Here is a 72,003-nt window from a genome sequence, read left to right as displayed (position 1 = left end):
CTTCGCGCGTGGAAGCGGGAGTTCTTCTACATCTCCGCTCGCGCCATCCCCCTTGCCATGAAGTTTAAGAATGGGCAAGCTCTCGGTCTGATTCGGAGACCGAGAGCGAAGAGGTGGCGGGGAATCCCGGTGGTGATAAGATCACCATTCCGGAGACTGTGACAACTGTCACCGAAGAGCCCAGGATGACGACGGTGACCGGCGTGAAGAGGCCGGCTCCATCGGGTTCGTCCCCGCCCGTCCTGTACTTTCAGGCTCAAGAGAACCCGTAAGTACAACTACCTTAGCTTTTATCTTCATAGCTTAATATCATTTAACACTTATCTTCTTTACGCAGGCGTGGATGTTGACGCATTCCAGGGTGGAGCGCAGAGGAGTACCTCTCCGCCAATGACGGTAGGCTTGGTCAGCCTACCTGAGGCGTCGACCCAGGCGCCTGCGCCTGCTTCGCTGGTTCAGTTGCTCACTCCTTTGAGCCGACTGTTCCAGCTGTGATGACGTCACCACCGGCCTGTGAGTGCTATTTTTACAGCATCCTTCACCGAGCCGGCGGTTACTATTGCTGCGGATTCCGCGGCGGCGACCGCGGCGGCTGCTACCATGCCCCCGTCATCGGCAACGACGGCCGATCCATCAGGTACGCATGGGGCTTCTCGCCAATCTCTGCCACCTTCCCATCTGCCTGACCTCTTGGATGGATTTCCCTTGGGTTCAGGTGATGGGTTCGGCGGCTATCGGCCTGTTATTGACCCTACAGGTGCGTAGGGTTCTTTTGGCCCATTTTATATATATTTTTTCTTTATCATCTTTTCCTAACTGCTTTGTGTTTTTTGCAGTGTCGGATTCCAATGAAGTGTATGTTCCACGATGGAACATTCGCCGAGGAACAACCCTTCGCACCCCTGTGGAGTGCGTGGAGTGGGCTCGTCACGCTGCTCCTAGTGGTGCGTTGGGGGAAGCCATGGCTAGCTACCAGGATGGTAGGCTAAGCAATGAGCTTCGGTTCTCCTGGCCCGGATGCAGCCGCGCGTCGAGCTGCTTTGTCGTGAAACGACAAGTTAAAAGCAGCTCGCGTTAAAGAAGTAGCTCAGGCGCGGGCTGTCCGGGAGGAGAACCAAAAACTTACCGCAGTGGCTGCGGAGAAGGAGAAGGCCTTCAAGGCCCTCGAGGTTGAAGTTCAGGCCCAGCTCGAGGGCCGTTCCAAGGCTGCCCAAGCTGTTAATGAACAGCTTCGGCTGGCTAAGGAAACTTGCAAGGAACCGCAACCGAGAGGGCCACCAAGGCTGAAGCTATTGCTGAGCCTCTACGCGTGGAGAATGAGGAGCTTAAAGCCAAATTAGAGGCTCTCCAGCAGGCTCATGATGCCTTGGCGATGGAAGACGCCAAAAAGCTCCAAGAAATCCTGGACCAGAGGGGGGTGCTTGACCATGCTGAGCGTAAGCTAAAGGGCGTCGAAGAGGCTGCGGCTAAAGAAGTGTTGCTTGCCAACCTCAACAAGAGTGAAGCCGATCGCGCCCGTAACGAAGCTCAAGCTGCCCTCCAAGAAGCCCTGGTTGCCAAGGAATGGCTTCTTCGAGAAGCGTTGTCTCAGGTAAGCTTTTCTTGTCTTTACGCTTTTCTTTGTAAATAGAAAAGGTTTTGACACTTGTATATTTTCTTTTGTAGGTTGTGCATCGAGTCTTCGCTGAGACGTCGTATGACGATGCTATGAGCGCAGCCTCAACGCTTCTCACGAGGATGGGGAAAAGGTCGGCTTCCTGCTTGGTCTAGGGTTCGTTGAGAAAGGCATCCCGCCTTCCAACTTCCCTTTGTACAATGTTGATACTGAAGCTGTTTACGACCAAGCAGTGAATCAGTACGCCGCCTTCCCGCATCCGGTGGTGGAGAAGGTGAATGAAGTTGTTGCTGCTGATGATGGGCTAGCTATCCTTAAAGCTTTCCTTGAACTGCCACAATCTACTGATGGTGCTGGTCCAAGTGGAAGTGGCCCTGAAGCCTGATCCTGAAGATCCCTTCCCACTGCTAGGATAGATTTAGCTTGTATAGATTTATTTTCTTGTAGGCGGGTAGTTACCCGGCCATTCTTGTAATGAATCATTGTGAAATATAAATCTTTGTGCGGGTAAGACCGCTTCTTTTATTGGATTCCTTGCTTTATAAACGTTATATGACTTGCATACTTTAGTTTAAATTAGCAATTTTCCAAGTGTAGAATAAGTTAACCTTTGAACGTGGTAGATAATAGGTTGAAGTTTTGCTTCCTCTTTCGTGATTGTGCGGGTAGGACCGTCACTTGCACTTAGTAGGATGGCTAAACTTTACCTGCGTCTAACCTGCGTGTAGGTTTTCCTCATCTTTTCTGAGGATAAGTTAACCTTTGAACGTGGTAGATAATAGGTGTGAATTTTTGCTTCCTCTTTCGTGATTGTGCGGGTAGGACCGTCACTTGCACTTAGTAGGATGGCTAACTTTACCCATATCTGACCTGCGTGTAGGTTTTCCTCATCCTTTTTGAGGATAAGTTAACCTTTGAACGTGGTAGATAATAGGTGTGAAGTTTTGCTTCCTCTTTCGTGATTGTGCGGGTAGGACCGTCACTTGCACTTAGTAGGATGGCTAAACTTTACCCATATCTGACCTGCGTGTAGGTTTTCCTCATCCTTTTTGAGGATAAGTTAACCTTTGAACGTGGTAGATAATAGGTGTGAAGTTTTGCTTCCTCTTTCGTGATTGTGCGCAGAGGTAGGACCGTCACTTGCACTTAGTAGGATGGCTAAACTTTACCCATATCTGACCTGCGTGTAGGTTTTCCTCATCCTTTTTGCTAGAAATTCTCTGTTTTGAATAACCGTTCGACGCGCGGTTAATAGGTTAGTGTTCAGTTTCCTCTCATGGTTCATGCGAATAGACCGGCACTTTCATTTAATGGGATAACTGAACTTTTCCCCTTCAACTGACCTGCGTGAAGGTTTGCCGTTTTTTGGGTTTATGCGGGTTTTGCCGCCTTCCCCACGCAACGACTTTCCACGTATTTATGCGGTGAAAACCGCCATATCCGTGTTGAATAAATTAACCGTTCGACGCGCGGTTGTTAATAGGTTAGTGTTCAGTTTCCTCTATCATGATTCATGCGGATAGACCGGCACTTTCATTTAGTAGGATGACTGAACTTTTCCCCTTCAACTGACCTGCGTGAAGGTTTGTCGTTTTTTGGGTTTATGCGGGTTTTGCCGCCTTCCCCACGCAACGACTTTCCACGTATTTATGCGGTGAAAACCGGCATATCCGTGTTGAATAAATTAACCGTTCGACGCGCGGTTGTTAATAGGTTAGTGTTCAGTTTCCTCTATCATGATTCATGCGGATAGACCGGCACTTTCATTTAGTAGGATGACTGAACTTTTCCCCTTCAACTGACCTGCGTGAAGGTTTGTCGTTTTTTGGGTTTATGCGGGTTTTGCCGCATTCCCCACGCAACGACTCACTTATGTATGCGGTGAAAACCGGCATCAGTGTTGATAGTTCATAAAGTATAAATGTAAGATCATCAGCGTCGATGTTTTAAGGATAATCATTTCCATTAGAAGTGGCTCTTGGCCTTTTCTTTACAAATTTGGAATTGATTTACATGCAAACTGTGTAATTGAGCTCCCTTCCATGTTGTTGGGATGGGAGTGCCATCGAGCCGATACGCACCTGGTTCGGGATCTCGTTCTTTACGCAGTATGTAGTCTCCACATTGAAGCTGGAATTTTTATTCGTGTTTTCCCCAGCTGGGGTTCTACACGCATCAGCCTGCTCAGCGTTCATTGCGCCACGAGGTGCGCGAGCGTCCCATCTCTGACGAATGCTTCGACCATGTCCTTTACGTCTATGCATTCTTCGGTGTTGTGGCCTTTTGTCCTGTGAAAGTCACAGTATTTACTCCGATCAGCATTGTGACGATGTCGGATTATTTGAGGCTTTGGCCATGGGAGCTCCTCAGTAGCGAATATCTCGGTGACGCTTTTGGTGAGCGGCGTCCATCTGGAGTTCTTGTTTGACTGTACGTTATCCCTTCCGCCTAACCGATGCTGCAAGCCGGATGAGGTGTCAAATTTTACCCTTGACTGCCAAATGCCTAGCTTCCGCTTTTTGTTTAATCGGGCGGTAAGGACGTTGTCTTCTCTTGTTTTCTGGGTGTAGAGGTTTGTGCTCTGTGGGAGATCTCTACCCAGTTGCTTCTCCGTTTCCGCAAAGCGTTTAGCTGCTGTCATGATGGCATCCCATGTGGATGGCATGCCATCTTTACCCGTTAAGGTGCGGATGAGCTCTGGGTCGTTCGCGCCCTGAATAAAAGCAGCTGCGAACAAGATCTTCGCTAATGTTACCCAGACTTAGCTTCTTCGAGTTGAAGCGAGTGATGAAGTCTAACAAAGATTCATCTTTTTCTCGAATGCACTTGAGGATTGTCCATTGCTCCTCGGTATACTTTCTTTGATGGCTGAAGTGTTGGCTAAACTTCTGTTGGAAGTCAGCCCAGTCGTAGATGTGGTTGACCGGTAGACGATCGAACCACGCTCTAGCAGCCCCGACAAGCGTCATTTGGAACATGTAACACCACGTGGGTTCCGTCCAACTACTGACGGTTGCCCCCGCTATGAATCTGTTCAAATGATCATCTGGGTCGGATATACCATCATATGTGCCTATGCTAGACATTTGTTTGGCACTTTTTGGGGCAATTGCTTCTGCAATGTCCCTTGCAAATTTGGACGTTCCTGCATTTGCAACGTTTGGTCTGAATGTTTTGGAGAAGTCACGTGGACTTCCACCTGTGTTTTTTGGTTTGAAGGCTTCTCCAAAATGCCTTCTCGGTTGGGAGTCCGTTTCCTTACGCTTCCCTTTTGCCCTATGGCGAGGGTTCGCGTCGGAGTCGGACTCCGAGTCATCGTCCCAGTATTCTTCGAATTCGTCAGCCTGTTGGACGGAACGCAAGCGTTCGTCCAACTCAGCTTGGAATTCCTTTTGACGTGCCTCCGCCCATGCCTTAACTTCATCGAGTGTTTGGCGGGGGAGTCTTGTTCGTTTCTCTAACTGGGTATCGGTGAATCCCAGTGAGCGATTATTTACTGCACTTGCCCCAGCTTGGGTAGCTGGGGTAGTGTTTGTAAAAACTGTGTAGCCGGTATCCCCCCCAGTAGCTGGGGTTGTGGTTACCGGAGTTTCTTTAACCATCTTTCAAGTTTGAAAAAACTGGAGAAAAATGTTCTAGCTTTACGCACGGATGGCGCCAATGAAGAAACACTAACCGGACCCCGGGCAGATTACTGGTAACCTGGGGGTTAGATAGCTGTTTCCCACGAGGGGTTAGACCCGGAGAAGATGGTTCTTCTGATAACCTGCAAAACAGACACCGTGAGCTTGTCACTGAGAAGGGGGGGTTCCTCCTTGTGACCACCCTCCGGCGTGAGAATCAGACTAGATTGCTCTTTAAATATAAATGTATATTAAGAGATTGCTAGAGCAGATATCAGGTATAATATGATGACAATGTGATAAGATGAGATGGTCATACCATTTGTGGTATTTATAGCCGAAGGTAGGTTTCCAAGGAGGTGTGGCCGGCTGCAACAGTATTCCTGTTCCACCAACAGTGGCCTACGCACGTGCCCTGCTGGTAGTTGGTGGGTAGGCAGCGGCTGATAGTGACCAGGCTTGCTGTGTACTATTCCTTTTCCACCAACTGCCGGCTATGCACGTGGTATGGCAGTAGTTGGTGAGTAGGCAGCGGCTAATAGTGACATACAGTACAGGAGCATGCTGCTCGCCATACTGTTGTCAATAAGCTGTCGTATCTTTAGTCAGATCTTTTTCCCATACCTCGTCAGGTACAGTACAGAAGATCTTCCCGTATCGTACGGACTGGCTTATTTGGGCGGGAGTATTCCCCCTCCCGCCCTTGTGCGGGATTGTTCCCGGCTTTGCTCATTCCTTCAGGTGACACTGAATGATTGAGAGCTAAGTGCCTTGTGCGTGTAGCCTTGCTGCGCGGGTGGCCTTCCCTGATGACTTGTATCCGAAGCTGCGGGAACAGGCGGAGTCCTTCACCATCGGGAGGCATTTCCTGCGGGAACAGCTTGCGTACTGCGCGTAAGGACGTCACGTCTCTGAGCATGGTTGGTCCTGCAGATCCAGTTGGTTTCTGCGCAGACGTCCCTCTTCAAGGTGAGTCTTGCGGGTCCAACTGGGCTCTGCTGGGACCTACCTCTTCAGATCTCTATCCCTTTGTTGAAGTTAACAGCGGTTGCACGTTTGTGTTCTACGCTTGGACCATCGAGATAGTGGTTCAACATGCCTTCCATTCTTGAATAATTATATAGAGAATCTTCTTCTAGTGATGATCGAGTACAACATGTTAGTATTTAAGTTGGTAATCGATAAATATTCAACAAGTAATCAAACTTGAACAGAAAAGAGATCGAACTACATTATCTTTAATAAACGAACAACTCACATTGAATACGAGACGACACTTTGTAATCTCAAAGTAGACGATTCAATGAAACAGTTTTAAGTCCATTACTTAACAATATTTGACATAATCTACCTACCATAATAAAGTAATTAACTATGTGCCGGGTGTCATTCCAGTATTCACCCAATTTATTATTTTCCTGCTAACATATTTTAAGGTTTATTTTTTTATTACTTTATATAATTCACTGCCTACAGCCGGTTTATTTTCATTCTTCTATATAGGGTTTACATTCTTCGATTTCTTGCAAAGCATCGGACTATCATCTCTATTCGATTTCATAATTAGGTATTTGATTTGCGATCACAATTCTTTTGTTTCCATTTTATCTTAACGATTGCTTTAAACATGCATATGAAAGTTTATGTTTAATGCGCATTTCAATTTTCAGAGTTGGTTATGGCAGAAGTTAATGCAAATTTAAATGAAATTGATTACTTATCATAATTTAAATTAATTATGTGAAGTTTCTCAAGACGACAAAAGGTAATTTTGTTTTCTTCTGTTTGCATTTCACATAACACACCATACAATGTACCACTGGCCTTACATGAAATTATTTGTATTTCATCTACATAATCTACCTATATAATAAAAGAGTGGGTTTTTAAAAACCTTTCCTTTTTATAATTAACAAGGGGTCTTTAAAGTGACACATGGCTCCTATTATTTTTTTAATTATTTTAATTTCAAAACTTAATATCTTTCCTTTTATTGTAAAGAGAGAACTTTAATTTTGGTCCATGTGGTTTCTTAAAATTATCACTTTTAATCTAATAGTTTATTTTAGACTTTTATGATACAATAGTTTCAATTAACTATCAGTTTTTGTCCAACCCATTAATGTTATCCACCAAACCGTTAGTTAATACAACTTTAAGGGGCTTCTTTGTACTTTTCATGAACTTTTAATCATAAGAATTTTTGGGTTTTCTACCACATATAAGTTTTATACTTTTTGTTACTCCCTCCGTCCTATTAAAAGTGTCCATATTTCCTTTTTTACTTGTCCCATTACAAATGTTCACTTTCAAAATTTATTAGCCAATTTTCAAAGTTACCCTTAAAAACATACAACTAGCATTAATAAACAATATTGGTGGACCCGGTTTCCAATGGCATTATTGTCATTTGATAAGTAAAAAAAGTAATCATTCAATCCACCTTAAACTTTGTGTTTTTCAAACCATGACACTTCTAATGGGACGGAGGGAGTATGTCTTATTTTATGGTTTCTGATATTTGTTTATATATAAATATCTATGCACTTTTTTATTTTTATTTTAAATATATATGTTTTTCAAAACTAATGCTTTTATGCAAGTGTATGTTTATTTATTAATATTTAAATACTTTTTTTTTACTTTTTATAGCTCTAATAGTATGTTGATTCTAAAAACAATGTATTTAGTTTTACTTTTAAGTACAATTTTAATTGTAGACTTTACTAACTACAAATGACTTAGAAAAATCAATGTTTCCGCTTTTATTTCTTAATGGAAAAAGGAGCATATATATATATATTATATTGTTTTCCTTACTTTTCAATTGACGGAGGGTTTTTGAAAAACAATTTTTTAATCTTAGTTTTTTATTTGCATTTACTAATGGTACATAGTTAATTTAATTTAATTAGTTTTTGTAAACTTTGATTGGAAAATATAGTACACACATTTAGTTGTTCGGGAAAAACAATAACAACCAAGAATTAAAATAAATAAACAGATTTTTTAAAATTGTCCGTCAATTGAAAAGGAAAAAACAATATAAAATAAATATATACTCTTTTTACCACAAAGAAATAAAAGCAGCAAAAGTTAAGTTTCTAAATCATTTGTAGTTTAGTAGAAGTGTACAAATTACAATGAAACATAAAAAAATTTATTATTCTGTTTTTTAAATCACGTATATTATTACCGCTATAAAAAGTAATAATTAAAGTATTTAATTATAAATAAATATGCAGTTGCATAAAAGCTCCGGTTTTAAAAAAAATATTTTTAATAATAAAAAAATATATATTTATATATAAACAGATATAATAAACCATAATAGTTATAAAATAACAAAAAGTATAAAAGTTATATTTAGTCGAAAAAGAAATATTCATAGGAGTCCAAAGTTTGTGAAAAAAAAAACCCTCAAAATTGTATTAAATAATGGTTGGTGGATTACGTTAATGGATTGGACTAGAACTGATGGTTAATTAAAAATATTGTACCATAAAAGCCTAGAATAAACTATTGGACCAAAATTGATAAATTTAAGAAATCATAGGGACCAAAACCGAAGTTCAATTTTCAGAGTTGGTTATGGCAGAAGTTAATGCCAATTTAAATGAAATTGATTACATATCATAATTTGAATTAATTATGTGAAGTTTCTCAAGACGACAGAAGGTAATTTTGTTTTCTTCTGTTTGCATTTCACATAACACACCATACAATGTACCACTGGCGTTTATGAAATTATTTGTATTTCATCTAACTACTATAATAAAAGAATCAACTATGTGCTAGGTGTCATTCCAGTATTCACCCAATTTATTATCTTCCTGCTCACATATTTTAGGGTTTATTTTTCATCACTGTATCTAATTCACTGTCTCCGCCCGGTTTATTTTCATTCTTCTATTTAGGGTTTACATTCTTCGATTTCATTCAAAGCATCGGACTATCATCTCTATTCGATTTCATAAGGTATTTGATTTGCATTCACAGTTCTTCTGTTTCCATTTTATCTTAACGATTGCTTTAAAGAAATTCACAATTCATAGATGAATGTTTAATGTCCATTTCAATTTTCAGAGTTGGTTATGACAGAAGTTAATGTAAATTTAAATGAAATTGATTACTTATCATAATTTGAATTAATTATGTGAAGTTTCTGAGGAAGACATAAAGTAATTTTGTTTTTTTCTGTTTGCATTTTACATATCACACCATACGATATACGCTGGCCTTGATGAAATTATCTGTATTTCATATGGCATAACCAATTCAATCAAAAAATGTTACGAGGATGCCCTTATATTTTTTTATGCTTCTGTGGCTAAGAGTTTTGATGGGTGGGCCATTAGAATTTTGTTTGATTTGGTTAACAAATATTCTCAAAACCTTTATATAACTGCTATAATGAATATTTTATATATAGTTTTGTTATTTGATTCTTAGATGAATTAGCTAACTAATGTTGTTGATTTTGATTAATTTGTTGGATGGTTTATGACCGACTTTATGTTTACTTGCTTCTTAGATCCATGAAGTTCTCTAGATTATTGATTTTGTATACTGTTTTTGTTTATTTTCTTCTTATATTAGGTTAGATGACCTAATGTCGATTATTTTGTTCAGTATTAATCCTTCATGCTCTATACATTATTGATTTATGTATTTTTCCTTCATATTTTAAAGGGATTCCTCGTAACTAAGTTTCAACTTTGTTTCAATCAAGTTATTGGTGTAAAGTTTTGTTTTATTTAGGTCACCTAATCTTTATTTAGTGTTTTAATCCTAGATATTAGGCATGGATAATAGGTTATCTAGGTTTATTATGCACCCCTCTTAAGTAGCAGGTGTTTGCGGGGCACTCCTCTTAAGTTAACAGGTGTTTACTTTACACTCCTCTTAAGTTAACATGTGTTAATTATAAACTCCTCTTAAATTAGCAAGTGTTTACTATGCACTCATCTTAACTTAACAGATGTTTATTTTGCACTCCTCTTAAGTTAGCATGTGTTTTGTATGCACTCCTCTTAAGTTAACAATTGTTTAGTATGCAATCCAGGTCAAATATCTTTGAAACACTAAGTAAAGATTAAGTGACCTAACCTAGTAATACTAATATTAACACAAGTTTTAATAACCATAGAATTCGAATCCTCACTGCTTGAAAACACAAGGTCTTATCCAGTACATATATACCATTAGGACAAAGCCTTTTGATTTGATTTGTAAGAATAGTTAAGCCCAAGTGTTATGATAAATATTTAATATAATTGAACTTGTGCCTACACGTTTCCGGTGTTGATTTGTTAAATAGAAAAACTAACTAATGATATGGATATATGACATATATTTTACCCAAAAAAAAAATAAAAATAAATAATCAAAACAACAATTTAGCCAATGTTTCAAAATATGTTTGATATTTATCTATCAAAATATGGTCCCGCAACCCACATACACATATCAATGGCGTCATGATCAAGTAGTGGCTCAAGTGGGAACATGTTGCTTAATTTATCTAATATCAGTTTGAGAAATGAAAATTGTAAACGAGCTTGGGATAACACTCAAAGTACCGACCGTAGGATATATCGTGGAGCGGGACTTGTATCCATTGTAGGTCTCAATGAGTATGCAACTTTTGATATTTTGGCTTGGTTGAAAAAAAATTGAATCCCAAATTTCGATCCTAGCCACTATGGTATGGGTTACTAATCGTCCAAGTTGTTTGAAAGCTTTGCAATCCATCTTATTTCATAGTGACAAGGTTTCATCGATTAGGAGAACAATGCTCCCTTCAAATGTGGTGGAAATGTGACAAGGTTTTCTAATACTAGAATTGGTGCCAACCTGAACCCGTTTCGCCAATGACTCAATTTTGACCCATTTGACGAGAACCCATACCGATTTAGAGTTTAAAACCATTTTCTGCACCTCTGGGTTTAAGTGTTGTAGACGCAAAATGGGCATGTTTATAAATCATAACATGTTAAATCTTGTATTTTTTTTTATATTTTTTTTGCTTAACGCAAACTAAAGGACTATAATGAATAAAAAAAGGAAAAAACGATCTATTTGTGTGAAATAAAACCATTCTATAACCAAATTATGATTATCTACTTATACTATTAAAACAAAATCATGTATCGACATACCCTTTTTCTAGACCATCCATATATACTGCCACCTAATACAATTTCCATTTGTATAATTGTACTTAATTCACTAACTAATGTTTTCTAAAATCATAATCATTGACCACAACCAATTGTTTCTTTTCAAATGATTTAAAAATCGATTTTGACCACAATTAATTATTTATAACTGATTTTATGTTCCCTTTTTTAGTATGACCATTATCTTAGCAATTCAATGATTTGTAAATTTAGCGATTCAAGCTAAATAATTCTTGTATTTTATATGTCATGTTAATTGGTTTATGTATCATTTACGATTTTGTTAATTGATGAACGAATAAACATGATGTAATATAAATACTTTGTTTATAAAATATTTTATTTTCAAATTATGTTCTATAATAAAGATAAAGTACATTTATTTAAAAATAACATAGATCAAAACTTGATGTTGTTATGTTCATTGATTGTAACTTCAATATTTTTTCATTCATTGTATTTATATTTTAACCATATTAAGGGCCCTAAGAATTCACGTGTCCCGCCCGAGCCGGAAAAGATATGCTCTTACTAAATAATGTAAACAAATTTTTTTAAAATGACGATTAAAGTTATTATAATAAACATAGCAATTGGTAAAATCATTGTATTAAAATGAGTTTATGACATATTAAATATGCTAGTGGCTAACGTAGGATTTGTGAAGCTCTTCTAACATTCTTGATAGCAAATTAACGAATCAACTCTTCGCAGTTTATGCTCTATAATATTCTGTTCTCGATAGTTGTCATCGTTAACCCACTAAGTCTTTCTTGGGGCATATGAATCGTAAATAAGATTTCAATAATTACAATTTCAAAAAACTTTTTCTGTAGATGCTATCATGACCGCTGGTGTTTGAAGTCGACGTTGCTATCCTGCCTATTCGTTTCACTTAATTTATAGTAGTGGTTTTTTTTTCCAATTTTTAATGGGTCTATAAGTCTTTGGTTAATTTGAAAAAAAAATGGGTCTAAAAGGTGTTTGAGTATTATAAAGATATTAGGATTATAAGTGTTTGGGTATTCTATATACATAACATCGAGAATTTTAAAATTTTTGTGCCCCTGAGAAAAGCATACCCTGGCCGGGGCCCATGTCGTCCACCCTTATAACCGGTCACAATCTGGTAAAGATAATGTGTCTCCATCTACAGTACTAAGTATCAAATCTATCATCATAATTAACATCGGTAAATTTGTAAAAACTTTTGTATGCACACTTTTATAGTATCAAGTATTCCATAGATATTGCAAGTTTTTTTTTAAGTATTTACTTTTTATGTTATGTTACAGCAAAAGTTTAATTTTTTTTTTGTAATATTTCAATGTCTTGAATTTTAATTTTAGTAAGTATGAGACAAGACAATTTGGATGTTGATTTCACTATATCATTAAGTATGTGTTATCTTTTTTTTTTATAAATATGACATTTGCATTTCATTAATCTTATGTTATATATATATATATATATATATATAGGCTAAGTATAAAATGAAAACCCACTTGAGTTGTAAAAACTCTAGAAACTCATTCTCAACCACATGTTTTTAATTAATGTTTAAATCTTGTGGTCTACAATTAAAGTGAATAAAAAATGTAAATATAAATATAACGTTTTCTCTCTCCTGAAAACATATATAAAAATTAGTAAAAAAATGTTAAAAAATAGCAAAACATTTTTTTTTATGTTTCGATATTTTGTATTAAATGTTACAACATATATTACATGTAACAAAAAAAACGATGTTACATAGGGTTTTCACAACTCAAATGAGTTTTCATTTTAACCTTACCATATATATATATATATATATATATATATATATGACGTTTGAAATATTTTTCACCTCGTGTGTAACATAGGTCACTATCCTAATTTCTTTGAAAATATGATTACGAATCATACCGACTAGTTATACATAAAGTATGTTTTTATTTAAAAGGAAAATTGGAAATAAGTAATCCCATCTTTTGTGTATTGACCGATAATAATTCCACATTTAAAAATCACTAGCAATGGTCCCACTTTTTAACTATATTTATCTCACTGGTCCTCCGTTAAAAAATACTTAACGTCGTTATGTTTTTTCCCTAGTTTCAAACCGATGTTTTAGAGCTTTTGATCGGAAGAACAGTACGAGTCAACCGATGTAAAACTTATTTCGAAATGGTGATCCAAACGACGAAACAATGTTTCAATTCGGGTGCTTGAATTTCCAATTAACAAAAATCAAGCCATTTGAATCACAGTTTCGAAATAAGTTTTACATCAGTCAACTCATATCATTCTTCCGATCAAAAGCCCTAAAAATCGGTTTGAAACTAAGGAAAAAACATAACAACGTTAAGTATTTTTTAACAGAGTACCAGTGAGACAAAAATAATTAAAAGATGGGACTATTGCTAGTGATTTTTAAAGATGGGATAATTATCAGTCAATACACAAAAGATGAGATTATTTATTTCTAATTTTCCAATTTAAAAATATACATTTAGTGCTAAACATATTCCATTTTCTACTTTTACTTATAGAATATGTGTAGTATATAACTAGTAAATTTATCCTCACCCTTTTTATATTCTATAAAGTTAAAACCCAATATTTCCTGATGTTCTTAATGTATAACCCAAGTTTATTTATTCACATGCAGGAAAGATGTATAGTACGTACACATATTTCCTTTACAAAGATCTTGGTCCTTGGAATAGGACTATCTTAGTTTAATTTGTTTCAAGTGGATGAGGGGCTTACAAACGACGTTCACAAAAACAAGATAGAGAAATAAAGAGTCCAAATGCAAAGAACAAAATTGCCATTTGGCATATTCAGTCATCACCCATTTTCCCCCCTTATCCCACTCTGATAACCTTCTTTAGGCTGGAGACCATTACACGTGTCCGTCACTTGTTCGATTCTTGATATTTTGCTCATTTTTAATATTTTTTTCAACAAATTAAAAATCTATAAAGTTCACCCATTCTTCTTTCTCGTGTTCTCGTCTTAAACTCACCATCTCCCTCATTGCTTGCAAGTCATGTCGGCCTTCGTCGGAAAGTACGCCGGTAAGTGTTACATTTTGTTTTGATGTTTGTACACTATGATTATTTGTAATGAATTTTTTGGATGAATATTATGTTTATGCTCCACTTATTTACGATAAATAATAAAAAAAAACGCTTTTCCATTTTGAAGAAAGACTCACACCCAAGTGGTCAAGTTTCATAGCTTTTAGTCTGCTATCCCAATCATGATTTTCCTATATAGAGATTTTTTTTGGAAATTTTGTACTCTTTAAAGAGTTCACTGCCACTTCAAGTGAACTCAGCAAGTTCGCTAGACTGGAAAAATGAACTCCATGGTGAAAAACTCTCTGAGGTTCGGTTGTCACACCATCAAACTCCTAAAAACACACTAAAAACTTGCATGCGTTCGCTTACAAAGATAGCAAACCGTCTATCTTCAAGAACTAACATAATAAGTTTCTAATAGATATAGCAAACTATATCATTATGTACAAAAACATTCGAATGACACGTAAAATTAACAAATGGTTTGTATCTTTGATGTCATGTAGATGAGTTGATCAAGAACGCCAAGTACATTGCGACACCAGGCAAGGGTATACTGGCAGCCGATGAGAGCACGGGCACAATTGGAAAACGTCTCTCGAGCATCAACGTGGAGAACATCGAGTCTAACCGCCAAGCCCTTCGTGAACTCTTGTTCACCGCACCAAACGCGTTACCTTACCTCTCGGGTGTCATTCTTTTCGAAGAAACCCTATATCAAAAAACCGTCGATGGGAAACCATTTGTTGATGTCCTCCTAGAGGCCAATGTCCTTCCTGGTATCAAGGTTGACAAGGGTGTGGTCGATCTTGCCGGGACCAATGGTGAGACCACTACTCAAGGGTTTGATGGGCTAGGTGCGCGTTGTGCAGCCTTCTACAAGGCTGGCGCTCGGTTCGCCAAGTGGCGTGCCGTGCTTAAGATTGGGGCGATCGAACCCTCTGAGCTTTCGATCCAACAGAACGCGCAAGGGTTGGCTCGCTACGCGATCATTTGCCAAGAGAATGGGCTTGTGCCCATAGTTGAACCGGAGATATTGACCGATGGAAGCCATGATATCAAGAAATGTGCATATGTGTCCGAGATGGTGCTGGCTGCGGTTTACAAAGCACTCAATGAGCAACATGTGCTTCTTGAAGGAACCCTGTTGAAACCGAACATGGTGACCCCTGGCTCGGATAGTCCTAAGGTAACTGGACCACCTTATTATTTTGTATGTTGTTTTTTATTTATACTTTTCATGATACTATAAAATATTTAACTCTAACAACACATCTTCTCAAACCATTTTTACATTTACTCATCATTACTTGCTTTTACATTTATTTTAAATAAGAATTTCACAATACTATAAAATATTTAACTTATATAATTTTTATTTAAATAAGTAACAATATAATAAAAATTTAGTAAAAAAATTAACCGTTATACGTAAAATATAGACAAACAAAATAAAAAAATATAAAAAAAATATGTATATATGTATAGTATTTAATATATTTTATAAAATATAAAATATGGGTGTGTGTGTATAGGGTTAGATTAGAATAAAAACCCACTTGAGTTGTGAAAACTCTAAAATCTCATTCTCAACCACATGTTTTTAATTAAATATTAAATCTTGTGGTATACAATTAAAGTTAATAAAAAATGTAAAAGCTAATTTACACTTTCTCTCTCCTGAAAACATATAAAAAAATTAGTAAAAATACATAAAAAAATAGCAAAACATTTTTTTATGTTTTCGATGTTTTGTATTAAATGTAACAACATATTTACATATAACAAAAAAAAAACGATTTTACATAGGGTTTTCACGTGTTTTCACAATTCAAGTGGGTTTTCATTCTATACTTTGCCTATATATATGTATATATATATGGGGTGAAAGATGTGATGTTTGAGACACACAATGAATTTAATGGATTGAAAAATCAAACCTCAAACCTTGGTTCTTGGTTTAAACCGAATACTCTAATGGCTTAGTTGGTTTTTGGACCGTTTGAACCAAGCAAAAACCACAAATGGAAATGGTCTTAGTGGCTTGAATATCTTTTGTTAAAAACTAGTGATTTTCCCGGCGCAACAGGTCGGTAAAAACAAGCGTTGATACGGTAAGTCGACACAAATTCGGTCGGTTTCAGTTACATGCGTTATTGTATTTGAACTAAAAAATTATAAAAATTGGGGTGGACCAATGGTGTGGTGTTGATCAGTAAAACTTGATTATTTGTAAAACATGACTGCTATCGATCCCGGGTGTTGAAGCGGTTGAGTCTACGCGAATTCAGTCAGTTTTCGTCATGTTCGTTACGATACCGAAACTAAAAAACAAAAATCAGCATTCGGTTGGTTTTTGCTACGGTACTGGAAACTAAAACAAAACGCGGCGAGTCTATGCAAATTCAGTCGGTTTCTGTCACGTTCAGAACGGTACTGTAACTAAAACAAAATAATAAAAAAAGAACAAAAACAAAATTCACATTCGGTAGGTTTTCATTATGTTCATTACGTACCAATAAGGTGCCGCAAAGTGGCCCAATTAGGGCTTTGCGGCACCAAACCTTTTAATTATATTATATAATAATGGCCGTATTATAATAATTTAAATTAGTAAATGACCAATAATAATCTAAAAACTATATTTTTATTTCTTTAAATTTCTAGATGATTAGATTTGAATATATTCAAGAACTATATATATTTTTACAATTATAATTTATTATCTAACTTGAAATATATTGATTTTTGTATGATTAATATAGAATGAGTGACTTTAGAATATTAAGATTTTACATGTTTTATCATGATTTATTTATATACATTTTTATATATTCATAATTATATTTTTATAACATAATATATATGTATATATATATATAGTTATGTTAAAATAAAAACCCACTTGAGTTGTGAAAACTCTAGAAACTCATTCTCAAGCACATGTTTTTAATTAAATATTAAATCTTGTGGTTTACAATTAAAGTTAATAAAAAATGTTAACATAAATATAACTTTTTCTCTCTCCTAAAAACATTTAAAAATATTAAAAAATAACAAAACAAATTTTTTTTAATGTTTCAATGTTTTGTATTAAATGTTACAACATATATTACATGTAACAAAAAAACGATGTTACATAGGGTTTTCGCGGGTTTTCACAACTCAAGTGGGTTTTCATTCTATACTTTGCCTCTATATATATATACATATATATATATACTTATTTTCAACCAAATTTTACATTTAATATTTATTATTATGTTGGTTTGATTTCTTTTAAGAATCATTTTGAGTTTTAAGAACTCGAAAGAACTCAACGTAACATTTTTTTTTAATTTTTTTTTACTTATACGCAATATATATAGGTTACATATACGTAAAAAAATTACATAATTTTTACGCATCGAGTCGACTTTTAACATAGTTGTAACGGGCGTTTGAGTTAGTGTAATCACTGTACAACTTTATTTACTCTCATATAATTTTTTAATCAAATTTAATCTCAATCATATAATTTAATCTATTTAATTAAATATGTGGTTAAGAATGAAATTGTTTTTAAAACTCAACAAGGTTCTCAAATTATCTCTTCCGTTAGCATGTTAATCTATATATAATTAAATCAACACATTCTTAGACTTTTGTGACTGAGTTCGTTTAAGCTTGTAACGATACACACTTTTATAATCAGATCTTGAGTAACTCATACCCCTCATTAAAAGCTGAAATAACCGAGATTAACCTGGTTACCATATTTCGTTGATTTAACAGGTGACACCAGAAGTGATTGCTGAATATACCGTGACAACACTACGTAGGACCGTGCCCGCAGCAGTACCAGGAATCGTGTTTTTGTCGGGTGGACAAAGCGAGGAAGAGGCGACAGTGAACCTGAATGCCATGAACAAGCTGGAAGTGTTGAAGCCATGGACGCTATCTTTCTCGTTCGGGCGAGCATTGCAAGCGAGCACCCTAAAGACATGGGGCGGGAAGGCCGAGAACGTGGCAGCCGCGCAAGCCACCTTCTTGGCTAGGTGCAAAGCTAACTCTGAGGCGACTCTCGGGAAATACGGGGGAGATGGTGCTGGCGGCTTAGCTTCCGAGAGCTTGTATGTGAAAGGATACAAATACTAACAAAGCTACTCATGAAGTGGTGAAAATAATTGGTTGCATATTGTCATGTTATGTGCATGTTATGTTCATATGCTTACTTTACAATTTATACTTTGTAACTTCCCTCCTCTCTTTGTCTCTATTTATATATTAATTTGATCTTTATTCATAATCCTCGTTTTATACTGGATTAATTGTTTAGAATACTTAGATATTTTGCACGTTTTAATTTAAGAACATTCACATCCTATCCATCTTATTCAGTAATTATTGTTTTTATAATATAGAGAATAATTTTTCTGTAAGTCCAAAGAAGTCCCTTAAAGCCTAGATACATGTCCATATGCATTAACCCTTGTCCAAGAACAAAATCCTTTGGTTATTTTATTAATTTGATCATTAAAGGCCCATTCGGTTTTTATACGAGTAAGTTACCATATTTAGTTCGATTTAGTGAATCCTATATAAACATATCATTATTTCTCTACCACAAATCATCCCTAAACCCTAATACACAAATCCCAGCCGTCACCTACCTCTGCCATACTCGATCTTCTTCGGTTTTCGCGTTATTGTTGAAGATACAAGTTAAGACGGTTGACTTTGCTTGCTTTAGGAACTTTGACTCATCATTCCTCTTGATTCTTTCACTTTCCGGGTAAGTTGTAAACATAGGAATCGTTCATACATATTCCCTAGTTAATAACCTTCAATTAATTTCGGTGGTTGAAGGGTGTTAACTGGTCAATTCGCTTACAACTCGTTAAAGGGCAAATCAGTCAACAAGTTTGATTTTACGTTTTCTCATACTTTTGGTCGGACTCAACGTTCAGTCCACAAGACTTTTATTCTCTTAACGAAATTTTAAGGTTACTGACCAAAACCCGAATTCCGACTCGCTGTTCAAATTCTGGTCAATACCAGCTCGCTTAAATCTTAAATATAACATAACCGGAGTTCTAGACGTCCGTTTGGATTGATTCCAGCGGCATTAAGTTCGTTTTTACTTATATTATAATATCTCAAAGTGTCAGGTTCGGATCATTAACCTCATTCGACGCGTAGTGGACGAATCGCTTAATCTTTAGTTCGTTTATCTTAATTATTAATCACTTGCCTTTAATCTAAGGTGAGTTTTATCATTCCCCTGTTTTATTCAGTTTTCTAAAACGTTTTGGGGACATATGCGTATATCATACTATATACATATATATATATATACACAGAGAGAGAGAGAGAGGGAGCAAATTTAGAATAAGAAATGATTTTTTCCTAAAAAGTGTAAGAAATGATAAGGACCATTGGATGAAATATAATAAAGGAGGGCATGATGGTCCATGGGTATTTTATTATTTATTATTTTTGGAATAGTTGCTATATTATTATAATTTTCGGTAACCTCTCCCCCAAACCCTATATACGGATCTTGAAGCAATTACTCCACCAACACCCCACCACCATCGGATCTGTCACCTACATGCGTCGACCCGGCAACGACGCACCTCGCACTGTAACCTTAATCTGCGACGGCATCGGCCCTCTCGTCATCGGATCCACATGACGGTGATGAAACAGGAACTAAATAAGGAGGTTTTCCGCCGGCTTTGTGGCTATGATGAGAAGGATTAAAGAAAAAGGTGTGTTCTAAAATTAAAGTTAGTGTGGATTCACAAACCCAATGCATGATTGCCACGATTTTGATTTTGTTTTTATTCTCAAAAACAATTGCAATGAAATTGAAATTCTGTAGTTCGTAGAATTTTTTTTTAATTCTTTAATACCCAATCAAAATTACAATACGCTAGTTGATGTTTAGAATTACAATTAATCATTATTTTTTTACTTTTTGGTTTAATGCTACTGTTACCCTTAATTGGTATGTTACCTTTTGAATTTTATTTTTAAATATGTTGGTTATTGTTAACTCGAAGTTTGATTTTTAAGGCAATAAAAATCTTCAAAAAAGAAAATAAACGCACTAAGAAAATTATGTTATTTTGTTTTTTATATTTTTAATTACTTCTTATTTAGGCGAAAAAAGACAGACGAAGAGAGCTCCAAGAAATCCAAAGAAAGGTGTTGTTTCATCGCCGGAGAACATTGAAGACATAATCGGTTGCTCCGATAGTTGTGTTTTAATTAATCTCTTTTGTAATCTGAATGTATAGTTATTTTGTGTTTAATACTGGTGTGTTTTATTTAATGAAGGTGTGTTTTTGTTCTTGGTGTTCTTAGTGTTTTTAGTGTTTTGTTTTAAATTTGGATTAAAATCTGGTATTTTTTTTTAAATTTTGATTATTTTGATTTAAAACACACTGTTATATATCTTGTTATGTTCTTGGTTGTTGTGTTTTAAATTTGGATTAAAAAATGATAATTATAGGTTGATAATATTTCCATATATAATATAACACACTGGACGGTTATGCCCCTAGAGTGTTATAAAACAGGTATTAAAAATAAAACACACCGCCTAAAAAACACACTTTCTATCTAAACCATCAGATCATTAAATCTAACGTGCCAGATTACTTCTTTCACTTTTTAGACACATTCCACTTTTTATTATAACTCCACCCTATATATATACATATATATATCAAAAATAGCAAACGTGTAATTGTGTGTGATTAATCAAATATACTTGTTATGTGTTTACTTGTCTATGTATGTATTCGTTTGGCATATCCCCTTGTGGAGGGTTCTCATACTATTGACCAACGCCCGATTCGCTTGGCAATGGTTTAATCGACAACTTATTGCTCATGGTTTGATTTCATTACCGCATGTATTACGTTTTGCTTATTTCTCTTATTTATTATATTAAAATTATTTTATTGCAAAACTGGTGGTAAACTCATTCAACATGTGTTGTTGACAAAACTCTATTTTCTATGCATATGCAAGTTGAAGTATGGACACTTAGAAAAACCTTAGGTAGCGTTTGGTATGCAGGAATGACAGAGAGAATGGAATGATTCATTGCGTGGAAATGAAAAATGTGGTGTTTGGTTGCTCAAGGGAATGAAATCATCCATTACACATGGAATCCCATTCCATCAAAACCATTTCTTGCTACCCCATTCTTTTTTTTCATTCCATTCCTCCTTCACCCTACTTTCTCAACAACACTACCACCTAACAACAACCACCACAACTACCATCGGCACCACCACTACCTTCGTCGCCGCCGACACCACCACCTTACCACCAACGTTACCACCATCACCGCCGCTGCCAACAACGTCGTCGTAACCATCGCAACCATTGTCACCGCCGCTTGACCATCACCGCCACCACCAATGTCGTTGCATGACCACCACCACCACCATGCCATACTACCATTGTCATCACTACCAATTCTACTACCGCCACTTGACCACCACCATTTTCGTTGCCCCATTGCCATTGTAGGGTTTTTTTTTTTTAAGATAGAAGTGTTTTTATTATTTCTATTTCATTCCTACAATTTTTTTTGAATACCAAACAACATAAAGTAATAATTTATTTTATTCTCATATATTAACCAAACAAGACAAAGGAATGCAATGATCCATTTCATTCTATAGTCCTTCCATTCCTTCTCCCATTCCATTCCCCCTTCATTCCATTACCTCTAACCAAACGTACCCTTAGGGTTATAATTAAGACAAACATGGATTTAAACTTGTTATATTTATTTACTTGAATAGCTTTGTGTATTTGGATATCGTGTGTGCATTTGAAATAAAATAATTAAATAGATATTGTCACCTTTTATATGATAGTATATTCGAGCTGTGAGCAATCGGATCACGCCCCGACATTTCCGCCTTAGGTTGGGGTGTGACAGATTGGTATCAGATACGAAGGCTATAAGATAGGTTGTTAGAAATGGTCCTAGACATATGTTAGAAACCCTATACGTGCTTATCTAAATTGCCTTATGTGCTATTTAAATTGTTTACAACTTAATTAGATTAATTATTTTATTTTATTGTATCTTATCTGTTTATTGTACACACACACAAACAAATTCGGAGGCTATGCCTCACATTCAAAATATTTTTCTAATCTTTTATTCTGGTAGATTATATTTTATTGTGGGAAATTACTTAAGAATTCCCGTGTTTTGTTTTGCTCTTTCACCTTGAAGCATGGGGGTATGACGAATGTCATGCAACCGTAACTTTAAGTGGTACCCGTAATCGGCTAAACGAATGTCCAAATTGTATTTTTAGATTATTGTAAATGCTTAGTTGGTTGAAAAATTCATGGAAATCCATGGGCACTCCAACTATCCATTTCTTAAAACCATTTTCAATTCGAATTTTTGGTTGGAACGTGTCGTCCGGGGTGGTTCCCGAGATACACCAACTGCTCATATTTGATTCGTTGATTTGATATTTAGTTTGGTCGGTTAAATGCCATGTAACGCTCATGGTCCGAACAACTCCATTGATTCAATAATTCGTTAATTAGTTGGGTCAGTTAAATGCCATGTACACGCTCATGGGCTGACCAACTCAATTTCTTATTACTCGTTATTTGATTTGGGCCAACAAATTGGCATGGAACGCTCATGGGAGGCCAATTCACAAACTTTATGTTGATTTATTTAGTTGGGCCATTCAAATTGCCATGGAAAGCTCATGGGAGGCCAATTCATTGAGCATGTTTCGTTAATTTATTATTTGGGATCTCGAGCTACCATGGGAAGCCCATGGAAAGTCCAACCCAATAACATTTTACTTTTGATTTTTTTACAAAACATTAGTTACTAAATTAAATATCTTAAGAAAATTATTCACATTATTTTAAATTCCGACTCGTCCTTGAGTCATCACTTGCACAATTATATTTAGGTACACTTCTCCATTATCTCACATCAACTTATCCACACAACTTACCCATCATCTCGTAAAGTTTCATCTTTGGTCATCATAGAATGCTTTCCCTAAGAATCCATCATCATAATCAATGTCGTTCATCTGCTTCTCACGATCACCATACGACTACTAGAATCACCAAGGAGTTGCTGCTGTATGCTATTAACCGACTAACCGCCAACCTCGACAAAGCTAAAATCCCCAAACAGTAAATCTTATAATAACTTACATCTGATATAATGTTAATTAAATTATCTACTCTCATTTATTTTCTCAAACTATAAACTACCAAGTGCACTTAAATCCTTACCCTCAATTGTAATTGTAAAATATTTTATTACTACTTGTTTTTCCTCAACCTCATGTTAGTTTTCACAACTTACTTCCCATTATATAAGTCTTCATTATTAAAATTTAATTATTGTAACTTTTATTGTTATTAAAACTAAATTTTTAATTATTAAAATTTAATCTTCATTATTAAATTAAAACTTCTATTAATTAAACTTTTACCATTAAAAAATTGACTTTTTGGTTTAATCTCCATTAAAACCCATCACTTACTTTATTATTGATTAAGTTCGTTATTTGAAACTAAACGTTGGTTCATAAATATTTCAACTCCCTACTTTGACTTTTGATACACCTTGAAAATTTTGAACGTTTTAATGATAAATTCATAGTGTTACAATAGTCATGGTGATGTATGCATTTCTAGCCTCGAGTTTATCTTATTTTATTATGTTAATTCACATCTTATTTTTGGTATCACAATTAATTTAAAATTTTGTTATTTACTTGAATTTTCATTATAAATCATCGATAACTTAGTTTACTTATTTCCTAATATTTATAATGAGTAAGTGAAAAAAAAATCCCTAAATTCCCAATTTAATCTAATTTAATATCTTCAATTACCCACTTTATATTTTATCTAATTTTAAAGATTCAATTGGAATAGGACTATCTCAGTGATTCGGGAATATCCGCTTCCCAATTTAATCTATTAACAATTTAATTCAAATACGTATATTTTCGCATTATCCTTAATGTTTAAATTATTAATTACTAACTATTATAATATTTTAGAATATCTTAATTGAATTAATCTTATCCCAAAATAACAAACTTGAAAACGCTATAACTTTATATTAACTTTTCTTTAAATCTCATAAGTTCTCAACTAACTAAACTCGACTCACCAAAATCCACGTTTAAATTTATACTTTCGAACTTAAGAATTGTTATGAATTAAACTTTTGCGCATATCGACTCTTGAATCAAGTTCCTTTATCTATCACGGTTAACTTCATATTCTACTCTTGGCTTATTCTCGATCATCATAATTCACTTCAAATGTCTGTTTCAAGAAATCCATTCCAAACTCTAAAAATTTGTAATTTTGTTATAAATGGTGTTTTAGAAATTACACAGTATTAATAATCCAACTCAAACATTTATTAGGTATCTCTTGAATTTATAAAAATTTAAAGTTATCAAAACGTTTGTTTCTTTCAAAAATGATGATGTTAAATGTGTTATAACCCACATGATGGAACGAGTTATGCGGACCTTCCGACGAAAAGAGTAATTATGGTCCGAAACATAATTATTCAAATCCTCGTATGGAAATCATAATACGTACAATTATTGTCATGATTTAGAACCTAAGGTAGCTTGGGTAACGGTACGAATGATGAGATAATAAGGACATGGTGGATACGCCGCTGGTACATCCTATATATAAGTGCCCTTATCGGATTGTCATTTGAAGCGTTGCTTCGGTTATTAGAAGTTCTACGTTATCATATTTTCCTTAAAAGTTTAAATTATTTTCAAAACAATTATGTTTTAGTTTTCCTTAATTTCAGGACGAAATTCCCTAAAGTAGGGGACTGTAACATCTCAGATTTTTCGTTTACGTTTAAACCGACCGGGAATAATTTAGATTTTCATTATTAAATAAAAATAATATATTTAAGTTTCTATTGTTCAATTTATAACCCCTCATACTTTATATAATGTCTAAATCCTTATTTAAAACATAAAAAGTTCAATAATGGATCAAATATCAAACTACAGGGACTAAATATGTAAAAAATGAAACCTTCACCTTTGTGGCTCGGGGCTCTGCGCGACGGGAACCACCCTAGGTGGCCGCGCGACGGAGGGGTCTGTTGATGTGGTCTAATATATATATATATATATATATATATATATATATATATATATATTTCCTATACTTTTTAGTGCTTTTGAGCCAAGTTTTTATTAAATATTATTATTATTTGGTTCATGTATGAGATTAATGGTTTCAATAATCAACGAGCCAAAATATTGTATTTTAGATAGCTTGAGATCAACGAGTAAAACGTCTGCATGATAAGTGCATTTTACATGTTAAAATACATCAAGGGTTATTTTTAAAGATTTTAAGTAAATTGTTTTGTTTTTAACATATACGTATTAATGTTATCATTATTATTTTTTAATACATGTCAATCCAATTATTGTTATTTGAAGTCATCTATATAAATATAAAGAAACCCACTAGCACTAATGTTAAAGAATTATTTTCATGGACTTGCATTAGTATAAAAAGAAAAGTTAAAGGAGCATGTGTTCATAGAAATAATTGGAAGAAGGGCCCATGTTAAAAGAAGTAAAAAAATAAACATGTCAGGAGGGGCTAAATTAAATTGATGGTTAACACACCCTCACATGGGCCGCAGTTGTGAAAAATGTTGGGCTAGAGATTAAAGAATTAGAAAAATCTTGCTGGGCCACCAATTTGATAGAAGTCGCAAAAGGAATTTAAGGTGTGCTATGGGCGGCCCCTGGTTTGTGGGGGGGTTTTTTGGACGAAAAAAACATAAGGGTTTGAGGAGGCTATTGGCGTGAGAGAAATCAAGAGAAGAGTACATTGGTTCGAGCAGAGAGTGTTTGGGTTCAACACCTACTCATTCAAAAATCATTATTATTGGTTTGAATATATTATTTTCGTCATGAATTTATTATTTGAACCTTATTTATTTGTTTTGTTCATGAGTATGATTGTTGGCTAAACCCCTAAACTGCCTAGGTTATGATGAACTTTTATTGACGTTGGATTTTAGTTTGGATTTTGTTTTTGTTATGGTTTATGATTAAGTAAAAGGTTTATTGTTATTCATTCGATGCATATGTGTGTTTAGGATTGTTTGGTGAATTTTATTGTTTCATAGTTTCCTTGGTGATTGTCTGTCATATAATAGGATCCTGTTAGGTCATCCATTGTGTGTTTTTGACTAGTTTATGGTTGATTTGCAATAAAGCCATATGAACAATATTAATAAATCAAATAGACCTAAGTATGCTGCTAATCTAAATAGCTGAGAGGTGATAGATTATATGATAAGTCTTGGTTGTTTAAGATTGCTAGATTTAGTTCTTCGTAAGAAGTTCGTCTATGTTTGATTTTTCTGCCTTGTTTATCTAGTCGAGTGAATACTTTAAACTACCTTTGATTTCTGCGATGTAAGGTAGGATTTCTTATAGAGGTACTTGTCATAAATTAATTAGAGACCGTAAGCGAGACTAATTAAACTGGTGTTTTTAAGAACTTATAAAAATCTATAGGTGTCTTCTTGAGAAGGGTCAGGGGTCCTGTTCGGGTTTTCTTTAAGTGACTAATTTATGATCCCGATTCCATAACATGCATTTTCCAGCTAATTGATAATTGATACATTAGGGAATCTAGATTAGGTGGTTGTTTATCATTACCTGAGTTAAATCCAAGTCCTAAGTTAAGTCTTCTTAAGTTTTATTAATTAGTTTTAATATTAGGTTAATCTTAGTTTTTAGTAAAACCCCCTAATAATAATAAATAAATAGTCGTTTCTGTAGTTGAGTCTAATTTAGCTAATTAACGTAATTAAAAGAGTCTCGTGGGTTCGATATTCGGACTTACTTAGCTGTACTAAAGTCGACTGGTTCACTTGCCGGTTAGTAGTTTTAGTTAAGTTAAGAGTCTAGAATTATTACTTAGTGTCTAGATTAGCGTTTATTTAGTTAATAAATTAATAACTACTTTTAGCACATCAAGTTTTTCTGCAGATTGTTTACTTGATTTCCTTTCTTAGTTCGTTTTTAGCATCGAAATCGCTTATTTTAGGGCATAATCAAGCGTTTTAAGCCCAAAGAAGTCCCTCAAAGGCTAGATACATGTCCATATGCATTAAAACTTGTCCAAGATCGAAATCCTTTGGTTATTCTATTGATTTGATCATTAAAGGCCTATTCGGTTAAAAAAACGAGTAAGTTACCATATTTAGTTCGATTTAGTGAATCCTATATAAACATATCATTATTTATCTGCCACAAGTCATCCCTAAACCCTAATACACAAATCCCAGCCGTCACCTACCTCTTCCATACTCCATCTTCTTCGGTTTTCGCGTTATTGTTGAAGATACAAGTTAAGACGGTTGACTTTGCTTGCTTTAGGAAATTTGACTCATCATTCATCTTGATTCTTTCACTTTCCGGGTAAGTTGTAAACATAGGAATCGTTCATACATATTACCTAGTCAATAACCTCCAATCAATTTTGGTGGTTGAAGGGTGTTGACTGGTCAATTCGCTTACAACTCGTTAAAGGGCAAATCAGTCAACAAGTTTGACTTTACGTGTTCTCGTACTTCTGTTCGGATTCAACGTTCGGTCTAGAAGACTTTTATTCTCGTAATGAAATTTTAAGGCTACTGACCATAATCCAACTTTCGACTCGCTGTTCAGATTCTGGTCAGTACCAGCTCGCTTAAATCTTAAATATAACATAACCGGAGTTCTAGACGTCCGTTGGATTGATTCCAGCGGCATTAAGTTTGTTTTTACCTATATTATAATATTTCAAAGTTTCAGGTTCTGATCATTAATCTCATTCGACGCGTAGTGGACGACTCGCTTAATCTTTAGTTAGTTTATCTTAATTATTAATCACTTGCCTTTAATCTAAGGTGAGTTTTATCATTCCCCTATTTTATTCAGGTTTCTAAAACGTTTTGAGGACATATGCGTATATCATACTATATATATATAGGGTTACGTTAGAATAAAAACCCACTTGAGTTCTGAAAAGTATAGAAACACATTCTCAACCACATGTTTTTAAGTAAATATTAAATCTTGTGGTCCACAATTAAAGTTAATAAAAAATATAAAAGTTTATTTACATTTTCTATCTCCTGAAAACATATATAAAAATTACTAAAAAAATATTAAAAAAATAGCAAAACATTTTGTTTTATGTTTTTAATGTTTTGTATTAAATGTAACAACATATATTATATGTAACAAAAAAAACAAAACAAAACCGATGTTACATAGGGTTTTCACGAGTTTTCTCAACTCAAGAGGATTTTCAAACTATACTTCTCCTATATATATATATATATATGGTGGCGTTATAATAAGAAGTGGAGTGTGTCTAAAAAGTGTAAGAAGTAATCTGGTGCGTTAGATTTGATGATCTGATGGTCCAGATGGAAAGTATGTTTTTTTAGGCGGTGTGTTTTTAGATGTGTTCCTTAAAAAACACACTGTTATATATCTTTGTCATGTTCTTGGTGGTGTGTTTTAAAGTTGGATTAAAAAATGATAATTATAGATTGATAGTGTTTCCATATATAATATAACACACTGAGACGATTATGCCCCTAGAGACGATTGATTAACGATCAATCAATATTCCTCGCTGCACGCTATGCTGAAATAGAGAGACTATAGTCAAGAGTTGCCTTTCTTGAGAATGACTTGTCGTCCTCAACCAACCTTGAAACACGTCTAACAGCCGAGTAGGAATCAGAAATCGATAGGTTAAGGGCAGAGACTGAAAGGTTGGAGTCAAGGATCGCCTTCCTTGAAAAGAACAGAGCTGTCTAAACGAGGCTCAGATCAAGATCAACGAAGACCCTGTGAGTAAATATATGGGCGCCTCTGAACTCATAAGGATGACTAATCATGATGTGGATGATCTAAAAGAGCGGTTGAAGATATTTTTGGTAGTTGAGCGACTTCTAATGATGAGGATGGAGGGAAGATGAAGAAGAAAGGACAGTCTGCTATGACTGGTCCTGTGGTTGGTGGTGATAATGGTGGTGCAGGTGGTAGTGGTGTTGGTCTACTGGTGGTGATGATGTCGTGGTTAGTGGTGAAGAAACTATTGAAGATGATGGAAATGATAGTGATGATGATGAAGAAGATAAAGAAGAAGGTAAGATCACGGATAACGAAGATGAGTCTGTTAAAGGTGATGATGGCGATGATAGTAGTGATGTTGGTGGCGGTGGTGGTAGTAGAGCAGAGGATCAATCTGCTCCACATGATGATTTTCCACATGATGATCCTTCTGCCGGTAATACGGCTAAGAAAATAAGAGACCGAGATGTTGCGCTTGATGATGAGTTCACATCCATTTTTGGTCCTGACACTCTTGCGCATACCGTTGAACACGCAAAGGATCCGGAGCCTGACTCTGACGATAAGGATTACATGAATTATTCACCAGATCGGATACACCTAAACAAGAAGTCAGAGATCTTGTTAAAGCTGCTACTGATGATCAAGCCTCGCCTGCTGCAGTTGCTATTCTGCTGATGATGCTACTTAAATTCCATAGCCAAGAAAGAAGAAGTGGCATTGTGTTAGCAATTGTGGCAGTGTTCGTTGCAGAAATTACCCATACCATGATGACTCTCTTATCCTATACAGCAAGTGGCATGCTGACAGTGAATCATGTGATCGGGCGATGAAATGGAGACCTCACTTATATGCATCACACTGAGATGCACACGTTGTCTAAGCTTGACATGAACTACATTCGAAGAGCAGTAGGTGATGGAGCATGTGAGAAGAGATTAAAAGGTTGGTTCAAGCGACATTTGCACATGCAGTCAAAGGATGCCTACTCCAACTTCAAGCTTGGCAAGGGGAGAACTTACAAACATCCAATTGAGATCGATCCCGACACTAAAAATGGTAGAAAGGCATGAAGGTACAAAATGCCTAAAGAAGAGAGAGAGATCTATCGTAAAGAACCATCTGAGCCCAACTTGCTTCATGATTTCCTGTGCTGGGAGTTTGATAATAATACTAGTGAAGCGGTAATTCGTTGCAAATCCATGCATCCATTACGTGTATTTGACAAGCACGAGTTGAAGGTTGATTTGCTAAAGTTGAATGAGTTTCCTATGCATACACTCGAAGATCACGGCAAAGAAAACATGGATGAAATAGTTGGAAAGTTCAACAAATTCATTCATTATGTTGTTGACAACCAACTATTTGATCGTGACTCTCCTGTTGAGTACGAGACGGAGTGAAAACGGAAGCTACAACAAATACTAAAAGACCCATTTTGTATATTTAAGTCTTTTGTATTTGTTCGATTTTTTCATAATGTATTAAGTTAATTTTCGTTTAGTCTTTGTATATTTGGGCTTAACCCATTGTAAACAAAGACCCAATTGTCCGTGAACGATGAATGAATGGTGCATGGAATTTGTACCATAAATAGTGCAAGCTTCTATGCATACAAAAAAAAAATTGAAAACCAAGTCTTACCAACTCCCAGTTTCTCTCTATCTTATCCATCTCTTTCATCTTTTAGAAAATAACTCAAACCAAACATGACCCGAGATCTCGGTTGCTTGTGTGTGATTTTCCACTAGCATACAAGTGAGATTGATTCAAGAACTAATTGTTTGATCCCGTCTTTGAGGACCTACATTATAATTTTTTCATATGTTAATATTTTTTTTTTTTTAAAAAAATGGCACCATAAACACTTGAATTTTATTCTATTTAATTTAAATATGATATTGCTATAGTTTTTTTAGTTAAAAAAATAAAATTTTACATAGCGGTGTTTGCGATCTAGTTTCGATGGTTTTTAAATTAAACCATCACTAGAAGTTTTTTGTCATAAAAAACCAACAAAAAAAACTGTTAAAGATTAAAACCAAACCATTATCAACGGTACGTGTTCCTGCTATATCGCGCGTGCACCTGTTTGGTCATTCTTTATTTATGACTATAGAGACATCTTTAATTGGTGATTGGTTTATAAAAATTTTTGAATTTTCTAATTTTAAATTTAATAAGATTTTACATACAAATGTATATGTTTTTAAATTTAAAAAAAATTGTATATTTTTATAACTCATTTAACGAGTAAAGTGCCAAAACCGTCCTCAAGGTTTGGTCAAATATGCGACTTTCGTCCAAATGCTTTCGTTTATGCAACTGAACAATTGAGGTTTCCCATTTATTGCCAATGTCGTCCTAATCGTAAACTCCGTTAGTTTTTTAACGTTATATAAGGGGTATATTTGTCTTTTTAATTAATTTATTTCTTAAATAAAATAACCCCTACACAAGACCACATTGAAACCCCACCACCACACCATCCCCACCAGCACCAATTCACCACCAATCTGATCACTCCTGTTCTTATTCACCATCATCATCGTGTTGGAACTTGTTTGAAGACCTTTTAGTTTGGCCCGGGACATCTAATTTTTTGGCGACACCGCATCCTATCGCCACTTACCATCTCCGACAACACTAATTTCCGGTAACATAAACTACCAAAATCATATTCAATTAGTGAGATTGGGAGATGATAAATCGACTGACAGAGAGGAGGAAAAGACAGTTACGAAACCTCGACGGCAAAATCTGCGTCATTGTTCAGCATAAACCCATTTTATGATTTTGCGTCATTGTTCAGCATAAACCCATTCCTCGATTTCACAATCAAAGATTTGGTGGTTCAGTTTGCCTTTTGTTCTCCGAATCTATAACAGGGGAGCATGAATACAAGTTTTATTAAACTAAGTGTAATGGGCGGAAATTAGGGGGTGACAAAGAACGAGAACACCGCCCTCCTAGGCAGCAAAGGTGTAACACCCCGGCTAAAACGGACACGCCTGAGTGCAACGTACAGATTGCTCAAACACACGTGACACTATTAGGTGATAATAACATTATTTCATTTAAATCATCATGTAACACAAGTTTATCAAATAATATAAGTTGTAAACAAATAAATAAACGAAACAATAAGTTGTTCTTTGAATATCCTATAAGCATGTTATGTGTCTTTTAACCTTCATCCTCGTATCTCTATACCTGTAGCATATGTATAAAATAAAGTCAGCTATGAACATAGCCGGTGAGAATCCCACGGTTTGATATAATACGTAAAAATCATACAATCCCATGAAACTTGTGAAATGAGCACATAAGGGTTCTTTACACTCGATGCAATGGACCTGAGTGTAAAGAATAAACGAAGGTCCTTTCCAGTTGGGGCTACCAACGTACTCGGATATGAGGTCCCTTTTCCATTTGATACAAATGGACCTGAGTGCAAAGGGGGGCGTATGATCATACTTATTGAGGCAACCACTGAGCAAGTAATTCTGAGCAAGTAATCAAGTAAACACACAAGTCCATGTAATGAGTTGTAGTTTGTAAGCAATATGATAAAACTTGAAGTTTTGAATAGGATACATATACTATCCCAAAAATATGAAAACGTTTAAAAAGGGGGTGTGAGAAAACTCAACTTGAAATCGAAGCTAAAGTTGCAATATAAGCCGAAAACATGATAATGAAACCGAAGCAACCGAAGTGCGGTAAAGAACTCGGAACGGTTGAACTTCTTGAACTACAATTAAAAACAAAAGCAAAATCTAACTAACGGGATTATAAAGTTTAAGCAATTTGAGTTTAGGAATTAGGCATTACGTTAATTTTTTTATTAGCATTTTATGGCCTTCATATAATAATATATTTAATGAAATTTTAACGATGCGTAGTATTTAATATTATATTAATATAAAAGTTATGATAATTACAAGGCACAGGTTTTATTATGTAGTTTGATTAAAGTGAACGAATTAGAAGCTAACAAATTATAAACTCATTTGACGACTTTAATTATTTTAATACTATTTAATTATTATTAGTAAGAGGCTTTAATATTTATGACATACGAATTAATTGGTCTAATTTTTATCCTCGTTTACAAGCGTAGTTAAAGTTGTCGAAAAAGAATTGTAATATTAACGGACAAGTATTTAATATTATAGCGATTCGGGTTTTACGTTTTTTAACGAAACAAAAGTCGGTTTTTAGGTGAAAGCGGTAAATATAGTTTTTTTTATATTTGATTTTACTTGATTTATAGTAAGTTATAAAATATATATTTAGTTAATAATAATTTTATTGATTTAAAATTATTTTTAAATAATTTATTTAATTAATTGTAATTAATAAAAGCAGTTTAAAAATAATGGCAAAACAAGTGTCTGACCCGGGTTTCGAATCCGTGTCCTTGCATTCAAGCCCTCCAGCTCAAACCAGTTGAGCCAGCATGTTAAACAGTGTATTTAAGAAAATTAATATATATAAATATATTTTGTGAACTTCATCTTCCACAACAAAACCCTAGAAAATCTAATCTCTGGATCGGTTCCCTGTTCTCTTAGAATATGTTAGTTTGGTTATGATTAATGGATTAAAACGATTCAAAACCATATATCTTTTACCTTTAATGGTGCCGGAACAGTGGAGAATGACGATGGCCGGAGCTCGGAGCTTAGGAGGGTAACGGAGGTTAAGGAGAGGATAAAAGATGTGTTTGATGATTGAAATGAGTTTAGACAGAGCCTAAGGTCCTATTTATAGTCCTAATTGGAGCGTTTGTTGATTATTGGATGTAATTGTGATTTTAATTTATTCCGGTCGTTAACGGTTATTACGGGGTTCGTTTCAGTTGTTAATATCCAAGATTTGCGAAGATTAATGTCTGTTGATTTCGTCTAAATGCGTTATGAACCATTAATTGGATTTATCACATGCTTTTTATGGGTTTTAGGGGCTGCCGGCGTGATTTGATCTCGCCGGAAATTTCGTGGAGCAGGGAACGGGGAGACGGGGTTTAAAGCACATGAATTAAGCCGCGATGGTCGTTTATTATTGCTTGAATCTTCAGTCCAAGGCCGTTACCAATTTAATCGAAATTTCAACGAGGTTTGGGGGTGTTTTGGCCACTACCGGCGCCAGATTTCCGGCCACCGGAATCCTTTATCGGAAAAACGGGCTGATTTTAATATCTTTAACCTAATTACGTGTTTAGCCCTTTCAGTTCTAATTTATTTTAAATTAGAAATAAAAATATAATTACACGTTAGCCCCTAACTTTAAATAATGTTAATAATGAAGAAAGAAATTATATAACTTGGATATTTTTCGAATTATACCCGAATAGTGTGGAATTTGGTTAAGCCGAAAACTTTAAATGGAAGTATAAATATAAAATCTATTCTAAAGTTCAAGGTACATAGAAAACGTGCAATGAAAATTAATTAATGACGTTATAATATATATAAACATATAAAAATCAAAACCGAAAAATTTAAAACAAGTCAAGTTTTCGGTGTGTTTATGGAAATGCTGACGCGACGATCAACTATAGGTGGGAGGGGCGATTTGTGGGCTACATCACCGCACCTCTGGGCTGCATATCGCCCCTTGGCCACGTGTCAAAAATCCCCCTATTTTGTAGCCCTTTCACTACATATAGCCTTAGTAACTGTCGTTGTGTTTGTTTTGTAATCAGGTGACGAACCCTCGTATGAAAATCAGGGGAACCACTATCGCCGCCGTTGGATTCCGTACCACCATCATCATTGGGTGTTGTACCATGCAGGTGAAAGACACACAGTAAAGCACAGTGGCCTTGGTGGTGGTTGTTGGGGGAGGTGGTGGTGGAAGTTCAAGTGATTTTTCATTTAGGGTTTCTTTTAGAATGAAGTGGTGGGGAAGATGAAGTAGGTGAGGTAAATGACATAAATGTCCTTGAGTTAACGATGGAAATTAACAGTGTTAGCGATTTGGACGATATTGGTAATAAATGGGAAACCTCAGTGGTACAGCTGCAAAAACAAAACTATTTAGACGAAAGTCACATATTTGATCAAATCTCAAGAACGATTTTGACACTTTACTCTTTATTTAACCAATAACTATTTCAGCCGAATCAAACTACGAAACATCATTCTTTATTTCTTGACTCTACAACATCAATTTTAATTGGTGATTGTACATACAAATGCATATGTTTGTAAATTTAAAAGGTCATCAAACTAACTGTTCATATGTTTCCAAATTTTCATTCATTTAGTTGTTTAACTTATATGACTAGAAGGGCTTATTTGTAAAAATAAGAATTCAAACATTGGATTCCTAATTATCAACCGCCTAAGCTGATTTGTAAATACCGTTATATATACCAAGAACCCCATAGAAATTCATATTGCTATTGAATTACCATCCAGCGTCGATCAATCCTGCTAGGGTTTCCAAAATCATTGCGGCAAACGTTACCGGAATATCCACCGAACAAAAACGTATTATTACTCTACTCTCCGTTCTTGATTATTATTCTCATTCAAACAACTTTTGTAATTTGATAATATTTTGCAGATTCTTGATCGATTACTATGAAGGACGGTAAACCTACTCGACTCGTTCTGCCGTGTACTGACGACTACGACAACTTCATGTGTTTCTTGTGTCACAAGTATGTTGAATCCGGACACACCCTTTACCGTCACATGTGTTTTCACACCTTTTCGGAATGGCGTGAGGTGTTGCCCGAAACCCTTGAAAACTGCAGTGAGATTATCGTCCGAAAAATGCTATTTTACTCAACATCTGATTCTGATGAAGAAGCCTCTTCGGATGATGGTTTGATTATGAACGAGGGCGAATGTAATGGTTCTGCGGTTGATTCTCAAATTTGGAAGGATGATAATATGGTTAAATTTTCCAACATTTTCCCTCCCTTCCCCTCCCCATTTCTTCTTAAAAAATCTCTGAAACATGATTTTTTAATATTTTTCTTTCTTTTCCTTCCCCTCCTCTTGTTAAATGAGACTCGGAAACGTAGTGTTCCTCATCCACGGTGAAAGGTCTAACCTTAAATATAGATTGAAATTAATTTTTATTTTTTCACCAATCGTATACCTTCCACTATATTCTCGATATGTTAGACTACCAATATGCTGACTTGCCTCTATGATTCGTTCTGTTATCTTTGTGAAACCATCACCAGTCAAATTTTCTAAACTAATGAACGATTACAAATACTTTTAACCACTTAAATGACTAATAAAATGATGGTGTGTCCCTTGTTCATTCTATTTATGTAGTTGTAAATTGTATGGTCACCATCATCATTAACTTTCCTCTCAAACTCACTTGTACAAACTCCATCTTTGTAGGAGCAAATTTTTAGGATTCTATATCAAGGATTAAATCAACTGGTTTGCCATAAATGAAGACCTGTTGTTTGATGTTATGCATCACATGCGTAGGCATTATAATGGTGGGGTTAGCAATTGGGGCAATATTCGGTTTTAACATATATAATGAAGGAATTCGGAAGATCAAGAACGTTGTTCATTATTCTCAGCCTCACCAATATTCATATGTAATTAGCGGAAGGTCCTTTCGCTCTCCTCCCCCGTTCTAACTGATCTCCGTTGAAGCCTAGAAAAAAGGTTACAATAGGGGTCTAATGTGTTTATTAAACTTACTAGGTTAGGTACCCGTGTAGAGCACGGGTTAGAATAAATAAATTTGTTTAAATAATAGCACAATGTGAAATATAAAAAATATGTTCAACATATAAAAAATATAATATAATGCAGAATAAATTACACAATGCTTCATATTTGTAATTTAATTTATAACTTCATCCATCATATTAAAATTAGTAGTTTCACTTTATTTTTTGTTTCAACTCTAGATAATGCAACACATAACTGACCATGTGTTAAAACAATTTGTCTAAAAAAAACAAACAAACCATCTAAAACGATTGGCCTTAGATTCTATTAATCTTCATTGTAAAACAAACATTAAGTAAAAATTTCTTTATGTGAAATTTGAAATTAATTAATTTATCTAAATCAACGTGAAAATTCCCCTATAAAAGCTTAATATTGATAACTAATACATATATAATGAAGGAATTCGGAAGATCAAGAACGTCGTTCATTATTCTCAGCCTCACCAATATTCATATGTAATTAGCGGAAGGTCCTTTCGCTCTCCTCCCCCGTTCTAACTGATCTCCGTTGAAGCCTAGAAAAAAGGTTACAATAGGGGTCTAATGTGTTTATTAAACTTATTTGAATCAAAATGAACAATTGTATCTAGGATTAAGGCAAGCTCATTTAATTGTTTAATTTTGTTATTTTCATATAAATAGATTTTAATGTATTAACAAAATTCGTCAACACGGTTAATATTAAAAGATTTATGGTTGGTTCGTTGAATTCTTTGATCGAGTTTAGGTTTTTATTCCTCCAATGAAGTCCTTGCTCCGTTTTCGATGTGAAAAATTGTGGTTGAAACCGATAAACGAACCGAACCGATTTATGAAAGTTCAAAACCGAATTGAATAGACAAAATAATTAATCTTTTTACCATTATTTGTTACCGGATTGAGTCGGGTTAAATAAAATTAGGCTAAAGATAGAACTAGATTCGGCTAACGAAAACACTCCTTTGTATATTTGAAGTTATATACATGGGCACAAACAAGTGGTGTTTGCTCATTTTGTTCACAGCTCTAGATTACATCAAAGTTAATGTGGTGATCAGTGACATATCAATGAATTTTCATAAAGGAAATAAAACATTGGTCCGATCAAAATAACGATCGGTCAAATAGAACAAGAAACCACCATATTATAGCATGGAAACGTTTTACTATAACTTGGAAAGGTTAACTTGTTAAATACAATATAATAAATTACATTTTATATATTTCCTTTGTGTGTTTTTATCCTTTTATACATCTTGATCTTAGTTACATTTCCATAAATAACAATAAAAATAGCTGCTACTTTTATGATTCATTTAATCAATAACGATATCGAGCAAACCAAACATCTACAAAACATCTATATCTATATCTATATCTATACTTCTATTACTATATATATCATACATGAAAGAACGGACAAATTAAGTCGCTTTTAAATTAAGGTGGTGTTTGTTTTTTGCCAAAAGATATTCCTGGCCTCTTATGTACTCTGCGTCGCGTAGACCACACGCAGACCTTTAGGCTTGAAGACTGTTTGTTGTTCTGAAGACATTTCATTAAAAAACGTCTTCGCGTCCTCTTATCCCTGAAGACGTGGACCAACCTCTTTTCACATCTTCTGCATCTTATTTCAAACCCTAGCCTCCTTTCATTCTACCTTCTCATTCCCTTCATCTCCTCCCCTACCATCTCCCATTCTTCTCCTCCCCAACCTCCACCACCGCGAACTCCACCACCGCCGCTGCTCCGCTGTCGCGCCGCACCGCACCGCCGCTGCTCCACTGCCGCACTGCCGCTCCTCCACCACCGCGACCTCCACCACCGGAATCTTTGTCGAGGTAAGCTTGTATTAGATTTGTACATTGAAACAATTATTGTGTTTTGGTTTGATTTCTTGTATTAGATTTGTTATATTTATTTTGAGTATTTATTATGTTTTGGTTTGATTTCTTGTATTTTGAATATTTATTATGTTTTGGTTTGATTTCTTATATTAGATTTATACATTAAAACAATTATTGTTTTTTATCTTAGGATCAACCCGATGTGTCATTCAGAAATACTCATGTGCACGTTGCTGATGAAGACGAGGTTGAAGCGCATGACACTGCATCAGATCGTGAATATATGACGCAGTTACGAGATGAAATTGTGGAGCAGTTAATGAAAAGTACCGAATAGATTATTTGAAAAAAATGTTCTTGTTGTTTTATGAATATTATTGTACTGTTATTTGACTATTATTTAAATTTCGATATTGAATGACTTTTTTATTTAAGTTTTAGCTTATTTAAAGATTTCTGTTTTATTTTAGTAGTCTGCAGACGTTAAAAAACAAACAGTCTTTTTTTTGCAGACTACAGAGGTTTGGTCCGCCTCTTCTGATACAGATGATTGCAGATATGGTCCGCAGACTGCAGACATTTTACCTCTGTAAAAACAAACAGCACCTAAGTAATTAACAAATTAACAAGCATATTGTACAACATACAAAGCATGTTAAAGAGGAATAAAATGGTCTAATTGAAAATATTCAACTAATTATTAAACATAGTTACAATCTTATCCCTTCAACTTTAATTAATTTTTATAAATTTAAATAGTAATTACAAACTTGGCCCTTTAACTTTTAATCATATATTTTCCTTTTAATTTAACATTTAACTCAACTTCTGCCCACGATTTTTAAACAGTCATAATTTTTTCATACGTTAATATTTTTTCTAAAAAATGGCACCATATAAACAAGAATTTTATTCTCTTTAATTTGAGAATGATATTGTTATAGTTTTTTTAGTTAAAAAATTAACATTACGTAGCAGCGTTTGCGATCCGGTTTCGATGGTTTTTGTATTAAAATTAAACCATTAGTAGCAGTTTTTTGTCATAAAAATCCAAAAAATAACCATTAAAATTGAACCCAAACCATTATCAATGGTCTGTGTGTTCCCATTACATCGCGCATGCACTTGTCTGGTCATTCTTTATTTATCTATTTATGACTACATAGGCATCTTTAATTGGTGACTGCTTTACAGACATTTTTAAATTTTCTAATTTTAAATTTAATAAGGTGTTACATACAAATATACAAATGTGTATGCTTATATTCATTTAACCGATAACTATTTCAACCAAATAAAACTAGGAAACATCATTCTATATTTCTTTTGACTCTAGAAACATGTTTAATTCGTGATTGCTTGTGGGACATTTTTAAATTTTCGGATTTCAAATTTAATAGTTTGTTACATACAAATACAAATGCATATGTTTATAAATTTAAGAGGTCATCAAACTTATATGACTAGAAGGGCTTATTTGTAAAAATAAGAATTCAAACATTGGATTCCTAATTATCAACCGCCTAAGCTGATTTGTAAATATCGTTATATATACCAAGAACCCCATAGAAACTCATATTGCTATTGAATTACCATCCAGCGTCGATCAATCCTGCTAGGGTTTCCAAAATCATTGCGGCAAACGTTACCGGAATATCCACCGAACAAAAACGTATTATTACTCTACTCTCCGTTCTTGATTATTATTCTCATTCAAACAACTTTTGTAATTTGATAATATTTTGCAGATTCTTGATCGATTAATATGAAGAACGGTAAATCTACCCGACTCGTTTTGCCGTGTACCGACGACTACGACAACTTCATGTGTTTCTTGTGTCACAAGTATGTTAAATCCGGACACACCCTTTACCGTCACATGTGTTTTCACACCTCTTCGGAATGGCGTGAGGTGTTGCCCGAAACCCTTGAAAACTGCAGTGAGATTATCGTCCGAAAAGCATTGTTTCCTTCGGATGATGATGATGTGAGTATTAACGAGGAAGAGTTTGGTGGTTCGGTGGCTGATTTGACATTGGCGCTACCGCAATGGAATGCGACCGGAAAAGTCAAAAGCAAAAGAGGCCGACAAGATTTTAAGAATGATCAGGCAAAGAAGTTGAAGGTGGCGGACATCAAGTACGATGAAGTTGTACCCGAAGAGGTTGGTTTGTCGGGCAAGAAGGGTAATGTGGTGTTTGATTTTGATCTCAATGATGATGCGGTGACTGAAATCGAAGATGAAATTTGTTCGCAAGCGATCGTATGTTGTGTTGATCCATAATTAGGGTGATTAGTGTCTTAATAACGTGTTGTTCATGGTATGTTTTTATTTTAGGAAGAACTGAGTTTGGTATTATTGAAGTATTGCTTAATTAGTTAAAATTTCTATATTTGATCTTCTAAATATTTTGGCTGATATAAATGATAATTACAACTGCATGAAGGAAATATAAATCATAATGATTTTGGAATTATATATGGAGGTGGTGGTGATGTTTGGGGGTGTGTTTTTTTTATTAACAACCAGAGATATATTTACAAACCATCACTAATAGGTATTGAAAACTAAACCATCTTCGTCATCACACCAAATGATGTGAGTACTTTTTCTTTTTTCAAATTATGAAAAGGTTCTTTTAGTTATTTATTTGTATTTTATATGTGTGAATAACAAAAAACAATGTCGGACGTACCGAATAAATAAGTAAAGTTAGGGTTTAGACCTTAAAGTTTTAAGGCCCAATTTTAAAACAAAGTTATACGTATGTGTAATATAAAAAAAATTTACTTCGGTTATCATAGAAATAGATTTGTATTATGTAGTGGTACTACGTCTTACTTTTTCTTAGCTTACCAATGTTCGATTCTCTTTTCCTCCTCAACTTTAAATTTCTTTTTTTCTATTCAACCCCAAGAAGGGGACGACTTAAAAGCCCAAAATTGCAACTAAATATCTATTTTCTTTTAGACTTTTAAGGACATTCTTATTTTTCTCAAATAAATATTTGTTCAATAACTTTTTAAGTAATTTAAGTACCTTTGACTAGTTCCTAACTTATCGTCAAAACTTGTTTCGTGCTTATAAGGTTAAAAATTCAATTACTAGCTTATACCTCAGGTTATAAAATAGAGTATCTAATAGGGTGTTTTGGATTCCTTATTTTACCTTCATATAATTTTTCATTAAGTTATTACAAATAGAGTATCTAAAGGGGTGTTTTGGATTCCTTATTTTACCTCCATATAATTTTCATTAAGTTAATAATTTAAAACATTGTAACTTATGAAACTTTCCTCTCATAATATAAGTAATCTCAAACACCTTATTACTTTTCAAAAAGTTAATAAGTTATAAGTTGTTGAAAATAAGCAATCCCAAACACCCACTAAATAGAAGTGAAACGATTTTGGTTTTCATTTAGCCTATTTATTTAATTAAAAGTGAGTGAAATGAACAGAGTTTTAGAAAAACGAACCCAATTTTTTAAAAAAGGGTCCTGGTTTTCTTACTCGTTTTAGGCCATCAAAATAGTTGGATTGAACCTGAAAAAAAAATGTATGATACTAAAATGCTTTAGATTTCTTTTATTGTGTTTTTTTGATGTATGTGAGTAGTCTTTGTGATTAAATTATTGAACAACCTATGAAAACACATGTTTTTTATTATTATTTTTTTTAATGAAAGAACTCATCATGTTTAAAAAAAAAATGTTCGTATAATTGTATTCACAAATCACAAGTCAAAAAACATGTTTAACAGGCAATTACCGTTATATAGCAACCTAAGAGCATCTTTGGGATTGAGTTTGATAATGGTTTATTAGCTTATTGATTTTTTAAAAAAACAGTAAGTTAAAAAAGTGTTTGTCAATCACAAAAACATTTTTTTTTATTTTAGATTTTTGAAAGGGTTAAAAAGTTATTTTATAAAAGCCACAAATCCTGACTTTTTAAAATAAATTTCAAAAAAAGTCAATAAGTTGTTTTGAAACTCAATCCCAAACAAGCTCTAAATATTTTATTAGAAAATTTAAAATATATATATACATGAAATTGAAACTACAAAGTTTCAAATTTAATACACACCTTCCATGTTTTTATTTTTACCTTTTCAAAACATGTTTGCTTTAGTAATAACATTTTTAATGTTTATTATGATTATATTGGTCAAGCAAATTAATCAAATTACAATAAAATAACAACACTACATACTGTTTTAACTTTAATTTATATTTTTGGCAGAAGATAGCGGCCATATAGTCAACAATTAAAAAACATAGGAGACACGTCCAGTACTAATTTATGTAAATATATTTAGCAGCATAAGGCACATTAAACATTTGTATGAAATTTGGCATATTTAGCAGCATACAAGACATCAAAAGTTACTAGTTCATGTAATCACCCTTGCAAATTAACGTGATCTACCTTTTGCATTTTACAGGCAACATGTGACTGTCCCTTAGTTCCAAACTTATTCCTGCCTTCATTATAACATCATTTACTGTATCAGCATGCCTATGCATTTCTTCTATAGTCACTGACAACTCATTTATTTTCTTGGCAGCAGTATCTATTACAAGCACCATATCCTCTTTATCAGCAATATAAGACAGCTTCGGATTTTACTTTCTACGTAGAAAATCGTAAATTTTTTTCTTTGTGATTAATAGACGGAAATCAATGTCCAAAATATCATTTATAACCATTTGTTCAATCTTCCTTAGAGGACTTGTTGGGTTTCGTAGGCCTTTTGGTGTAGGCTCGGTTTATTATTTGAAGTCCAAAGGACAGACGGGTGTAGGGTGGCCAGTTTAGATTTCTTGTTCAATAATTTACAAACCCTGGTTTAGCCTCTATTTAAACAGCCTATGTACTTGTAATTATTTGTCACTCAATAAAGAATACCTAGTTGCCACCCGTGGACGTGGGTCAGTTTAGACCGAATCACGTTAAATCCTCGTGTTCGTTTATTGCTTTCGTGTATGTGTTCGGTTCGTGTGTGCGTATAATCCTAACAAGTGGTATCAAAGCCAGGTTCGGTTCACACGAAGAGCACGTTGAACCAGTCTCGTACGCCGTCGCCACACCAGATCAGTTTTAGGGTTCCACCGGTAGACGTCGCTACCCTAGGTTTGTTGCTGCCGCTCACCGTCGTCACCAGTGAATCGCCGGTCAGGGTTTCTCGATCCAGATATCGTCGATCAGGTTAGGTTCTGTTATGAAAGTCAAACACCGCATCGCAACCGTTTACCGCCGCAAGAATTCTTTGGGTAAGGCAGTTAAGCCGACGAGTGAGATTTGCATAAACTTGAAGTCAAGAGGTGCTTCTAATCACTGAGTAAAGAACGAATTATATGTTTCCGGCGTAGGGTTTGTCACGAAGAAGAAGGACGTGCGAGTTCTGTTTGTGAAAGAAGTGCAGTTGATTTTGACCAATAGAATTTTGTGACTTTGAATTGCAACAGAAGCTTTCTTTGTTTTTTTATTAGGCTACTTTTGGTGTGGGCCGTAGAACAAGGAAAGCAGGTTGAATTAATTTGGGGTGAATTAATATTCCTTTTGGTTGCTTTGTCATATATAAATTTGGGTCGAGGTCCGGTTTAGCAAAATACGAGTCAAGAACAGTTGAATCAAGATTCTATTATTTGAAGAACCGTTGTTAAGTCAGAAGAAATTATTTAAAGAAACGGATAACCAGTGCCAACCGCGCTTGTCAGGTTTTATCGTTTCGGTTTAAAGTTTAAGTTTCTAATTTTACAGTTCGTTATTACCGCTGCGTTAAATAGGTTGATTGTTTAACAGAGTTTAGTAGAACAACCGTTAAGTTTAGGACCGTGCCATTGTGTGTCTATCTCTGTTTTTATCCAGGTTTTCGCTTAGTCATTGTCATGGCAGAAGACGGAAAAGGTTCGATACAGAAGTTTGATAGACAGAAATTTGGTTGGTGGAAGATGCAGATTGAAGCGCTACTTTGTCAGAAAGACTTGGATATAGTGCTTGAGGATGAAAAACCAGAAAAGATGTTAGAAGCAGATTGGAAGAAGTTAGACAAGAAAGCTAGGGCTTGCATTACTTTGTCATTGTCGGAAGATTTGGCGTTTAACATCATGAAGGAAACCACAGCACGTGGAATAATGGAGGCATTGTCCAACATGTATGAGAAGCCTTCGGCAGCGAATAAAGTCTATCTTATCCGAGAGCTTGTGACAACAAGAATGAAAGAGGGTGGGTTAGTTACAACGCATATCAATAATCTTAATTCGATCTTGTCCCGCTTAGTGTCCGTTGACATTAAGTTTGATGATGAAGTTCAAACCCTATTGTTATTATCCTCTTTGCCCGACAGTTGGTTGCAAATAGTGACTGCGGTTTGTAGTTCGTCTACAAAAATTACCTTTAATGGGATTCGGGACCTGATTCTGGGAGAAGATTCAAGACGCAAAAGTTCAGGTGAATCATCAGGCAATATGTTAGTCACAGAAGGTAGAGGTAGGGGAAAACAGCGAGGCAGCGGGAGCAGGAAGAGGAGCTAGTCTAAGACTCGTAAAGATATTGAAACGATGACGGGGTCGAGTTGAAGTCAGTGTCCGAATGGTAAGAAAGAGGTGAACGTTACAGAAGACGACACAGATGACGGGGTCAGTAGTGATGAGGCTTTGGTTTGCAGTGTTGAGAGTAACGTTGATTTTTGGGTGATGGATTCTGGTGCATCGTTTCATGCCACTCACTGTAGTGAAACGATGAAGAATCTTAAGTTTGGGGATTTTGGAAAGGTTCGACTTGCGAACGGTGATATTTTAGAGGTTACGGGTATGGGAGATGTTGATTTGATAACTTTAGCCGGTACTTCTTGGATTTTGAAAGACGTCAGGGTTATTCCAAGTTTGAAGAAACGTTTGATTTTAGTCGGGCAGTTGGATGACCAGGGTTACGATGTTAAGTTCAGGAATGGGCAGTGGAAGGTAGTCAAAGGGAATCTCGTGGTTGCTCGTGGCAAGAAAATGGGTTCGTTATATATGGTCGATATGTCACCAAAAGGAGTGGATCTAGTTTTTGTGAAAGACAAAATCCGGTTCACAAAATCTCGTGGGCAGAAGAAGGTTCGTTTTGCAAGTAACAAACCCAGAGCCCAAGTGAAGATTTAGGATGAACGAACTAGGAAGGTTAAATCAGTTGGGGATATCGTGACAGTAGGAACACAGGTCGTGTTTCAGTTACAGTTCCAGGTCGACAGTGGATTAAGAAAACCAGTATTCCTGCTGTAAAAGTCTCTCTAGTGAATTACTTGCTGAATATGGAGAGTGTTTGTTCTCAGGTTATCTCAGGATCCGGTAGTTCGTTACAGTGTGAGCCGGTAGGGACAGAGAACGGTTCAGGGGCAGTTTTAACCGTGACTGACGTGTTGGAGCTCCAGGGAGCTTCAACGGGCCTTCAGGTTCATTAATGAGAAGGCGGTGGCAACTAGAAGATGTGTAATGCTCATATTACAGAAGTACAATCAGGAGTGCAGACGAGAGTACTTAAGGCCTCCGAGTGGGAGATTGTTGGGTTTTGTAGGCCTTTTGGTGTAGGCTCGGTTTATTATTTGAAGTTCAAATGACAGACGGGTGTAAGGTGGCCGGACCGAAGCCCGGCCCGGTTTAGATTTCTTGTTCAATAATTTACAAACCCTGGTTCAGCCTCTATTTAAACAACCTATGTACTTGTAATTATTTGTCACTCAATAAAGAATACCTAGTTGCCACCCGTGGACGTAGGTCAGTTTAAACCGAACCACCTTAAATCCTCGTGTTCGTTTATTGCTTTCGTGTATGTGTTCGGTTCGTGTGTGCGTTTAATCCTAACAGGACTCTTCCATGAAAAACATCGGATAAAATGTAACCACCAAGATGTCAAGGTTTCTCTTCCATCCATAGGAGGGGGTCTAGGATCAACCATATAAGCATCCATCACACTGAAAACACCTACAACAAGTCCGCTTGATACTTTGGCCAATAGCTTCACTGACTTCAACTCTAGGATCTCTTCATTGAACTGTCTTGTAAAAGCAGCTGTTTGCTTACATATATTTGCTAGCGATGTCATAAAATCACCAGATAGCGTAAAACTTCCATCAAAATCAAGATCTAATATCATCTCTTCTTCAGAATGCTGGTAATCACCGGCTCGTCTCCAGTTTACCACAACTTCCTTCAATCGCATCATTACACTCAACCACCTGTCGCGTTGACCTTTCAGCAAGCTTACAAAATCATTGTAAAGCTGAGATGTTTGGAAGCAGATTTTATAGTAGTCATTCACTAAATGAAACACCTGTGGATGACGCCCCCATTCAACCTTGAATTCACATAAAACCGTAAAACCTTCTTGGTTGATTGCATGTAGACACAGTAATTACTTTATATATGGACGTAATCCAGGGAATATGTTTCACTTCCTACGTAAAAGGGACGAGAGATTATTCTTATTATGCTGGTGGTGGTGTCATGGATGCAGGAATGACAGGAGAGGAGACTTGAACTGTCAGCTTCCTTTTCTTCATAACCACGTATATACCACTGTGAATTAGAGATAAAGTTGCTTGATACGTAACAGTCATCGCCTCACTCACAGGGCTTTCATATTGTTGTTCTTCACAGGGCAGCAAAAACCGAACTCCAGTGACAGACAACTGTAAATTACTATCTACAATAAACTGATTCATTGTAATTCTTGCATCACTTATATCAAGGCTATATAGATGAGAATGCCTACGCATATCTTCAATGGCCACTGAGATGTTATCCATCATTTTCTCAAGCTTATTTATTACAATAATCATCTCCTTCTCATTCGGACGAGTAAAAGAAGCAAATCGAGCCATCTTTAATTTTAGATCTTGTACAACAATTGCACAATCTAAAAATTCCCAGATTCGCAACTCCCTTCCATAACTTCCCTTGGCAGAAAACCGTTCATTTTTGCTTAAAATACTATGGATCAAATGCAACCACATAGAATATGAGCCTGCACCTTTCATCTCTTGTGATAGCTTGTCAGTACACATATATGCAGCCAGAATACTAAAAATGCCTGTAATTGTTATACTTGATACTTTCGCCGATGTGTTCACTGACTTGAACTTTTTATTATCTTGAAACTCTTCATTAAAGTGACTTGAAAAAGCAACTGTTTGCTGACAGAAAAGTGCAAATGTTATGATGAAATTATCACAAAATCTGAGACCTTCAGAAGCTTCAAGATCATTAAGTTGTTCTAGCATCTCTCTGTAGCTATAATCGTTGTCTGCTCTACTTTTTGCCAGAATTTGCTCCAATGCCAACTTTAAACTCAACCAGCTGTCAGATGCATGTTTCAGCAACCTTAAAAAGTCGTTGTAAAGTTCAGAAGTTCCATGGATGATTTGATAGTAGTCATAAAACAAAGGAAACAACTCCGTATGAATCCATTCTTCTTTGAATTCCCTTAAAACTTCTCGGTTGATTTCGATTAAGCCTTTAACAATTTTATGTATGTCGACCAATGCGTACTGTTGTTTCCCATAGTCACAGATGAATGTTGTGATACTCCTGGTGAGGTCATGGTTGATAGAAGATTGACAGAAACGAAGGAATGTTTTTGCTAGAATGTTCATATTGTTGCCGTGCGAAAGGATAATAAGTAGCTCCAAACAGATGGTGCACCACCCTAGTTGTAGAAGCTTCAAGCATTTTCAGCTGCATAACGTGTTCCTTACGGATAAAACGGACTCCAAATTTGATAACTTGTAATTTACAATCTGCAATATATTTATTTTTTTTTTCACTATATAGCAACTTATATTTTTATGCTAATCGGTGCATTTTATGTACACTCAATTGTACGTTAATTATAATATAAATGCATTGATATGGTATAAAATATATATTATATCAAGTGGTTTTTTATATTTTGTAGGTTATAGAGAAAACGAACTAAAACAATAAAATTGAATTAAACTGGCCATTGATAAATATAAATGTCAATGAAAAGTGAACTATTTGTTTTGGCACTTTGCAGGTCCCTTGATTGGAGCTAACTCTTAAAAGCCACTAGTTAAATATTGTTGTGAAGGTACATGGGCCAATAATGCAAAGGAAAGGATTCTGATGGAAGTTTCTTTGACGTCTACAACATATCGCATAAGGGATTTTTTTTGGGAAAACCGGTTTTGCATACAGCATACTGCGGATAATATTTTTAGGACAACACATTGGACAAGGGTTTTGGGATATAGAACATAGCAGACTTTGGCGATGGGACACTTTTGGAGTTTTTTGACAGCACAATTCTAACGAAACGAGGGAGTTTATTTTCTTTTCGTTTTCATAAATTCATAGTTGAAGAAGCGTAAGGTTAGAATTAATTGTTTTCGATGAAAACTTTTTAGTGACAACTTTTTTTTCTCTTCGTTACTATGAGGACTAATCCATTCGATATCACCTCAGGTGTAGGGTTTGTGTGAGTAACCGTTTAACATTTATTGTTTTTAGATTAGGATTGAATTTTGTAAGCATGTTAAGCCTTTTTGGATACAATTGTCAATTTGATTAATTTAATCGTTTTTACTCTTTTATTCAAATCATCGTTTCTCTTTTTCATTGGGAATAATTTGATTTTGGGTTGGTTAATTAACTAAACTGGGTTGAACAATTTAAACAAAATCACATGCTTGCGTGATTTTCTATTCAGGGTTATATTTGTTAAACTGGTAATTTGCTAAACCTAAACCTGTGGTGATTGCTTCTTTAATCAACTGTTGATAAACTAAAAAGTAATTCATTTTCTAAATTGTTATCAAACCAACTTCCAAAATACATTTAACATTGTTTGTCCACCTTAGATAAATCAGTTAACTTAAAACATATACTCATGAGTAAAAGGCACATGTGTTGCTAGTATCTACATTGACCCTGATCTCAAAAAAAAAAAAAAAAAAAAGTATTGTGTTTTCTCTTCAAGTTGCATTAAATTTCATAATAGTAACCATTTTCAGCCGGGATTACTTCATAGAATAGTAATCATGTTTCTAAATTATTCCAATCAAGTCACTCATAAAATCTTTTGATCCAATCAGGTCACTAAAGTTTCATTTTTGTTCCAATTCTAGATATTTTACCTGCATAGCAGGTAATCTAGGTTTTTTTCATTTTTAAATTAATTTGACATGCATAATAATTTTTAAAGGTTGCAAAAATTAGTAAAAATTATGAAAAATAATTTTAAAATTCGGAAAATTTGCAAAAAATATTTCGAAATATTGCAATAAATTGAGAAATTTTTAAAAAATTGCGAAAATGTTCAAAAAAAAAAATTTTAATGGCAAAAAACATCACTTTCTCTATAAATATTACAACCTTTGATAAACAATACCAATTTTTTAACAAAAATATGAAAAATTACGACCCTTTTAATTATATTGTTATACAAGAACATGATTAAACAGTGATAAAATTTCAACTTTACCATATCAAAATGAACCAAAGTAAACATCTTAAATGCTCAAACATTCAAATTACACCAAAAATCTTAGCATGTCAAAATAAACCAAAATAAATCCAAACGATTCTGATAAGCCCAAATGGGTCAAAAATATCCCAAATACCCCACAAACAGAGACTAAATACACCAAAAATGTGTCTAACCGAGTATAATCACCTACTCTACCCCCTCGCGGCTCACACTTCTTGACTCTTCTTTTTTATTTCTACCTTTAGCTCTTGCCACCTTTGGTTGTGGATCTTTTTTCTCCTTCGTGCAAGACCTAATGTTATGTCCAGTATCTTTGCAGTTTTGACAAGTCACCTTTCTTGCAGTTCCAACTTTTTTGTTCTTCTTTTCTTTCTCTAAAGGGTCTCTTTTCCTTTTCACTGATGGTCTACCAGGCATTCGTCTTTCTTTTGGAGGTAGGGGTTTAATATCATCTGTTTTAGGCCAATGCATACTTCCTTTCAACGGTTTGATACAATGTTTATATGCTTCCTTAAACATGCCTTTTGTAAACCAATTGCTGACATAAGTTTCTGGGTTTATGTTGATGAACCCTAAAGCTGCTACCCTATGAACACAAGAGATGCCTGACAATTGCCACGATCTGCACGTGCAAGTTTGTTCCCGAATCTTCACTACATATGCATTTTTTCACTCCTTACTTCAAATATGTTGTTACCGTTGGGAGTAACTTCATAGTGCCTACATCATCAACTCAAAAGTCTATTAAAATTCATTACAATATAAGAAAAAGAAAAAAATATAACCATTACCTTTGTTTCTTTTTAATATCTTCTAGTTTTTTTTTCTGATTATAGGGCAGACTTCATGTTCAAATCTTTCCGATTTTTTCGCCATTAAGAACATTTTACGCATCACAAATCTTTTAATATCTTCTAACATACTGATAATGGGCTTCCTTCGTGCGGTTCATATGCGCGAATTAAAGCTTTCACTCATTCCATTCTAGAATGCATCACATGCCCTACCAACTTCAAAAAAAGCTCTTGACCAAGTAATCGAATTTCTTTCCATAAGATGATCATACGCACCCTTACTACTGGTTTTCAACTCTTTCATATGCCTTTCAAACCATTGCTTACTAGTGGACTTTGCAGGAGCCCAAAACAAATTTTTAGATTGAAGCCCACGAAATTTCTTTATAAAGTTAGCATAAATGTGTCTTGTATACTGCGTGTGCTCGGCATTTGGAGATACATCCTTTACGGCCTCTATAATTCCCTATTCAATACAAAAACATAACATAGAAGTTATAAACAACATATAGATAGGTGTGCAATAAGTACAAAGTACCTTATGTTGATCGCAAATTAGAGTTAGTCCAAGTCCACCTTCCATTTCAATGTCAACCCGCAATAGATTAAGAAACCATTTCCAGTTTTCTTTATTCTCAACAGACACAACAGCCCATGCTAAAGGAAAAATATGATTATTCGCGTCTCTTCCAGTAGCCGAGAGTAACTGACCATGATTTTTCAGAAAACATCCATCTAAACAAATAACTTTCCTACAACCACTAATCCACCCATCTTTAATAGCTTTAAAACAAATATAGTAACCACTAAAATAAACTTCTCCATTTGGCGTCGTTTCCACGATCATCTTCACAGTACTCCCCGGGTTTGTTTCCAATATCTCTGCTTGATAATCTGAAAGTCTTGCATAATGCTCTTTCAACCCACCCTCATAGTCATTCAATACCTTATCTCTTGCTCTACCACAATGACCAGGACTCACTTTGCACTAGTACTTTTTTAGGATATCTTCTTGTATTTTCCTATAACTAATTTCGGGATTTTGAATTATTTGTTTGAAAAATTGTTTTACAATCCAAGTATACGTAACAAGCAAACCCAAATAAAACTTCCTTGAGCATGTATGCTTATCATTTAGTGATTTTATTTGAAAAGAATCATCCTCTTTAATCCTAGAGGCCCAAAGCCTAAATGGACACTTCCACACATTCTTTTTCCCCCCATTCACGTCGTCTTCAATTTCTTTGGTCCCGCATCTTACTAACAACCTATTGTGGTCGTTTACCGTGAAACACTAATTGGTGACCATTTGCAACACCATAATCAGTTAGCATGTCTTTCAGTTGTGCGGGACTCTCAAATTTCATTGACACTACGGGCTTTGCCAATTTCCAATCCTGATTAGGAACATAACAAGGATACACAACATCTACATCCTCATAATCTTCATCCTCCACATCCTTTTCATAGTCTTGTTCACTTCCACTCCAATCTTCAACAGAACTAAGATCAACTTCATCCCCATCATCGTTGTCAAAACAAAGTAAATCCAAGAAAGGATCATGAACATCAACATCATCATTATTACGTATAGTATCTTCTAAGTTCACCTGACAAAGTAAATTTACGCTTTTTAAATGGATGAAACAAGTTTTTAAAATGTGTGTGTGTTTTGTTTCTTTTTGTGTACGTGTGTACTGATGAAAAATGAATCAGCAAGCTGGTTTATATATAGTGCTCGTTTAGTAATGTATAAAGGTGTCATTTTAGACTTTCTTTTTGTATCTAGCTACATATTTTTAAACTTGTTTACACACACACACACTTTTTAATATTCTGTTAAAAAATGTGGTGAAACAATTACAATACAGTTGGTTCGAATAAAGTGGTTTAAAATAATTGTTCTGTGATATATATCCTTGTTGCTGACTCTACTTTGAGCCTGAATGAACTGGTTCAAGTAAGATTTCTACTCCTTTTTCTAACAACTTGGTTCGGTTAATTTTACGGCTTATTTTAAAGTAAAGTGATAAAAAATAAAGGAGTCTTCTGGATTATAGCTTCTCAAATTCAAAATTTAGCATCTAAGATCATAAGTTATAACACCAACAAGTGAAGAACATGCATATGTAGACCAAAATTTCCAACAGAATGTTCATATGCAGGCTACTTCATTGAATAAACCATTTATGCATGCAAAACGGGGTGTGGTGTAAACTGTTTCAAAACCTGGACCGGCCCATTTGCAAATGGTCAAATTCCGGGTTTCATAATTTCATGTAAACGGTTCCGGTTCCGGTGCGGGTCGGTCCGGGTCACATAGGCATTTTATCGAGCAGTTGGCATGCACAAAAATAACGCAAGTCTCACATCGACAATTTATCGAGCAGTTGGTGTGCAAGAATTAAGAAGTAAAGGTAAAATAAACACACCTCTTGTTCGATTGGTACTGAAGCCATGTTGTGATCGTTGTTGGATATGTGGACTTCCTCCTCAACACTAGTTGTTAAATCTGGTTCTTGATTCGGCATCAATATTGATAAAGATGTGTTCTTGACGTATGTAAAGATGGTCGATTGAATAAGACGATGGTACTAGGGCTGGTAGGGTTTGAAGATGGAAGTTGTAATTGTGTATGATGAATAACGTTCAGGTCTTCTATATTATATTTATTTAATTAATTTAAAAATGAGAAAAAACCTAGATTACCTGGTATGCGGGTAAAATATCTAGGATTTGAACAAAAATGAAACTTTATTGATCTAATTGGAACAAAAGATTTTATGAGTGACTTGATTGGAACAATTTAGAAACCTGGTTACTATTCTGTGGAGTAATCCCTTTTCAGCCTCAGAAAAATTATGTGATAAATACGAAATAAAGTTGTTCACCTTGTGGCGCCATGCCTAACGAAAACTTAAAGCTATTCTTTTCATCTGAATCTAGACTCCTTTGTAGGTCATCTGCTCTTGTCTAGTAGAAAACCAATTGGCTCTCCAATCCGGCTGCCAAGAAGCTTATAGGGACAGGAATCCGCCAATGTTTTTCACCAATATAAACATGAGCTGTTACCACATATTTAGTTTCCATAGCAGCATCAATGTGTGTAAAGCTACAACGGCACATATAACAACTCCGATCCATGGGCCTTCAAGGGTCACACTTTCATCAGATCTTAGCACATAGAAATCAAATGGAATTTCACTTCCAGCACCAACTCAAAAACAGCTTCTGGTGTTGTCCAATATTTTGCCCGTAAACTGCAAACATATAATAAAAAATTATACAAATGAAAGTAGTAAACGAGATGGGGGCAAATGTCAACTTGCAATTCAAGCTACTAGAACTAAAGATTGCCCAAATCACACACACACCACACATGAGAGAGAGAGAGAGAGAGAGAGAGAGAGAGAGAGAGAGACCTGAAGGTAACCATTTAATATTCTTTCTGCAAGATGGCCACCGCTTTCATTCTCTGCTACTTTAGGGCAGTTCAGACAGGACACCATTGGACTAGTATTGTTGCTCGCAGCATGAAATTTAGACAAATCTACCTTTTTTTCTGAGATAATGTAATTGAATCTCATCTGAAGTCCATAAAGAGTGTCTTCATTTACTACTGAAAGTTTTGGTAGTGACTGAAGCCTCTTGCAATTATTCAAACAAAGCGTTCTCAGATTTGAGAGGAGACTGATGTTGGCGGGCAGAGAAGCTATATCATTTCCAGATAGATCCAAATTTACTAATAAACCAATACAATCAGGAACCACATATAGATTGCAATAACTCAAGTCAAGTTCCCTCAAACCAGATAAAATGTCCATCTTTGTAAAAAGAAAACCTCTGCTTTGGGGTAAAAGCTGACATCTACGAGCATTTAGAAATCTTAATCTTTTGAGGTAATGAATGGACAGAGGAATCTCTTGTATAAAAGTCTCACTTGCATCAAACTTCCTCAAATTACACAATCCTCCCAAGCTTTCTGGTAACTTCATGATGTTAGTTCCATCTACATACAGACGCTCTAAGCACTTCATTTTATCACCAAAATCAGGAACATATTCAAGATTTGAGCAGCCGGAGAGAATAAGTGTCACAAGATTTATCAGATCTTAGGTCCATTTCCATTTTGCTTCTGCCACAACTCTGAAGATTTCTACACCCACTGAGATTTATGAGAAAGAACAGATCCGTGTAGATCTTTCAGTTTTGTGCAGCCTTTAAGGCTAATTGCACAAGCCTTGGTGTTGATGGCAAGTCAGGTATTTTGGTCAAATCCTTTGAAAAGCTACAGTCAATAGATCTCAAATTAGGCAGATCCTGTTCAGTGAGAGGGAAATTTTCAGATTTCTAGCTTGCATTTATATAAAATCAAGACTATGTAGACAATGCTTACAAGTTTTTTTTCCCAGAGTGTTTCCAGTTGGCTATAACACATTTCAAGTTGATAAATAAATATGCTTAGCTAGGTTCAAACATTGAAGGCAAGGACTTCAATGAACAACCATGCCATTCCAGAATTCGAAGATCGTTCGAAAGATAATTAAGACCTTGAGTAAAGTGTATCTTACTGATTCTGAGAAATTTTAATTTCCTCATCTTTGAAAAACAGGATGGATCATCAATACATCATCCATTTCAACCTTATATGGCTCCTGGTTAATGATTTCAATTGTTCTTGATTCCTTGTATAAACAAACACAACAATAGAATTGAGCTATCTAATTCTTTCACTCTGTTGTATCAAATTTTGGTAACTTACTGATGTTAAATGACATATCAAATTTGACTCTTAAGAAAGTAGTACTATATTTAATGTTGTGGTGAGGTCTATTTGCCAAATGAGTTACCCATTATGAGTATAAGAAACCTATTGCAGCATAAATATTATACAGCTAAAAGCAAAAACAGAGGCATTCCAGCATTAAATTTTAATAATGATATAGGCTTCAGTATTCATAATCAAGATTCCTCTGGCTTTTGGAGTTTTAATGATATAGCACTGTAGAGAATTCACTTTGAGTTTTAAAGTTTCTAACAAAATAATAACAATCACGTAGCTTTGTCATCAACAAAGTTTTCCCATGTTTAACACTTCTTATGGGTACCTTTCATCATTTAAAACATCATCAAGGATTTTTTGTTGCAACTTGCATAAATCACTATCATGTGTCCCTGGAGGCGTCCTTGATGTTTCCAATAAAGCTACTTTCTTGGAATGTATTTCGAATGCACTCAAAAACAACTTCAGCCAAAGTAGTCTTCTCAATCCCACTCATCCCACAAATCCCTATCAATCGATCTTCATCACCTGACTCCATGTTTAAAATTCTAATCACCTCATTTACTCGAGGTTCTATTCCCACTAGACCAACTTTGGTAAGATGACGAAGATCTATTGGTGATGCATCGTGCATATCCTGCAAGTTTCTCAAGATTTCACGTGCAACTTCTGCTTCGTTCCTGCAGCTAGTTGAAAGAATCATGTTAATTCCATAATCATCGTGCATAAGTCCATTTGAAAAATAATTTAAGAAAAACCTACTTGTCTGGTCTCACGTGGAATCCTTTGATAAGCCCAACTTTTGTAAAAGCAGATCTCCATGCTGCTACCTTCCGTGGTGAGATTCCGGGATGTTTTTCATAATTGGCAAAGCCTTGTTCAAAACAATTTGTTTGATGGCGTACGTCATGGTAGAAAACAGGAATAACGATCAACTTTCCTCGCTCCATGCAACCCACAACCTTTGTGATTTCCTCCAAGCACCATTTCGATGTTGCAAAATTACTGGATAAAATCACCACAACAATTCTGGAACCTTCTATAGCCTCTAGGAGCAATGAAATTCCCAATCTCAAGTGACCTGTCATCTTTGTAGGTTATGATGTGCTTTCAAATTAAGGCTGGCTTCATATAAATGGCTGGTGAAACCAGTTCGTGTATCCTCCCCTTGGAAGCTCAAGAAAACATCATAACCCTGTGATACTCTTGCTGTTGATGATGATGACACCATCTCTATAGCTCACTGTAATACATAGGAAATTATGAATTATCATACAAAAAATTGTACACAGGATGAAAGAAATACTTTGCATATTAAAAGAAAGGAATCAACAGATAAAAACCTATACTATTTAACAGGTTATTGAATTTACTTTAACAATCTAGCATACAAGAACAATACAACATATTGATAAATAAGTAAAATTGTGGAAAAAACAAAAAAAGAGAAAGAGATGAAAACTGACAGTGGATGTTGAATCGCTCCGGCAAACAAGAGTGTAAGGTTTTAACAACTCCCGTTGAAGTTGACTTCATGGTTTACCGGATCAAGATGTCGTGATCGGCCAAAAAGAGTTCGGGTTTTCTGTGGTTGCGTTCGGGCTTTCTATAAAATGGGTTGAATTGCTTTTTAGATTATCAGTATCCATACACGGTAGCGTTTGTTTGTAATGAAATGAATCATTTCGTGAGAACGATAAAAATGTTATAATGGAATCAACGAATACACGTGGTGGAAAAAGAAACTTCTGGGGTTGTTACTCAAAGTCGACTTTGAAAAGGCATGTGATCACTTAAAATGGAATTTTTTGGACGAAGTGATGACTAATATGGGTTTTCCTATATTGTGGAGAAAATGGATTTATGGGGTTGTCTCTTCGGCTCAGTCATCCATCTTAGTCAACGGGTCAACAACATTCGAATTCAAGTACTCAAGAGGCATTCGACAAGGGGACCCTATATCCCCATTTTTATTCATTATGGCAATGGAAGCTTTGACGATTATGTTCAAGAACGGGTGTAATAGTGGGGTCTTTAAAGGTTTTAAAATGCCTAACGAAGGTCCTCTTCTTTCTCATTTGTTATTTGCTAATGATGCTTTAATAGTGGGAGAATGGTCGGTGAGTAATGTGCAAGCTTTAAGTCAGTTGCTGAGGGATTTTAAATTAGTGTGGGGACTGAACATACCACTTTGTTTGGGGTGGGAGTGAACATTCAAAATGTTAAGGCGATGGCGGATATCTTTCATTGCAAGGCGGGGGGAATTACCGTTTTTATATCTTGGAATTAAAGTGGGAGCTAATATGAATAAAATTAATAATTGGAAAAATGTTGTGGATATTTTTGACAAAAGGCTAGCATTGTGGAAAGCTCGTTCTCTTTCAATGGGAGGACGAATAACGTTGATCAAGGCAGTTCTCGAATGCCTTCCAAGCTACTACTTCTCCCTTTACCAAGCCCCGGTAAAGATTTTAGAGATCCTTGAGGCTAAAAGAAGGAGATTTCTGTGTGTGGGGAGGGTGGGGGGGAGTGAGGATAAGACGAAGACGTGTTGGGTGGCTTGGAAAAGAGTAACCTCAGCCAAGAATGACGGTGGGTTGGGTTTATGTCCTCTTAAAGACTCTAATTTAGAGCTTTTATCGAAATGGTGGTGGCGATTCAAGGTGGAAGAGGATAGCCTTTGGAAAAAAGGTTATAATGTCAATTCACCATACTCCTAGATCTTGGCCGATCATTTCCCACAATAAAACGTTAAATGGTATATGGGACAAGATTGTCAAGATTGATAAGGCGTCGGCAACATACCAAATTTCATTAGCTGATTCCATTAAAGGGCAGGTTGGAAATAGATCTAAGATCAGGTTCTGGTTGGACGTATGGCTAACAGAAGATAGCTTGAAAGATCGGTTCCCTACTCTATTCTCGTTAGAAACGGCGAAGTCATGTGTGGTAGTTGATCGATGCATAGTAACTGTTGGAAATTATTCAATAAAGGAATTGGAAAAAGCAACCTATGTCCGGGGAGACGGTTAACGAAATGATGAAATTTCTTGATTTACTTTATTATTTCGGGTTTAAGGGAGGAGAAGACAAATGGGTTTGGGGTGGTGAGGCTCTAGGTTCGTTCTCTGTGGCAACAATGAAGAAAGTATTATATAGAATGGATCCTCCATGTTCGAAAAGTATCCTGGAATGGAATTGTTGGGTGCCGATGAAAGTGAACGCGATCGTATGGTGAGCTATCCAGAGCAGGCTTCCCACTTATGATGATTTAATAAAAAGGAAGATTCTTTTCGACCCAGATATATGTTGTAATTGTTTAGCGGCGGGGGAGTCGGTGGACCATATATTTGCGTCATGCTACGCTGCGAGCGTGGTGTGGCAAAGGATTGGCAGGTGGTGTAACATTCAAACTTTCCATATCAAAGATGTTCAAGGGTTATTTGTGGTTGTCAAACAAGTTCTTGAGATGGAACATAAAAGAAAAATGGTTTACTCCATTGTGATGGCTGCTATTTGGTGTTTATGGGAAACCCGAAACGAGTTCATCTTCGAAAATAAACCGGTAAAGATTGATAAAGTGCTTGGAGACATAAAGGTTTTGAGCTTCTTATGGATAAAAAATAGGGAAAATTGTTTGAATTTAGATTGGAATAGATGAAAATCGATAGTGTTGTAGTTTCTGTTCTGTTTGTTTGTACTTCCAGCCCTTGCTACTTTCTTGGTAGGAAGGGTTTTGTTTGCTTTAGATATGAAAGTTGTTCAAAAAAAAAATCTAATTCCTTCAAAACTATTTCATTCCTTTTTTTTTCAATTTCTTGGTAGGAAGGGTTTTATTTATCTTTCACCCTACTTTCAAGACAACACTACCTGACAACAACCACCACAACTTGACCACGATAGCCACCATCTGGCTGTCGATGCCGCCACCACCTGGCCACTGCCACCATCACCGTTGTCGCCGCCACCATCGTCGCCACCGCCTACGCTGACCATAGAGGTGCACAAATTGGGTTTTTCTAATACTCGGTTCCATATGGAATCAGGTTCGGGTATGACCGGTTATTGAAAAATCAGGTATTGACAATACCCGGGTCGGGTTTGGATTTATCTCTAAAAACCATACGCTATGCACTAGGTTCAGGTAGGGTATAGAACTAGGTATTTGAATACCCTATTTTCGGGAATTTTTTTTTCTTTGCTTTTTTCGGGTATAGATTGGGTTTTTTAAGAGATTCACTTTTTTGTGGTATGTTTCGGGTATTTTACATATTTTTTAGGTAATTTCGGGTATATATCATGTATTTGAAAAACCTGGTTTTGGGTATTGCTGGGTACAAATCGGCTTCGATTTCGGATACGGGTTACTCTATCTATATCCTACAAATAGGGCCGGGTACAATTTGAGGTAGCAAAATCTGGGTATAAAAAACCCGGATTTTATACCCAGACTTTTCGGGTCCGATTCTGGGTTCGGGTTTTTTGTGCACCTCTACCTGACCATTACCGCCATTATCGCCATTGCAATTATTTTGTAAATTTTCTTTATTTTAAGGTATGTATTTTTGTCATTTGTATTTAATTCCTACGTTTTCTATGAAACATAAAGTAATAATTCGTTGCATTCTCATGGGTTAACTACACAATACAAATGAATGGTAATGATCTAAAGCCAATCTATGAACCGTCACACCCCGACCAAAGCGACGGAATATGTCAGGGCGTAACATATTGATCGGACAGTTGCTCAAAAGATACTGATTAAGGCGACAATAATTATTTAATTCATTAACATTAAAACAAGTACACAATTAAATAACCAAATCAAATGCAACATATATTTGTATTTTTTTACTAAATATCTTAAGGCCAAACTAACTATCTTCAATCTTGATAATACCAAATACTTCAACCTGTAGCATGTATAAAAACAGAGTTTGTCAACACGAATGTTGGTGAGAATACATAAGTTTTGGTTTTGTCACACCCCAACTGACGGCAGAATACGTCGAGGTGAGACGCTGATTGTTCATAGCACATGATACTACGTGTTACAATAGTCGTTAAATTTAATTTAATATCAAGCAATACAGAGATACAATGAATTGTTTTATAGTCATCTAGGTCCAATCATGCAATCCTATATCTTGCATCAAGTAATCTTCAACAAACAAATTTCCAATACCTGAAAAACATGCGAGAGTGTCAACTAAAAATAGTTGGTGAGAACATAGGTTTTAATAAAATAAGTTTTAAGTTGAAAGCAATCCATATGTGTTAAGTTACTTTGTATACTTTGTGATTACAACCAAACCTCTGACACGTTTAGCGAGTCGTCTAATCCACGATTAGACTATTATGTTTAATGTTTAACGATCGTCGGATTCTGAACACACAAGCCTCTACCTAAGGCCTGCGTGGGCGGGTCGGGCCAATAGATCTATCATCATACTACCACGGGCTTAACAAGTTAATGGTTGTACATGCGATTAAGTATACACTTATAATGATTACACATAATGAATATAATGAAATAAATCTTTAATCAAATAGCATGTATAAAACATAAAGTAAATAAGTTGCATGTTTCCACCCCGAAGTATAAAACGTTTAAAAGCATGAAAAGGGGCTATGAACTCACCTTCGTTGATGAATTGAGACTTGTAACACTTTTGTTTAGAGCCCTAATGATTAAGAGAGTTGTTAGAATGTGACCCTATTTCGGTGGAATAGAATCTCCGACCTCAGGTTCCCAGGAAAAGGTAAGTGGGTCCATTCACGCCCGGACACGCCACTTGGTTTTCCTTAGGCCGTAGCCTTGGTGACAGAACCCTTGGTTGAATATCTATAGACTTGGTGTTTGTTTGGAAGTACAATTGGATTTTAGGGTTTCAAGTGATACTTTATGGTTTAGGGTTTTAGATTATCTTTTCTAGAAAAGAATAGGTTGTTTACTATTCAAGACACGAATTTTTAAAAATAGTAAACCTTTGAGTTAGATTACAAAAATTTTATAACTTGTAACTGTATGAGATTTTAAACATATATATTTTTTATAAGATTTAAGTGTTTATAAAAAAATATATAAAATTCATAGACTACCGAGGGGTTTGATTCTGAGTTAGTTTAGTAGAAAAATCACTAAAAATCGATACTTTAACAAATTGAGGAGATTCTAGTTGGATAATTTTTATAATTAGAAGGTCTACAATATATCCAAAAATTGGGTCATAATTCGTAAACATGAGTGATTTATGACATTTGTTTTGAGGCTAAAGTTATGTGTTAGGATTTTCAGCAAGACCCTTTGTTAAAGAAAAATAATAAAAACATTTTTAAAGTTTATAAAATTTTACACCAAAAATTACAGAGATACTAGACACATAAAGAACCAATTTAGGCTTTTGAAATTCGTGATTTGGATATATTATGACCGAGATCTAAGCGTTGAAATAAAAGGTTTTTCTGCAGAATGAAAGAACAAAACATTAAACGGAAATTAGAACTTACTAAGAAGGAAACGAGTTGTGAATCTTTGAGAGGATGATGATCACGAATTTTCAACCTTGGGGCTTTGGAATATGCAGGTTTGGAATGAATTTTAGGGGTGCTAGGGAGTTCTATTTATAGGGGTATTTAGAGAAGAGATTATGATTAATTAGAGATAGAATTTGACTAGGACTTGAATTCAAATTTGGATAAGGCTAATCTTGGAGATCAAGAATAGAATATTCTAGAAGGTTATTCTTAATTTGAATTTTAAGGATATAAATAAAATTACTTTAGGATAAAATTGACAATGACAAATATTAAATCTAGGCATTCCAGGTTAAACGTGTCAAGTTAACGATTAACCATGTATAACTAAATGTACATAGAAGCATGTAATTGTGCATATGAAAATAATGTTAATAACTAGAAATAAATAATATATGATTCCATAATAATATAGATGGTAAACTAATACACGGACCTTATTAAATACGAGTATAAAAGACTAGTGATTTCATGCATGAAAATGCATAGGTGTTACAAGTTTATATATGTAGATAGATAAAATCATAATTCATATGTAAATGATGAGCATTACAAATCTTATGAATATGTAAATTGTAAACAATTAAATAGATGTGGACCAATTCCTATTGATACAAAACCAGCGTACTTGGGTAAATGTATGATCATACCAGGTGAGAATAGATGAGGATGCGACCAAACCACCAAACAATAAAATAAACACTTAAGCGCATAGAGCATAGTCATAGAGAATGCAATAATCATACATAAATATAAATTGAATTAGGTTTGAAAAGATGTTGTCAAAAACATAAGTAAATGTGAATAAGGTATGCATGTTACCCCCACAATATGTAAAAGATAAAAAGGGGTATGTGAACTCACCTTGAATTTGGTGGGTTGAAAGATTAAGATCTTGGATAAGCGTGTGAATGTCCTAACGTGTAAGCCCTAAATAAAAATAATAAGGCTAGTTTTAGTTTGTATTTGATGAATAATTAACCAAGTATTATAATGGTATGATGATATGATAACTTTTACTTGAAAAAGAAAAAGAAATATGAAAACAAAATTGGACAGCTTGCTGTCCCAGAATAGATAAATTATAAAAATAGGCTAAAGTTTAAAACCGAACTGAATAAACAAAATAACCTTTTTACCATTATTTGTTACCATATTGAGTTGGGTTAAATAAAATTAGGCTAAAGAAGGAACTAGATTCGGCTAACAACAACACTCAAATAACTATTATTTGATATTTGGTTTGAACCGATCCAAATTTCTAAAAATCGAAAACTTAATTGAAAAATTGGAAACCACTTCGTTTTCAACTGAAACGAATATATAACGACGTTCAATTTTAAACAGTTTTGGTTCCATTTTTTTAATTTGATTCCGAATTCAACATTATCCTCTATTGTAGTCTCAGTTCACTTTTATAGGTACCTCAAATCAGTTGAGTCAATGGATTTGGGCTTTTTGGCATTTTATGATTAGGGTTGTAAATGATCGAACATTTAAGTAACTGTTTGTGACAAGTTTGACGGGGAGGTCGTGCATGTTTGTTTCTTTTCAACGAATGAAATGAACGGGATTCTTTTTGTTTTAGTTAAATCGATGATTATGAACAATGTGTTCATTTGTTTATATGTGTTTGTGGATGCTTTGTATTATACTGCTTCTTATAAGTGGTGTTAGCTCATTTTGTTCACAACTCTAGATTGCATCAAAGTTAATGTGGTGATTAGTGACATATCAAGGAGTTTTCAAAAAGGAAATAAAACATTGGTCTGATCAAAATAACAATCAGTTAACTTGCTAAATACTGTATAATAAATTACATTTTATATTTGTCCTTTGTGTGTTTTAAAAAAATGGCACTATAAAAACAAGAATTTTATTCTCCCTAATTTAAGTATGATATATAATCAATTACATTTTATATTTGTCCTTGGTGTGTTTTTATCCTTCTATGCATCTTGATCTTAGTTACATCTCCATAAGTAGCAATAAAATAACTGTCTACTTTTATGATTCATTTAACCGATAACGATATCGAACAAACCCAACATCTATATCTATATCTATATATAATACATGAAAGAAAGACAAATTAAAACGCTGTGAGATTAAGTAATTAACAAATTAACAAGCATATCTAATCTACCTCATGTATATTATGGCCCATGGCCCGTTTTCCTATTATAACTCATGACTCGTAAGGCTTTATAAAATTTTGAAAAATATATTATTGTGTGATACAGGTTTCGAACCCAAGACCTCCTGTTTCAAACCAAATGTGTTACCAACTCCACTAAAATAGTAATTTTGTCTGATTTCTTGACTTAACATATATAATTGTGATTTCTTTTCAAGTATAAAACAAAAATTATATTTAATTGTTAACATTTTCATAATTCACAATATAACATTGTCTTTGCATATCTCTTTAACACAACCATTTAAGATTGTTCATCATTTCTCTCTTTATTTTAAAATACAATATATTTTTATTTATTTTCTTTTACAACAAACCTTAGTCTTTGTAAATTTAGTTTTTAAACTTGTGACAACATTTTGTTATAAATATCATTTTCATACACACAATATTTAATATGGCAATATCGGTATGAATGTTTTATTTGAAATAAATCAAACATCAATATTTGGTTTTCAACTTAAAATTATAGTGCATAATATATCAAAAACTTAATAAAAAAGTCATAAATAAAAACTATTATATGAAACAATTGAATTTACGTATTACATATAATAATTTTTTATTTTTATTATATTTTTCACCTATGTTTAACACGGGCTCTAATCTGTTGTACAACATACAAAGCATGTTGAAGAGGTGTAACGCCCGTTAATTGGGTTTCAAGAATTAAAGCTTGTAAAGTATATATAACTCTCGGGACTTAACCGACGTTTCTCGGAAGCCTTTACGTCATCCCGGTACATTAAAGAACCTAACTTTTCCTCCCATTTTGCCTTACACTTCGATCTGGAGGGACTAGAGTGTAAAATATTATGTTATAACATAAACTAACCCTAGCCCCCCCCCCCCCTCCCATAGCTGCGATCGACAGGTAGCAGGAGACCCAAGACCCACGATTTTCTTTTTTGCAGCCAATTCTAAGCCTTAGAACTCCAATTCAAGGTATGTGCTACGTTTCCCCAAGTCTTTTACAAGTTAATTGATCCTTATATTGCGCGTATTGATCGAAAAACGTCATGTTGTAGGCTAACCGGGTGGCTGCCCAATTGAGCTTTTCCGGGGCTGTTTCGAGTGAGGTTTTTGCATCAACATCCCACTAGGTATGACATGTACATCATATTATAATTTCATGGCCAATGGAAGTGTTTAGGTCGATCAATCGATTTTAGTTCGAAAACTAGGGTTTATCGGGTATAGAATTGCAAATTGTTGAATTTGATGCGTTAATTGATCGGGTGACCGACCGAATCAGTTTGTACAGCCCTAGGGGGTTTAAGGGCTGTGGAAAAAATTATTTTTTTGATGCTCGGGGCTGTTGTGGTTAGTGCTTCGTCAATCGAGTCGGCGGTGTGCGAATTTTCGTTTAAACGTTAAAGTAAGAGTTGTAAAAAGGAACCGTCAACCCTATCAACTCGGGTGACATAATCTTGATGAATGAAAAGATTTCAAATGGAATTTGGTCCATTCGGATATGATTCGTTTAACAAATGTTTTTAAGGTTTACTACACGCGTATTCGACCTGATTTGACTATCCTTGGGCCTTGGGCCAAGTTGTTGGGCCTTAGGCCAAGTATGGGGCCTTGGGCCAAGTGTTGGGCCTTGGGCCAAGTTGTTGGGCCTTGGGCAAAGTGTTGGGCTTGAGCAGCCCGTTAGGCAGGAGTGTTCTTACGGTCTAGTCTAGTAACGTGTTGTGTATAATTTACAGTCCCTTACTTGTGATCGTGCACTTAGGAATTTCCTAGCTCATTGCAGGTGTTCGTTTGATTTCAGGTGAGTTCATGATGCCCCTTTTTAACTCTTTTAACTTTTGGGCTAGCATGCACACCTAAGTGTTTTCCTACTGGATTAAATGTTTTAAACGATTTATATAGGCTTGCTAGCATATGGTAGGCCTTGGGATGTTATATATATATATATATATATATATATATATATATATATACACATTATTGCTTGGCCTATATCTGGCGATGTTGTAGTCGTTTCGACTACTGATGTTGTGTATGCCTACTTTGTGTTTGCATGCACTGATGTTACGTGTTTGGGTTGTACGTTTGCTCGACCCTGATGTTATACGTGGATGTTATATATATATACTGTGATATATAGAGATGTAATTGAAAGGATGTTTACATATACATTTTGTATATGTATGTATAAGGATGTCTCGGTAATAAGGATTTGATGGATGTACCCTTTTACTTTTTAAAACTTTTGGTTTGACTATCTTAACTATTACTACCGATGTTATTTACTTAAAACTTGAACTCACTCAGCTCAAGCTGACTTTGTGTGCATGTTAGTGTAAGTTTCAGGTTAGGAAGAGGATGCCTTATCGCTTGGACGTGCACGAAGCTACTAGGACGGTGAAGGGCATACGGGAACTGAAGTTTTACTATGAAACATTTATTATTAAAAGTTTTTTTATTTAAAGATAACTATGTTGATACTGGGCTAAATTCCCGGGTTTTGGGAACTTATTTTATTATTCTTGTTTTCCGCTGAATTATATTCTGAGATGTTTGTTTTATGGTAGAAACCCTTTTCAAGTTTAATTATTTTCTTAAGTGTCTTGTGTAATTTACCAACTGTGGGGTTCCCGGGGTTTGGGGCCTTACAAGTTGGTATCAGAGCCTTGGTTCGAGGGATCCGAGCATCCCCGAATGCTTGGACTCGAACCGTAAGAAAAGATACCAGTATGCCCACCGTGAGTAGCTGCACGCAAAGAGGTAACTTTTAATTATTTCGTCATTCCTTTAAGTTTAAAAGTTCTCGGTATGTGATTAACTGTTTAAGTGTTAGATAGAAGGCTAATGTGGATAGGAGCAGGGGGTGATTAGGACGGGCGGGTAAAGTAAACAACTAATTACACTTGATCAACGTCATTAGCAGTTTACCCTTACCTTACATGTTCTAAATGCCACTTGTACCTGACCATATTAAAATTCTGTCTTTGTAGGGATAAGTCATGGTTAATACTCGAGCAGCTAAGAGAGGTGGTTCTAGTGTTCGTGGTCGTGGTCGTGGTCGTAAGCCATGTGTCGAAGCCGAGAGTGAGATTCCTACTTCCCAGCAGGACACCCCGATTCATGAGGAGGGGGATAACCCCGCCTTAGATCCTGCTATGCGTGCGACTATCGAGGATGAGGTTTACCAGGTGCTCCATAGCGCCATTCCAGATATCGTTGCTGAGGCTGTCAGGGCCATGGAGGAATCACTGGTTGGTAAGGGTTCGGATAAGGGAAGGAAAAGTAAAGAGGTGCAGCTAGAAGAGGAAGAAGAAGTATATGTGCTGAGTGGGGATGAAGATGAGGTGCGGACTATTAGTGTATCTACTCGGGGTTGCTCGTATGGTGACTTTAAGAAGTGCGGCCCCCCTTCTTTCAATGGCACTAAAGATGCATTGGCAGCACATCAGTGGGTGAGAGAGATGGAGTCTGTTCTGAGGGTTAGTAAGTGCAAGGGGGATGATATGGTGACTTATGCTACTGCCTCGTTTCGTTCCGAGGCACTATGTTGGTGGGATAACTTGGCGCAAGCTATGGGTGATCGTTCGATTAGGAGGATGACGTGGGATGGGTTGAAGAAATTGGTTCTCGATCAGTTTTGTCCTCCGCATGAATTGGATAAGATCGAGCAGGAATTCTTGACCTTGGAGGCTGGTACTATGTCGCATCGGGAGTATACCACCAAGTTTAACAAGATGGCTCGTTTATGTCCCGATTTGGTTACTCCCGAAACCAAGAGGATTAAGAAGTACGTGAAGGGGCTTCCGGTGGACATTCGTAGGGGTATGTTGACTACCATGAACTCTTTTCACTCGGTGGTCACTCTAGCTGGTACGCTATATGATCAGAGGGAGAAGTTACCGCTGCCCGAGAATAGGAAGGTATGGAACTCAAATTTGTACGGTAAGCGGCCCGGGGAAGCAATTTTAATCCGTCGGAGAAAAGGGTAAAGACTGAGACTTCTGGGTTTAAAAGGGGTGCGGAGTTCGGTAATTGCAAGAAGTGCGGGAAGCCGCACAAGGGGGAATGTAGAATTGGGTCCGGCACTTGTTTTCGTTGCGATAAGGTAGGACACCCTCATTTCGAGTGTCCGACATTGACCTGTTTCCGCTGTAAGGGTTCGGGTCACTTGGCATCAAACTGTCCTTCCAGTAAGGCGGGGGGTCCGAGCAAGGGACTTCCTCGAGGGGGAAGATGGATGAGAAGCCGAAGGCCAGGGCAAGGGCCTTCAACATCTCCAAGAAGGAAGCGAAAGAGGATGCAGATGTCGTCTCAGGTACTTTCTCCTTATTTAACTTTCATTCCACCGTTATAAATTCTTGTTCCTTTGAAATCGTATGTTTTGACCGTGTAGCTAAGCAGTAGTATAATATCGTCCCAGGTACTTTCCTACTGGATGAGTTGCAGGCGTCAGTTTTATTTGATTCGGGCGCCAGTAGGAGTTTTGTGTCTACCGCTTTTTGTTCCTTGTTGAATAAATCACCCGAGCGCATAGTCGATGGGTTTGAGGTTGAGGTCGCCGTAGGAAAATTTTGTGTCCGTGTCTAGGGCTATTCAGGGTTGTTCCATCGAGTTGTCTGGTTATGGGTTTCCGGTGCAATTGTATTTGATGCCGCTTGGTTGTTTCGATGTGGTGCTCGGGATGGATTGGCTCGCGAATGTTGATGCTCAGATCATTTGTGGTCAGAAACTCGTTCGTCTAAGGGCCCCGGATGGGACTCCGATTACGGTCTTCGGGGATCAGAATGTTGTGACACCACATATTATATCCATGCTTAAAGCGGGGAAGTTGTTGCAGCGGGGGTGCGGGGCGTATCTGGCGTATGCTATGAATGTGAATACCGAGGTGGCTACCGTCGGTGATGTTCCTATTGTTCGGGATTTCCCGGATGTATTTCCAGATGATTTGTCAGATGTTCCGCCGGATCGCGAGGTCGAGTTCCAAATAGACCTTGTACCGGGCGCCAAACCCGTTGCCCGAGCTCCCTACCGCCTAGCGCTGAATGAAATGAAGGAGCTTATGGCTCAGTTGGAAGACTTGCTAGATAAGGGCTTTATTCGACCGAGCATCTCACCTTGGGGTGCCCCGGTCCTGTTCGTTAAGAAGAAGGACGGCAGCATGCGAATGTGCATTGACTACCGTGAGTTGAATAAGCTCACTGTTAAAAATCGGTACCCGCTCCCGAGGATCGATGACTTGTTTGATCAACTCCAAGGGGCTAATTAGTTCTCAAAGATCGACCTTAGGTCCGGGCATCATCAGCTAAAGATTCAGGAGGAAGATATTCCTAAGACTGCCTTCCGCACTCGTTATGGACATTACGAATTTCTGGTGATGTCTTTCGGTTTGACCAACACACCGGCTGCGTTCATGGATCTTATGAACTGGGTGTGTAGACCGATGCTCGATCGTTCGGTTATTGTGTTCATCGACGACATTCTTGTGTACTCTAAAAGTGAATCCGATCACGTCGGTCATCTCAGGGAAGTGTTGTAGGCTCTGCGAAAGAACAAATTGTATGCGAAATTTTCTAAGTGTTCCTTCTGGTTACGTGAGGTTCAATTCTAGGGCCATGTTATTAACCCGAGTGGTATTCTGGTTGACCCTGCAAAGGTGGAAGCCGTGAATGATTGGGAGTCTCCTAAGTCCCCAACTGAAATCCGTAGTTTCCTTGGTTTGGCAGGGTATTACCGCCGCTTTATTCCCGATTTTTAAAAAATTGCTTCTTCTCTGACCAAGTTGACTAAGAAGAGTGTTAAGTTCGTTTGGGGTACGGAACAGGAGGAGGCTTTTCTCGAGTTGAAGAACAGATTGACGCATGCCCCGATCTTCGCTTTACCTGATGGCACCGATGATTTGGTGGTGTATCCTGATGCCTCTTATCAGGGGCTTGGGTGTGTTTTGATGCAGCGAGGTCGGGTCATCGCTTATGCCTCACGGCAGTTGAAGCCTCATGAGGCGAATTATCCTACCCACGATTTGGAGCTGGCAGCGGTGGTGTTTGCGCTTAAGTTGTGGAGACATTATTTGTATGGTGTTCCTTGCGTGATTTATACCGACCATAAGAGTTTAAAATACTTCTTTGAACAAAAGGAACTGAATATGCGCCAACGTCGATGGTTGGAGTTGATTAAGGATTATGATTTGAATATTATGTACCGAAGTCGATGGTTGGAACTGAATATGCACCCCGGTAAGGTTAACGTGGTGGCCGACGCGTTGAGCCGGAAGGAGAGACCGAAGCCGATTCGGGTGAAATCCTACCAGCTTATTCTCAAACCCGACATTTTGAAACAAATAGCCAACGTCCAGAATGAAGCGTTGCAGGAGGAATTGATTATGTCAAAACGTGTTTCGGGTCAGGAGAAATTGTTGGAAGACGTCGGTGACGGGGTGAAATATAAGGATGGTCGTTTATGGGTACCTAGGTATGGGGGATTCAAAGATAAAATTTTGGATGAGGCGCACAAGTCGCGCTATTCCATTCATCCGGGCGCGACCAAGATGTACCAAGACTTGAAGAAAAATTATTGGTGGCCTGCGATGAAATTTTAGGTGGCTCAGTATGTGAGTAAGTGTCTGACGTGTCTACAAGTTAAAGCCGAACATCAAAAGCCATTTGGGAAACTTCAGCCGTTGGAACTACCTGAGTGGAAATGGGAGCATCTTACTATGGATTTCGTGACTAAACTGCCTCGTACTCCTAGGGGTAATTATGACACCATTTGGGTAATCATGGATAGATTGACCAAGAGCGCCCATTTCTTGCCGATTCAAGAGACTTTTAGTTATGAGCAGCTGGCCGATGTGTTTATTCGTGAGATCGTCTCTAGGCACGGGGGTGCCGGTATCTATTGTTTCGGATAGGGATACGCGTTTCACTTCCAGGTTTTGGAAAAGGTTTCACGAGGAAATGGGCACCAAACTCCTCATCAGTACTGCTTATCACCCACAGACGGATGGTCAGTCCGAGAGGACCATTCAGACTCTCGAGGATATGTTGCGGGCTTGTGTTATCGACTTTAGTGGTAGTTGGGACCGTTACTTACTGTTGGTGGAGTTTTCGTATAATAACAGTTATCACGCCACGATTGGGATGCCACCGTTTGAGATGTTGTATGGTAGGAGGTGTAGGACTCCAGTCTATTGGGGTTCCATTGGTCAAAAGCAGTTGGGTAGTTTAGAGGTGGTCGAGGCT

The 72,003-nt window shown here is 35.8% G+C and overlaps 2 protein-coding genes across 2 annotated transcripts; one reads left to right on the top strand and one right to left on the bottom strand.

Moving 5' to 3' along the window:
- The first annotated feature begins 14,093 nt into the window (after positions 1 to 14,093).
- LOC143573639 (fructose-bisphosphate aldolase, cytoplasmic isozyme 1) lies at positions 14,094 to 18,770 on the top strand. Its single transcript, XM_077058464.1, has 3 exons — positions 14,094 to 14,485; positions 14,998 to 15,680; positions 18,266 to 18,770. The coding sequence occupies exons 1-3, from the start codon at positions 14,458 to 14,460 to the stop codon at positions 18,626 to 18,628; spliced, it is 1,074 nt and encodes a 357-aa protein (XP_076914579.1). The 5' UTR covers positions 14,094 to 14,457; the 3' UTR covers positions 18,629 to 18,770.
- Positions 18,771 to 47,458: 28,688 nt separating this feature from the next.
- On the bottom strand, positions 47,459 to 54,419 carry LOC143573637 (UPF0496 protein At4g34320-like). Its single transcript, XM_077058462.1, has 2 exons — positions 54,167 to 54,419; positions 47,459 to 48,769 (listed from the first exon to the last, which is right to left on the bottom strand). The coding sequence occupies exon 2, from the start codon at positions 48,623 to 48,625 to the stop codon at positions 47,459 to 47,461; it is 1,167 nt and encodes a 388-aa protein (XP_076914577.1). The 5' UTR covers positions 48,626 to 48,769; positions 54,167 to 54,419.
- Positions 54,420 to 72,003: the final 17,584 nt, after the last annotated feature.

Source organism: Bidens hawaiensis, unplaced genomic scaffold, assembly GCF_021521415.1.
Source record: "Bidens hawaiensis isolate Kalapana, Puna unplaced genomic scaffold, B.hawaiensis_p1.1 tig00026606_1, whole genome shotgun sequence".
Classification (NCBI taxonomy): domain Eukaryota; kingdom Viridiplantae; phylum Streptophyta; class Magnoliopsida; order Asterales; family Asteraceae; genus Bidens; species Bidens hawaiensis.
This window is presented reverse-complemented; position numbering and strand designations above follow the sequence as displayed.

Coding starts and splice junctions, on each gene's coding strand:
- LOC143573639 (XM_077058464.1), top strand. CDS start 14,458: ATGTCGGCCTTCGTCGGAAAGTACGCCG. Junction 14,486..14,997: donor CTTCGTCGGAAAGTACGCCG/GTAAGTGTTACA, acceptor GATGTCATGTAG/ATGAGTTGATCAAGAACGCC. Junction 15,681..18,265: donor CTGGCTCGGATAGTCCTAAG/GTAACTGGACCA, acceptor TTGATTTAACAG/GTGACACCAGAAGTGATTGC.
- LOC143573637 (XM_077058462.1), bottom strand. CDS start 48,625: ATGAACATTCTAGCAAAAACATTCCTTCGTTTCTGTCAATCTTCTATC.